Raw genomic sequence first — 70554 nt, 5'->3', positions numbered from 1 at the left:
TTTCAGACAAGAAAACAGGTACTATAATTTACTGTAATGTTACATATTGTATCTGCTGTACTACTGTGAGAGGGTATGCTGTCTATGTAATGTTGAAGTGTATTTACAGACTATATGTTCTTTAGATTTTATTGCTGTTTTTGTTTATAGTGCTGCATATACTGAGTTCCTTTTATGAATTCTACTCTCCTTTGAAAATACTACATTTTTTGTTCCTTCAACTGTGTTGTGGTTACTGTACAGTACTTTTCACTCAGCATCACTTTTCAGTACTACAGATAAAATATTTGGAAATTTGCACGCTCCCGCATTTGTTAGTAGTGTAAAATTGCAAAGATCAAAATCTGAAAACCATAAAATAAGTAGAATAACCAGGAGAAAATAACTCCTTACACACTGCTATAAAAGGTTTTTGCAGTAGTGCTTTGAATTTATCTCACTGGTGTGTTATGGGTAATCTACATTGTCTGTGTTTTCGATGGCTTGTGTGTGCCATTTGAAGGCAAAGTTTAATTTTGATGGAAGAGTATATGTTTTTGAGAAGATAATTTGAGTTTGGCATGGATGTTTGAGGTTTGTGCTGATTGATGTGTAGTTTTGGGATTGTGTTAATAGTTCGGAGAAAAAGGGATATTGTTTCATTAAATGTGTCTTAGCAATAAACAAAAACTGTAATGTATTAGTATAGTGATTTAATCTATCAAAAACCCAAACCTAGTGTTTGTTAATCCATTAGTAATATTAACATGTTAGTATATTAATGAGGTTAGTACTTTACAATCTATAAGTTAGTAAGGATTAGTAGAAATTAGTAAAACTAGATATAAGCAGGAAGTAAGTAAAACGAGACTGGAAAGAAGGGGGGAAACCACGAAAACCCGGAACCACCCGAATAGTGAAATCACGCAAATACAGGGGAGTGAAGCAGCTCAGGGAACACAGACACAGAGACGGCGCTGGGGAGACAAGTGACCGGGAGAATGAAAATACTGGGACGGAGGATGTGAAAAATAATAAACTTACAGAAACATAAAATAAACACTAACAGCAAATAGATACTAATACAGACTACAACATTTATATGCTTTATAATGGACAAAAAGCATTTTATTCAATTTTGGAGAGATTTTGGATATGTTTCTGGACACCTAGCTATTTTAGACCACTGTACTGGCTGAAAGCTTGTAATTCCCATTTGAAAATTAAGCAACAGTGATTTTCTTGAGTCAAAACAATTGATTTGTAGTGAAATGCATGAATATGTTGTGATTTACAACAATGCATAATTTAGACATTTTGGATAGATTTGGAGACGCTGGGTACACTGCTTAGTTTTTGCTTCATACATCTATAGTAGTTCTACATATCCACCCTTAGATTTTATGAACTTGTGGTCAAGAAGTTTTTGATCTAGCACATGTATAGTTTAACCTGTATATATGCAATCTCTTAGTATTTCATTGCAAACTTAAAAAGTGCAAATTTATTTTTGATTTTTTGTCGAAACAATTGGATTTGTGGCACTTTATTTCTTCTAAAAGTATGCAATATAAACTAATCTCTGTTAGTATTGTAAATTATACAAATGTCTTGCTTCATTTAAGCCATTTTTCAAGTCTCTGTGGTGTTCACATCTGGCATTATAAAGCTTTAAATAGGGTACCCCCTAAATGGGCTTGGCAAGATTTGGCTTGTGCGCTAAGGGGTTAACCTTTATTTACCCAGGGTACGTTCACTGAGCACAGATGCTCTTTTGCAGGAACGCCCTGCTTCACACTCAGACACATTCACACCTGGGATCTGCCCAGTACAACCACAATCCTCTATTGTTGGCCACTGAGCAGCTCCACTAAATTATTCCACATAACTATTTTGATGCTTGGTGGTGCAGTCAGACACTTTGACTCATGATGACTGCCTGTTGTAGATTAACTTGATTTTATTTTCCTTCATTTCAGAATGCCCACTATTTTCAGTGAAGGTACTGTGACACAGGAGATTGATCTGGAAAAGATGATCTGAAAGCAACCCCAGTTCTTATCAGGGGAGACTGCAGCACCCAGGATCAGGAAGAATGGAGAGAACCAGGGGAGAGAGGAGAGAGCCACCTGCTTTAGATCTGGAGCCATTTTCATTTAATATTTTGAGACGTATTTACAAGAAAAAAGATCCACCTGCTTCATATATGGAGCCATTTTCATTCAATATTTTGGGATGTATTTACAAGAAAAGAGATCCACCTGCTTCAGATCTGGGGCCATTTTCATCAAACCTTTTGTAATAATCTTACCGGAGGAGAGACCTGCCTGGATCGTGGATCAGAGACTACACGAGAATATTCCGACAAGACCAAACCAACAAAATATAAAAATAAAAAAACATTTATAAAAAAATAAGACATACAGACAACACTAATGCTACAGGAAATCTAATGGAGAGAAGGAAAGATGAATTTTGATCAAATGAAATCAAAATGTCCCACTTAAACAGTAAAAGTATAATTATTATGCCAATCCTCAAATATATATGAAAAGTGTTTTCCAGATGAAACAGAGAAATTCATATTTTTTGCACTTTTGCCATGTTGGAAGTGAAAGGGATGGATTCATAGATTATGTATCACACGGAAGGATAACGCAGGCACTCACAGAGGTTTGTGCAGAAGAAGGTCCGTGCATAAGGACACTCAAGCTGAGTGGCGCTAGTAGCACTTATTATAAAGCTATTTGTGTAGTTATTTCTTTTTTCACTTTCATATTTGAGTGAACAACAGCATCGTCATCCTCTATTGCAGTGATTTTTTTTAAATACGCCTAGGAACCCAGAATGGGTGGCTGGAGTGTTTGAGGTCAGTCTCCTAATGAGTCGGCAGTCAGCTAGGCTATGCTAGGCTGTGTGTCTGATGGGTCCCTTAAACTACTACTTCTAATTCTGGTTCTAATATTAGAAGTATTTATAATTTGGGTCCCAGTATTAGAGAAGTATATTTAATTTGGATCCCGATATTTAAAAGCTTAAGTTGGTATTTCATGTTCCATATGTGGAAAGAATCAGAGATCTGACCGGGAGGCTAATATGCTAATTGCTTTGTCTCCTACGGTTAGGCCGCAACTTTTTGTTTATACAGTTATTGATAAGATTCTGCCCATGGCAATTCATTTTTTAATGTAATTCCTTTTTCGCTTCCATATTTGAGTGAACAACAGCATCGTCATCCTCTGTTGCAGTGTTTTTTACGCATCGGAACTCAAATTAGCTGGCATTTGAGGATGGTGTCGGAAGGAGCCGACAGTCTGATAGATTATTGTAGCAGATGTGTTTGATGGGTCCCTAAAACTACTACATATTTCTAATTTTGGTTCCTAGATTGTACGTTCATGTAATTCTTTATGATCATAGCTAAATGTTTTATTAGCAACTCCAAATAAAGAACCAAACTTTTCACTTCATTTTTTTAAATGTAATTCCTTTTTCACTTCCATATTTGAGTGAACAACAGCATCGTCATCCTCTGTTGTAGTGTTTTTTTAAACTGTGCATCAGGACCCAAAATGGGTGGCTGGAGTGTTTGAGGTCGGTCTCCTAACGAGTCGGCAGTCAGCTAGGCTATGTTAGCCTGTGTGTCTGATGGGACCCTTAAACTACTACGTATTTCTAATTTTGATTATGCCAGGCTATGTATTCATTGTGTGCGATCAGATAGCTTGAGCTTTTACATGTAATATAAAAACACACATTTACAGAACTAATACTTAATTGTAAGATGAACAAAATAAAATTAATGCCACAACATATGACTGTGCTGAAAGACAGCTTTGTACTTTCACAAGATTAATTAAGTGCAAATTTTCTCTTGCAGAAGATGAAGACGCTGATTTTTTACCTTCTCTTGCTGATTTCTTCTCATCACATCGGTAAGGTTTGATTTTTTCCTTAAGTGCGATTCAGAGTGACTAGAATTATACTGAAACCATATATTTGATATTTGTCCACTTCAGTCAAATTAAATATTCACTTCAATACTGAGTCAGTTCTCTGATTCAGAGTAAAAGAGGCTTGATGTTTGATTACATGAGACCAGGTGGTCCAGCGGTGTGTCTCCCCAAAAGTTAAAAAATGAATCTTACACCTATGGAATTGATTCTGTTATTTCCATTTACACTATAACATCTGATTTAATTGTGTCATACAGTCACCTCCAAAACTGCAGGCACCCATGATAAAAGGGAGCAAAAAGGCTGTATAAAATAACACAGGTTGTACTCAACATGTTATGCTCATAAACACAGGAAAGAACATATTTAATTCAAATAAAACTGTTGAGAAAACATTTTTTGGAACAATAATTTATTAAAAAATAATGTGCGTGTGTGTGTGTGTGTGTGTCAACTCTATTTCAGGTGCAGAAGCTGTGTACTGTATAAAGGAATTGCAGTGCAATGTCACTAAGTGCTTTAAAATGAGGGACTCAGAAAACGTCTGCAGCTCCATCCAGCAAACAGAACACTGCAGTATCAGTGGAACCCGCATCAAGCTGAAATGTGAGGCACAATTACAATGCCTCTGCAATGAAGAAGGTCCGTTTGAACTGGATGGTAAGATACGTCTACAAGTCTGATGCTTGCTGTTCGTAAAAATGGGCTGAGAAGACATTTGATTTGATTTCATTTCATTTCTATACTTGTTACTGAAACTCCTGTGTTAAGGACTGCTGGTAATGAAAACATTTCTTATTGGCAAATGTGTCTTTATTGTTTTTTTATTTTTTATTTTTGGTTGGGATTCAATTAACTTCAATAAAATTCAATTAATTGTCCTTAACATTTTTTTTTTTTAACAATCAAAAGAAACTTGCCATTTCTGAGTTTATGAAGAAAAGGTATAAATTATTTTTAATTGGCAGTTATTGGTCATTAAGAACAACTGTTCATTAAATCCCAGCCTTTGTTTGTTTTTTCTCTCACAATGACCAAAATTATTTGCATATACAGCCCAGATTCCCCTTAGAAATGGCACATATTCCCAATATTCTCAGTATAATGTCCTTTCTCAGTTTCCTGAAATCCCTGTAAAAGTTCAAAGTAGTAAGTGAAAGCAATACTACTAAATTCACTAAAATGATACACACATCCACGCAATAGCATAAGAATAATACCTGCAACACATTTCCTGTTCTAAAAATTTAAGGGAAAATGTTTCAACACTTCATTTCTGTTTTGTGTATAAAACAAAATACCACAGATTCATATTCATAATGTTGCATTTAAAACAAAAACCATTGTACAAATGGCACATTCCTTCAGCAACATATGAACAAAAGTTTAATTCATAACGTGGAACTGAAAAGATGAAACACCTAGACCCACCATGTCTATTTTTCCCTACAGTTGAAATGCCAAAGAACTTAACTGATCATATTCTAACTGTTGTAGGCATTTCCATGGAAAATGAGGTCCAGCCTGAGGAAACCAAGCACTATGAAGGTAATACATTCACATCTATACTTTACAAAGGGTGAAAAATATAAAAAAGATGTGTGATTTGTTCTCACAACCTTTGTGCTGTATCAAAACTGTGTCAAAATCTTTGTCTTTTAAAGATGAAATTTAAGTATAGCACAATCACATGACCAGGCTTACAGTGTAAAAAAAAAAAAACAATAAAATAAAGCAATATTTCATTACATAGACTAAAGCAACTGCAGCTCCCAATGCGGGGAACTTAAAGGATAGAGACCATCAGAGCTACTACCTTCCCTGGTCTCAGGGAATTTTTCCCCTTTTTTGTAAATGGTAGTTTTTTGTTAATCAGCGCTATTAATTTGTCCCCTGTGATTGAGTGCATAAATGTTTTCTTTTTGTTTTTTGTGGTATCTGACTGAAATGCCCTTGGTTCAGCTTCCAGCATGACCCCGCTGCAGATTGCTGCTGCTGCTGTTGCTGTTTTTGGTGCCATTACATACCGCGTCTGGAATGCCTGTCGAAGGCAGGGGTAAGCAATTACATTCCTGCAGGGCTGGTATCTATACAGGTTTTCACTATCACCAGTTACACTGGCCAAATATATTCACTTGTGATTTGGGGGGGGTCGAGGGGCATGGATGTGAATGGTGTTTACATCATCTGATCCAGTGGTTCTCAACCTTTGTCCTGGGGACCCCCTGTGTATGCTGGTTTATGTTCCAACCACAAGCGCAATCCCAGAATGTTATCCATTTTCTTAATTTATTTTCGTGTTCATGGGGATTACTGTATTTATCCTCTTAAGTCACATTATATCTCAAAGAGCTATGCATGACATGTACCATGTTCACATGGTGCTTATTGTGCTGTATTGCAATCAGTTACATAAAAATCAGCAGTTTTCTTCACTGATCAAATTACAGTTTTTTTTTATTGCTAAGACACATTTAATGAAACAATTCCCCTTTTTCTCAGAACTATTAACACAATCCCAAAACTACACATCAATCAGCGCAAACCTCAAACATCCATGCCAAACTCAAATTATATTTTCAAAAACGTATACTCTTCCATCAAAATTAAACTTTGCCTTCAAATGGCACACACAAGCCATCGAAAACACAGACAATGTAGATTACCCATAACACACCAGTGAGATAAATTCAAAGCACTACTGCAAAAACCTTTTATAGCAGTGTGTAAGGAGTTATTTTCTCCTGGTTATTCTACTTATTTTATGGTTTATGAGGGGGAGGGGCAGGGGGATGGGGGTGAGGATGGGGGTGAGGATGAGGATGGGGAGGCCGAGGGGTATTGGCAGTGCAGGAGCCATTTAGCAGGATTTTTTTTTCTGGTTTGTAATTAGTCAGATTTATTATTTATAAATTTGTTAGGGCTTTTATTTTGAAATCCATGTCTTATTTTGTGTATAAATGTTAGAAAGTGGGGTTTCTTGTTTATGTTGTTGTTTACCCTCTCATGCCATAGTCTGTAGGATAAAGAACTATTGTCTGTTGGTAGTGAAACAGCTGACCAGGATAATATGGAAAAGAATAAACATATTTACCCAGCAATGAATTGCCTGGACCGGTTGGTGTTGTTTGAAATGGAGTATAAAAGGGGATTCATCAGCTGGGTTTGTTTCTCTCTAGTGTCGTGGTTGGTGTAGCACAGGTGGAGACTGCGTGACTTCCAGCCCGATGCTGGCTCAAGGACAGTACTGCTGCTGTACAGTTCATCCTCTCCCTCCGTGATGTTAGTCTGACTGCGCTCAATCACATTCGAATCATTCTCATTGGTCCAGACGGCGGACGGCTGGGGGAACCATCCAGAGGAGTTGAAGTGCAGACATTTTCCTTCCAGGGAAATACTGCCTAATATGGAAGGCTTTGCTGGTGAGGATTAAGAACCAGAGAAAAATACAAGTCACATCCAAGCAACAATTGTAAAGCAACAATGTCAGATGACTGACAATACAGTCCATTCATTTCTTGCATTAGTTCATTTAGTATTTGTCGATTAATAAATATCTGGGCAGCTGCACCACTGCTCTTGAACAGTGTTTGAGATAATCATACTGTGCAATATACTGTCCTAAGCGGGGTACTATACATAATTTTAGTTGACAACTGAAATGATGAAACACCAGTGAATGGATCATGACCGTAAACAACAGATAAATTTATACATTCATGTTTCAGGGAGATTTATAAAAGTTATTGAAGTTTTTTTTTTTTGGTCTTTTTAAAAAAAAATAATACATTTCAAAACATAGGCTGACACCAGTAGATGACCACCAAATTTGCATAAAAAAGTAACTGTTGAATATTTTAATTCTTCCAAAGTACTTTCTGATTCTTCTACCAGAATCCATTGGAGGTAAAACCATGAATATTGTTGGGATATGTTTTATATTTACTAGTAGGAATTTGGCAGATGCTCAATATCCAGACTAGCGTATAATGTATTTGGTGTAAATATGAACGGGCTGGTCTTCAGACTCATGACTCACTGGGTGCAAAGCACTGCTCAAGTGATTCTCATGAAGGACTCAAGAATCAATCAATCAATCTCATCAATTACGGTGTCATCGCTGAAGTGCTATGCTTCCAAGTTCAAGTAAGTGCAGCTCAAAGAAAAAAACAAAGAAGGAAAGGATTATTTGTCAGGTGGTTTGCAAAACCTGGCATGGATATTAAAGCCTTACCAGCCACAGAAAGATTGACACTGGCATGAAGTCGATGACTATAGCCTTCACACCACACACCACAAACGTGTTTTCCTGAATCATGTAGCCTGAGATTGTCGTCTGCTAGTAATGAAAACATTTCTTACTGGTCTTTATTGTTCTTTCATTTTGGTTCGGATTCTATTAACATTTGTCCTTAACTTTGTGGAACAATTTAAAAGCAAGTTTATTTTTATTTATTTATTTTTTGGCCAATTCAGCAATCAAAAGAAACTTCCCAATCTGAGTCTATGAAGAAAAGGTATACATTCTTGCATTTAATTGGCAGTCATTGGCAATTAAGAACAATTGCTGATTGAATCCCAGCCTTTGTTTTTTCTCTTACAATTCTCAGCATTAATGACACTCAATAAACTTGAAATATTTTATGTAAAAGCTTGCATCAATAGTATAGGCCTACATTCTTTTTCAAACATTGTTTTCCTTAATTACAATTATGTGCACAATACATTAAAGATGGAACTATTTGAAGCTGAGACATTCATTGGTTGTACCTTTTTTCACTCACCTCCCACCGGATCTCAGGTTCCACCCACCTCTCAAATCCCAATTTAACCCTCCTGTTCTGTTCATTTTTTAGGTACAGCAAAAATGTTCCCGGGTCAATCCCCATACAGGGGGGGTTTGCAAATACATGAAATGAACCATTTTCATTTAAAATGTTGATTACACAAATGAAGGCCAGTAGAAGAAGTTTCATACTGAAAAAATAATTTTAAGTATTTTTCCTAGATTTTCAAACTTTAAAAAGGGTCAATTTGACCCGCAACATAACAGGAGGGTTAACCCCTGATATCGAGGTATGTAAACGTTAGCTAACGGTAGCCCGTTTGCTAATTATGAAGTTGTCTGAGCTTTGGTCAAATGAAATTTTATGGAATTTGAGCGAAGGGTCATCCAACTGTTTCACATTTCAGGCAATGCTATCTATCATGTGTTGCTATCTAATAACAGTAAAAGTGCATCTGTAAATGAGCTTCTATAAATGCATCGTAGAAACAATACAACAGTGCGTTGGCATTAAAAATAAAATGTACTTTTGAATACTTAAGTATTTTTAGATTCAAGTACATCAGTACTTTAACTCAAGTAAAAATTTGTCTGAACAACTTTAACTTGTAGTGCAGTAATATTTGACCAGGGGTATCTATACTTTGACTCAAGTAATGGGGTTGTGTACTTTGTCCACATTACATTACATTACATTACATTCATTTGGCAGACGCTTTTATCCAAAGCGACGTACAAGAAGTGCATTTTCATGATCGTAGACAACTGCTGAACACGGGTTCAGTAAGGTACAATTACTTATTTTGTACAGCTATTTCTAGCTGAGAACAATGAACACTATCCTGGTCTAACATCTGCAAAGCCAAACTAGGCAGAAGATTAAGCTAGAGTATTAGGACAAATACAATTTACCAAGAAGTGCAGGGATGGGGCAACATGTAACAAGTGACAAGGGTATTTTTTTATTTATTTTTTTTATTTTTTTATATGTATACATATATATATATATACACAGCATGGTGGTGGTTATTCTAGGTATAGTCTGAAGAGATGAGTCTTCAGGCCACGGCGGAAGATGGATAGTGAGGGGGAGGTTCGGAGAGGGACGGGGAGTTCGTTCCACCACTGGGGAGCTAGGGTGGAGAAGCTCTGTGATCCCTTTGGGCGGGTGGGAGGGGTTACAAGACGCCCTGCTGCTGCAGAGCGGAGTGGTCGAGCAGGCACATAGAATTGAGTCATGTCCTGCAAGTAGATGGGGGCTGTCCTGTTGGCGGCAGTGTAGGCAAGGGTCAGGGCTTTGAATCGGATCCTGGCAGCGACCGGTAGCCAGTGAAGTGATCGCAGCAGAGGAGTGACGTGGGAGAATTTGGGGAGGTTGTAGATGAGCCGGGCAGCGGCATTCTGAATCATCTGTAGTGGCTGTATGGCACAAGCTGGCAGGTTTGCAAGGAGAGAGTTTCAGTAATCAAGGCGAGAGGTCACCGTAGCCTGGACGAGCAGCTGGGTGGAGTGCGTCGTCAGGTATGGTCGAATCCTCCTGATGTTGTATAGGAGGAATCTGCAGGACCTTGATGTTGCCTTGATGTGCTCCTTGAGGTCCAGTTGGTCATCCAGGACCACCCCTAAGCTCTTGGCAGAGTGAGAGGCAGTCACTGTGGTGCCATCAACCGTGATTGAGAGTTCACGAAGCAAGGAGGTCTTGTGCGGGAAGAAGAGCAGCTCAGTTTTGTTGAGGTTGAGCTTCAGATGGTGGCTGGCCATCCAGGTGGAGATGTCAGCCAGGCAGGAAGAGATCTTATCATTGACCAGTGTGGCCGAGGGGGGGAAAGAAAAGAAGAGTTGTGTGTCATCTGCATAACAATGATAGGAAAAACCATGTGAATTAATGACTGAGTCCACCACTGCTTAAGCCACATTATATCTCAAATAGCTATGCATGCCATGTCCCATTTTCACATTGTGCTTATTGTGCTGTATTGCAATAAATTACATTTAAAAAGTAGCGATTTTATTCACTGATCAAATTAAAAACTGTTGAATCAATAGGCCCCTAATTAGGTCCTTAATTCGTTGTTCAGGCACAGGGACGCAGAGCAGGAAGAGAGAAACCCACGGAGACAGCCCCTGGCAGAGTACCAAAACGAAATGGAGCTGGAAGACATGAATGGAGATGGGGAGTGGGAAGTGGTGTAGGATGGGGATGGGGATGGGGAGTAGGAGGGGGCAATTTGACACAGCTGTATATAAATAAAAATCAAAACACCTACTCCCACACCTGTAGTGTATGGAAGAAAATAACGTTACAAAAGAACACATCAAATGTAACGGATTTATCAGTATATATATATCAGTCAATTTATCAATCAATATATTTGACTTTTTCAACTGTGAACTAAATATTTCATTTAATTTATTTGCCTTTAGTTTTATAATTTTGAGGTCACATCTCAAAAATTGAACTTCCCAAAATTTCAATTTTAAAGTCCTGAATCATGTAGCCTGAGATTCGATATCTTCAGAAATGTGTCCTCCAGTGTAATACTGTAATAAAGTTCAATGCGGTCGCTGTAGTCTGGATCATCATCCTGCTTCTGCCTCTGATTGTTTTCAACACGGACATGCATATTTAACTAGACAAGAAAGCACGCCCTCAGCCAACCTAAGCCGTGCAGCCCCGGAAGTAAGCTTGCACTTTGCATGTCCTCGTTGTTGAGTGAAAAACATTGAGCTCCCCATTAAACTGAATGGGGAACATCAGACTTTTGAAGGCAAAATAATCTTCCCTGTTAATATTTTGATACCCGATTGAGGACTGTTACGTTTCATATTAAAAGCAGATTGAAAAATATGCATTATGTAATAAAATATGCACATTCAAAAAAATTATTTTCCTAAGACGTCTGGACCAATGAGTTTTTTTTTTTTTTTGGTTGTTAAATCACATGATTTCTGCATTGAATTCAATGGGAAGGAAGCTCTTTTGCCCTCAGCAGCTGTCAACATGCACAGTATGTTTCTCGATACTTCCTAGGCTTCACTGACTGGCCACTCCTACCCTCTCCAGTTCCTGTGTATGCTCTATGATTTTCAAAGGCATAAATGACAGTGCTCCGCCTGATTTCTTTCCTCCACCCGTAAAGACTTACACTCTCTGGTGCCACCATATTTTCAAAAAGGAAGTGACAGGGCAAAACTGTGTGGCCAGTGATGTCACTTTTGGGAATAACTATGTGAATATCCGTGTTGAAATATTAAAAAGTATAAGATAGCACTTTAGACACTATTAAAATGAGACTTTAAAAAAGCAACGAAAAAATAAGAAATATGAGTTTATTTATCTTTCTGGGCAATGTAGTATATGAAAAACACGTTTCCAACAAACAAAAATGCCAGGTTACTCACATATACAAAGCACTGTCTGTAAGTCATTATAATAATTCAAATAATTCATTCATTACTACAAATCTAGGCCTGCCATTAAATGTATTGATATCAAAATTGTGCCAAGTTACATGAAACAATATTGGCTATCTTAGCTCAGACAAATTAAACAAGCTGTATTCCAAAGCAATGCTACCCAATGGTTCCTAAATTAGTTATGAAGTTATGAAACATTATGCGCTTCTGTCCTTCCCAGGGGTCACCTGGCATGTGACACACAATTCCTCGTATTTCTTTGTTTGAATTGATCTTTTTTTTTTTGTCATCAAAAAAAACGAAAAAAAAAAAAACTCTCTCATGCCATAGTCTGTGGGATAAAGAACTATTGTCTGTTGGTAGTGAAACAGCTGACCAGGATAATATGGAAAAGAATAAACATATTTACCCAGCAATGAACTGACTGGACCGGTTGGTGTTGTTTGAAATGCTGAGAGTAGACAAGGCGGATCAATCAGCTGGGTGTGTTTTTTCTGGTAATACTGGACTCATTAGCATTTTTTTTTTTTTTTTTTTTAACCTCTTAGCGCACAGCTACTAGTGATTAAACTCAAACATTCGGTGCTACTGCAACCAAAGTGTGAGATAAAAACAGAAACGCGTTGTTTTAGTTTCATTAGTAGACGATACACAACAACTATGCCGAAAACAGAGTTTTGCAGCCCCACCATTGTTGCTCTGGTCGTTCATTTAACACAGACCCCCTCCCAGAAGTCTCATCTACAAAGCACCCCCCACCCTTGACATAATGGACAATACTGTCTATCTTGGCATTCATACAAATATTCTTTCACCACTAAAAAATCATATTCCGTCATAGCAACAAGATAAACCCAACAATAGCCCTAAGATATGCCTATACAGCAGTGAAAACGCTGCTCACTGAATAACGAAATAAACAAGAAAAAGTTTTTTAAAATGATACCATGTCATTCTACAGTCAACATCTGGGACTAAATATTGAATAAATATACATCCTTACTGTTGGTTTTACGTGTAGAGATGTCCCTTTTGAGACAGTGTGGTCATATATTGTCTTGGACAATCCGTTTGGGAAATACAGTCGCATTTGTGACGCCTGGGTATCTTCCAAAATAGCTGTGCGTAATACCACACCTGTTGTTTATGGCCTCTTCGCCCTTTTTAGTACAGTCTGGCTTGATAGACAATTAATTTATTCAGTAGGTGAGAGTATAAGCTTTCTAACGATGTATAACATGTCTAATTCTGCTTTTGGAATAGTGTTTTATAGGTCAGCGTAACAGAAAATATTCTTAGCATCGCATTCACTTACGCATTCACTCTGTTAGCAGACAAATACGCTGCACCTAACGAAATGTGGTCAAGGATATTTTGTAATTTCTTGGAAAATACTATCTCCTAAAAAAACACATTTTCAACGTACAAAAATGCCAGGTTACTCACACATACAAGACATACACCGTCTATAACTCATTCATTCATTCATTCATCCAAAATCCAGACCTGCCATGAAAAGTTTTGATATCAAAATGACACCAAGTTACGGTACTACAATATAGGCTATCTTGCCTGAACAAAATTAAATACGATGTATTCCAAAGCAATGCTGCCCAATATTTCCTCAATTCTTTCAAGTCACTCAAAATAGTTGTCAAAAATGTGGAATAATTTAGTGGAGCTGCTCAGTGGCCAACAATAGAGGATTGTGGTTGTACTGGGCAGATCCCAGGTGTGAATGTGTATGAGTGTGAAGCAGGGCGTTCCTGCAAAAGAGGATCTGTGCTCAGCGAACCTACCCTGGGTAAATAAAGGTTAAAATAAAAAAATAAAATAAAATGCTAAAGAGTCCAGTATTACCAGAAAAACAACACCAACCGGTCCAGTCCATTGCTGGGTAAATATGTTTATTATTTTCCATATTATCCTGGTCAGCTGTTTCACTAACAACAGACAATAGTTCTTTATCCCACAGACTATGGCATGAGAGCGTTTTTTTTTTTTTCGTTTTTTTTGATGACAAAAAAAAAAAGATCAATTCAAACAAAGAAATACGAGGAATTGTGTGTCACATGCCAGGTGACCCCTGGGAAGGACAGAAGCGTATAATGTTTCATAACTTAATAATTTAGGAAACATTGGGTAGCATTGCTTTGGAATACAGCTTGTTTAATTTGTCTGAGCTAAGATAGCCAATATTGTTTCATGTAACTTGGCACAATTTTGATATCAATACATTTAATGGCAGGCCTAGATTTGTAGTAATGAATGAATTATTTGAATTATTATAATGACTTACAGACAGTGCTTTGTATATGTGAGTAACCTGGCATTTTTGTTTGTTGGAAACGTGTTTTTCATATACTACATTGCCCAGAAAGATAGATAAACTCATATTTCTTATTTTTTCGTTGCTTTTTTAAAGTCTCATTTTAATAGTGTCTAAAGTGCTATCTTACACTTTTTAATATTTCAACACGGATATTCACATAGTTATTCCCAAAAGTGATATCACTGGCCCACACAGTTTTGCCCTGTCACTTCCTTTTTGAATACATGGTGGCACCAGAGAGCGTAAGTCTTTACCGGTGGAGGAAATAAATCAGGCTCTGGGCCCTGGAGATGGGTGTGGCAGAGTGTAATCAGCAACACTTTTTCTTTAAATAAATTGTTTGTTAATTGGCTTGGTCGTGTGCGTCTCCCTGTTTTGTCACGGCCGTGCGGCCCGGTTTGTGACAAGTGGGGGCTCATCCGGGAGCTTTCTGGGGGTGCTTTGCGAGGGGAATAAAAGTTTGTCTTCTCCATCGAGGTATCCTGATGTTGTGAGTAATCAGCTTCTCAGGGAGGGGGCTTTTTCTCCTCTCCTCTCGACCATGGCCGGGTCTTGATTTTATCTTATGTTTTGCAGCTATTTTGTTGTTTTGTATGTGTGATAAAATAAAGTTTGGTTATTTTTGGGAAACCTTGGTGTCGGCTTCGTTATGTTTGTGGGTGCTTGAGTAGCAACCGTAACAACTTGTTTCCTGAAATTCAAAGCACTTTTTTTTACTGTGATAAGGGAACAGAGAGGGAGAACAATTTTTATATATTTTTTTCCAACTAAACTGTGGTTGATTAGGCGGCAGGTGGAGAAGCCAGGTTGAGAATGTGGCCAGGACACCAGGGAATCCCCTATTCTTTGGTATAAGTGTCTTGGGATCATTAATGACCGCAGTGAGTCCGGAGCTTGGTTTAACGTCTTATCCGAAAGACGATGTCTCCTACAGCACAGTGTCCCCATCACTGCACTGGGGTTTAAAGAGGATGACTCCCTACTAGCCCACCAACACCACTTCCAGCAGCAACTTAGGGAAGGGTGTAAGGACAGAGGAATCGAGAAATCATGTAATAGGCAAATGGATCGTCCTTGTTCAGACAAGTGTCAGTTTGAAGCCACCTCAATTACAGATGTGGCAGACAGGGGGAGGTGGATCCAAAGGTCAATCATTTATACGTCACCCATTTCCGAAACTTCCGCAAAGGATGCACCCATGTTCCCTTGCTCAAGCATCCTTTGGGAGCTTCTTAGCTCCTGCTGCCGGCTCCTTCAACGAGCACTTAAGGGACTCTAATGTCCTTAAACATGGCGGGACATGATCGGGTTCCGGGTCAGGCAAGGACGCACAGAATATGTGATGGAAATGAGCCTCTAGTTTTCCCCAGAGGCCCCTCATCCAAATACTAGCCAAGCTCACACTTCGCTTCAGCCATTTGACAGGAACAGCGTACATGACAGTATGGCTCCTCGCAAGGGTGCCTGTTTGCTTCTCATAGATAAAGTCCGGTGTGGAGAACCAATAATCGCTAGAGAGAGATGTTTGTGTGCCGGTGACAGATTATTATTGGTGCAGAGTATTATCACATTTCACATTTTATGAATGGCACAAAAAACTCTTGCAAATACAATGTTCCGAACATTCCTAAATAGTGCAGAATCTCTGATGTAATATTTTGTGTATGTAAAATGTGAGTTTGTGTGTGTATATGTTTGTATTTGTATGTGTCTGCATCTGTATGTGTGTGTCCGTATGTATGAATGTGTGTACAGTATGTGTGTGCGTGCGTGAGAGGTTGGCTGTCAGGGTGTCAGGCATGGGTAGTGTAAATGCTGTGAAGAAGTACACAAAACCAGGGTTCCAAAGAAGTATAGTTTTAATCATAGGATTGGAAAAAGGTTAACTCAAAAAGCCCCTTATGTAGTCCCATCCATGGCCACCAGATGGGGACATAGCAGTCCAGTCCATCCAGGTAGTTTTGGTGTTGGCTGCAGCCACTGGTGGTCAACGTTCCTCACGGAGTCCATCTGGTCCCGGTCGGCCCGGAGCTCCTCCACCCAGTCCAGGTAGGCCTGCAGCAGGCCCAGGTCGTCCACAAAGTTCCCGATAAATTATATTTACAATAAATACAATGACGATTGAATGATTTAGACTTTTTCCTGCCATACTTTTTTGAACCACTTTTTAAATACATTTCTTGTTAGTTTATTGTTGTAACTGTTGTTCACTTTGACCTGACTTGAATTTCATGCATGAAATTAGCACTCATATTTTTCCGAACTTTGTGTGACTCACTTTGTAACTGGGCTTTAATTAGAGCTATATAAATCAAGTTTGATATTATATTATATTATAATGTTCATGTGAACTCCCCTTTTTCTCAAATTCAAGGTGTACTGGCTGGTAATTCCCACTTGAGGGCAGTAGAGACAAACTACAACACTCAGCCAATAAACTCAGTGCCATGTTTAGAAAGACTATACTGTAGGAACTGAAAAACATAGCAGAAGGCAATCATATAATACAAAACGAGTGTGGTTTATATGCAATTAATTAACTCCTCGTGTGGAGGATCTCGTTCCATTGAAATATCTGCAGCAGTTAGAATATAATCAGTTAAGACATAAAATAGTAAAATAGATACTGTAATACATAGATAGAATACTTTATCATCCCTATGGGGAAATTTCTCGAGCAGCATATAACATTCACATTTATAAACAGATATTTATGCCAAGAAACATACAATTACCTTCGTATTGCATCAACTCATCTTGAGCAGGATTTTGCTCCATGGAAATATCTGCAGCAGTTAGAATATAATAAGTTATGACCTAAAACAGTAAAATATTACATTACATTACATTACAGGCATTTAGCAGACGCTCTTATCCAGAGCGACTTACACAACTTTTTTTTTTTTTTACATAGCACTTTACATTGTATCCATTTATACAGCTGGATATATACTGAAGCAATGCAGGTTAAGTACCTTGCTCAAGGGTACAACGGCAGTGTCTTTACCCGGGAATCGAACCTGCGACCTTTCAGTTACAAGCGCAGTTCCTTACCCACTGTACTGTATATAGATTAATAAATAGATAGAATACTTTATTAAGCCTATGGGGACATTTCTCGAGCAGCATGTAACATTCACATTTATAAACAGATGTTTATGCCAAGAAACATACAATTACCTTCGTATTCCATCAACTCATCTTGAGCAGGATTTTGCTCCATGGAAATATCTGCAGCAGTTAGAATATAATAAGTTAGGACCTAAAACAGTAAAATAGATACTGTATATAGATTAATAAATAGATGTGGCAATATAGAGCCAATGACGGGTGACCCCCCTATTCCCTATTTTCTTGTTTTAGTTTACATTGTTTAGATTTAAGTATAGCGGCTGTGGGAGGTATTCTTTTATTTTACTGTTAGTATTCATGTATATTTGTCATCTGGGTCAGGTATCTATGGCTATCTGAGTATGTACTCGCAATGCACAGCAGAGGGCAGTAGCGGAGCTGCTTGGGAAGGAAATGGGATGTCTCGGTGCGCAGAGTTCTGTGTTCGCCAAAGTAGTGAAAATGAAACATGCTACTACGAAGTGATCATTCTTTTGTGCATTGTATTGTATATTGCAGGTGAGATAATGGTTTATAAGTGATGCAGCGCTACTGTATTAGGAGGGAAATGTGTATAATGTGTTTTGAGGAACTAGAGTGTATATTTGGAGTATTATACTGTAGTTTGCGGTATTTTTTGACTAAGTTAGCTAACGTGGCGCATGTGGAGTGGAGCCTAGCAATATGATTAGCCATAGCAGGGATGTAGCTAGCTACTTCGCGGGAATATCGTTCGCCTACCTGATGTCAGTGATGAATGTATGGGATAAGATCAGTGTAAATGGGTTATTGAGATAATTATTTTAGTTAACAGGAAGCGTCAAAACGTCAGCATGTCCGACCACGAACGTTAACTTGAATCGCAGACAATCCGTGGCGTTAGCTCCCGACCGAGTACTAGCCCTTATAACGTATACAGTAAATGGTACTAACGTTAGCTAGTAGGTTATGTGTTGCAGGGCTATGGTAATAGCAGCTGCCAAAGTTTTAATTGTTTCTTCTGTTTGCAATGAAGGGGGCAAATTATCAAGCGAAGTTAGTAATGTTAATGTGATGATAATATAATAACTGTGTTATTATTTTGGTGCGCAGAGTTCTGTTTCTGAAGTGTTCCTTTATTTTGAAGAGTTGCCCTGCGAGGCCTTTTGTTCCCTTTGTTCCCCTTTTGTTTAGTAAAGTCTTTTGTTCTTACTTTTTTAGTTTGAGTTTGAGTTTGAGTTTTTCCCCCTCCGCATTTGGGTCCTAACCCTCCACCTCACCGTGACATATGGGGAAATTTCTCGAGCAGCATATAGGGTAAACGTCCCTATTAAGCCCACGTACCATATAAGCCCACTTGCAACTTCTGAGTCAAATTTTAAAAAACTACATTATCATTTTTTGCTGTGTGATGTTTTTACAAATGAAGCTGCTTGTTACGTAAATGACACTTTTTATTGTAAGTCAATCACATTTATCGATATTGAGTTATCGAAGCACATGTGTGGCATGTGCCTGCTGATCCCAGAAGAAGTTGCAAAAAAACTTAGGTGATTTTGGTACCCTCAGAAAATAACATTTTTTGTATATTTCTACTCCTGTTTTTGGAAAGTACTCACTTGTTATCAAAATTTAAGTGATTAGTGTTTTGAATGAGACATGTGTTATGACATAAAGCATGATAAGCATGTATAGTTTATATTTTTGTATGCAATTTATATTATTATACTGTTAAATAGACAATACATGTGTATGTTTATCTTTATTTATTTTTTAATTAACATTTTTACCTGGTGGGCTTAAAGGTGACTCTAGCAAAAAAATCACACTGACTGAGGTGGATGTAAATGAGTATAGCTTATTACTTCTCTACATGATCAATTAATACTTTTCATATTATGTTAGTGCACCATATATAGATTTATTTCATATAGTTGTTTTTTAATGTCATGTGAGTAGAATAAAATATTCTGTCTTTTAACCATAAATTCACTGATGTTCCCTTTAAGCCCACCTGTTCCCATTAAGCCCACTTTACTGTGTTTCAATGGGGATTTTCTCCCTTTTGACCTTTGGGAACAATGTGATTTTATTTGAAAACATTTGAAAAGTTGTTGTTCAACTGTAAATCCTGAAATTGACTCATTTACTATCCTTAGAACATTAGTATTGAACCTGAAATTGTTTTTCGTTCAGTCAGTCGGTCTTCAGAAATCTTCATAAAAACACCTTCACTTTCAATCAGCTGACTGGACCAGAAATTCTGGCCAATTTCAAATGCCAAAAGCACACAGTAGGATAGAGATACAGACAAAATGACAACACATATTGAAAGATGAAGTGTTGAAGAGTAATTTCCACTATAGTTTTGATTTTGTTCGTAAATAGTTTTTTGGCTACATTCCAAAGAAGACATGTTGTAAGTTTAGCTTTTTCTGTGTTGACAACACAGCAGAAAGGCTGGTCATGCCTATTTCAAATGCCATTTACAGGCCATAGGATAGGAGTGGAGACAAAATGAAAATAGCCATTGAGAGCTAAGAGATTACAGATTTGAATAGAACAAGTTTGTATTGTTAAGATTTTTTAAATATATATTTATTTATCAACAAATCATGAAGTGGGCTTATTTGGAACACCCATGGGCTTAAAGGGTACGTTAGGTACATATTTTGACAAATTAAACACTAAAAACATTAGAAATTGGTATAAATGAATTATTGACACTTGAGAAATGAGAGATTAGACTTTCATTTTAACTAAAATGTTCTCACTTAAGTTGGGGCAGTATACATTAAAAATGTCTGAAAAGCGGATTTGGTGGGCTTAATAGGGACGTTTACCCTAACATTCACATTTATAAACAGATGTTTATGCCAAGAAACATACAATTACCTTCGTATTCCATCACCTCATCTTGATCAGGATTTTGCTCCATGGAAATATCTGCAGCAGTTAGAATATAATAAGTTAGGACCTAAAACAGTAAAATAGATACTGTATATAGATTACATTACTTTACGTTATAGGCATTTAGCAGATGCTCTTATCTAGAGCGACGTACAACAAGTGCATTAGTTCAAGGTGCAGAGGTGCAAAAGAAACACTAGAGTGAAGTAAAGATCATAGTGACAGAAGTGACCACATAGATCAGGACTCCAACCCTGTAGAGTAACCTGTTCAGCAAACAACAATCCTGCCAAGTACAAACTAGCACTGAAATCACATTGCCTAATCAGAATCAGACAAAACAAAAACAATCCTGCCAAATAAAAACTAACATAATCGTATTAGCCTAACTAGGTACATTTGAGCTAAACTATAGGCTAGGGAGGGGTGGGGAGAGGTGCAGCCTGAAGAGATGAGTCTTTAGTCTGCGTTTGAAGGTAGTCAGATTCTCTGCTGTTCTGACCGCCACGGGGAGGTCATTCCACCAGCGAGGGGCCAGGACAGACAGCAGACGGGAGCGGGAAGTACAGTTAATAAATAGAATACTTTATTAAGCCTATGAGGAAATTTCTCGAGCAGCATATAACATTCACATTTATAAACAGACATTTATGCCTAGAAACATACAATTACCTTCATATTCCATGAACTCCTCGTATGCAGGATCTTGCTCCATTGAAATATCTTTAGTTAAAGTTAAAATGGTCAGTTCTAATCAGTTCAGACCTTAAATTGATACCTAAAAGTTTAGCAAAATAAGTAAAATTGTATGGTTTATTTTAAGATGTAAATAAAGTTTAATTCTTTAAAGTTTTGTTGTGCCTGAAATGTCGTCTTTTCTCTATCTCACTACTACGGACACGCGCTCGTAATCACGACATCGTAATTCCCGTCGCCTCTCTTCTACGTCACAGTCCTCACTGCTGCTAAGTTTCTCAACATATTTATAATCATATAGGATGTAGATGAAAGTGAAACAGAGTGAAACATAATTAAAAATAATTAAATTAAAAAAAAAAATTAAAATAATGAAAATACTTGGGTCTCACCTGCAATCTTCACGTTCCAAAGCACGTGATGTCCTCTCGCGTGATTCTTAACATAATACGGTGCTTTCGTTGTAAGTCATTGCATAAGAAATCCATTTTGAATGTTGAAATGTTCAATAACTTCATCTTGCAGTTTTACTGGGAAATTCTTGTAGATTTAATTCTCCCAAAATGTTTTCATGACTTTTATATATTTTCTGACTTTTAATTATGATGTCTTTTGTACTGCTGTTTTGTGATGTTCTGATGTCCATTTTATCTCTGGAACACTGAATCTCCTGTCTGCAAAATGTTTTTTTGTATCCTTACGAAGAAACCTTCGAGTAAAATGACCCCAGGCTTTTCATAAAAGGAATACATTTGCCGTCATGAAATGCATATGGGTGGCCGTGAGTGAGTTTTGGTAAAGAAAATATATAAGCGTAAGAAAGCGTTAGTGTAAAAGAGGAAATGATCTGCCTGAGGGCGAGGCGGGATTCCATCCTTCAACCGGAGGTTTACCAGTCTGTGACTTTGTTAGTGCAGCACCATGACATAGCTATAGAATACGTAAAAAATCATTAACAAACCTGTCCGTGGTTTTGAAGAAGAACACAGGCCAGTAGGCACAGAAGAGCTCCCATTGAATCCATATGACTTGTGTGTGTAATTGTGTGTGCGTGTGTGTAGGTATGTGTCTAAGTGTGTGTGTGTGTGTATGTGTGTATTTATCACCAGTCTGCTGTAAGCTAAGTGGGGGTCTCCAGGAGCTGGAGGATCTTGGTCTCCAGTTCCTTGGCTTTCTGTGCATTCTGCCCCTCCCCGTGCGCCCCCGCCACTCTCAGACCCTTCAGCACGGACTGCAGCGCGTCAACGTTCCTCACGGAGTCCATCTGGTCCCGGTCGGCCCGGAGCTCCTCCACCCAGTCCAGGTAGGCCTGCAGCAGGCCCAGGTCGTCCACAAAGTTCCCGATGACGTGGAGCCCCGGCCTGAGACGCCTCAGCTCCCTCAGCCTGTCCTTCCCAGCCTCGCCGATCTCGTTCCCCACCAAGCTGTGAACCGACAGCATCCCTACGCTGTAAAACACTGTAAGACTGTATGACGACCGTGTCGTCTGTGCCCTTCAACTTCCCTGTTGGTGGGGATTTTATTTTGCATGTAATTTGCATTTGCGTCAGGTAGCAGCAGTGGTCAATCTAACTTGATTGTCAAAACCTGACCTGCACACCATTTCCTTCTCCACCACCAAAATTGTGAAATGAAGCAAACCTTTCTTTCAAGACATCAGTTACCCTCAGTCTTACAATCATCCATCCATCCATCCATCTATTATCTATGCCTGCTTATCCTGGTCAGGGTCACTGGGGGTCCTGGAGCCTGTCCCAGTGTGCATAGGGCGAGAGGCAGGAATACACCCTGAACAGATCAGCAATCTATTGCAGGGCATCTTGCAATCATCATTTCTTCAATATGTTGTTATTGTGCAGTGCATGTCCTGACTTCAATGCAAGTCACACCCGGTAGCTTGAGGTGAATCACACAGCTCTGAGTTGTCTGTAGTGAGTCAGTAGTGAGTCGTTGTTCTAGCTAACTCACGCGCAACATGCTAAACTAATGCAAATCATTAAGACAAGGGTTCTTTGACAGACTCCCTTTGCTCACCGATTAAAAAAAGATACAGTGTACTACACCTCACTGCAGAAAACAGCAGCTTATCATCTGTATTAATTTCAGCACCATATTTCTCAGTCAGCTTTAGTAATCACACAACTTATGGAGCAAATGTCTGAATAATAATAAGTTATATTTACAATAAATACAATGATGATTGAATGATTGAGACTTTTTCCTGCCATACTCTTTTGAACCACTTTTTAAATAAATTTCTGTTGTAGTCTGTATTGGTATCTGTTTGCTGTTAGTGTTTGTTTTGAGTTTCTGTGGGTTTATTGTTTTTCACATCCTCCGTCCCAGTATTTTCATTCTCCCGGTCACTTGTCTCCCCAGTGCCGTCTCTGTGTCTGTGTTCCCTGAGCTGCTTCACTCCCCTGTATTTGCGTGATTTCACTATTCGGGTGGTTCCGGGTTTTCGTGGTTTCCCCCCTTCTTTCCAGTGTCGTTTTACTTACTTCCTGCTTATATCCAGTTTTACTAATTTCTACTAATCCTTACTAACTTATAGATTGTAAAGTACTAACCTCATTAATATACTAACATGTTAATGTTACTAATGGATTAACACTAGTTTTGGGTTTTTGATAGTTTAGATCACTATACTAATACATTAACTATTCTCCCCTTTTCCATGCTGCGCTGTAGCTCCGCCCCTTTTCTTTCTAGTCTGCCCGAACGCTGAGTTCTGCAATTGCCTGCACCTGTCTCTTGCTCTAACTGCACCGCTCTCTCTCTCTGCACGTGTTTTACCTGCTAAACCCAGGCCGTCTGTTATCATTGTTGTCCATGTGATTCCAGTCCACGTTTTGTCAGTCCCCTGTCATTGAATTAGTTATCCTAATGTTCTTCACCTGGATGTTGTTTGTTACTCCGCCCTCACTCACGTAACCTCTCCTTGATTGTTACCTTCCCCAGTGTATAAATGTCAGTCTTTTCCGCCAGAAAGTTGATCGTATTCCCTGTGCTGATGTTTTGTAAGCCTTTGTTTATCGAGATTCCTGAGACGCCTTTTCCGTACGACTTCGAGTTTGCCTGCTCCTTTTGTTTGATTGCTTTCTGGTTTGACCTTTGTTTTGTTTTGACTTCTCTTTTGCCTGTTCCTTTGTACATTCGGCTATCTGATCTCCTGACGTTTTTTGGATTTCCCTGGTCTGCGTTTGGGTCCTTGCACAGAACATCACAAAATTGTTGTAATTGTTGTTCACTTTGACCTGACTTGAATTTCATGCATGAAATTAGCACTCATATTTTTCTGAACTTTGTGCGAATCACTTTAACTGGGCTTTGGTTAGAGCTATATAAATAAAGTTTGATATTATATTATAATGTTCATGTGAATTCCTCTTTCTCAAATTCAAGGTGTACTGGCTGATAATTCCCACCTGAGGGCAGTAGAGAAACTACAACACTCAGTTAGCCAATAAACTCAGTGCCATGTTTAGAAAGACTGTAGGAACTGAAAAAAATAACAGAAGGCACTCGTATAATACAAAAAGAGTGTGGTTTTGAAAAAACTGTCATATAATCTTAATCAAGACTTATTGGAAGTCTTGGCCCTTGGTCTGTCTGGTAGCTGTGTGGACTGTGTGACTGGTTTTACAGGGTCCATTGCTCTCTCTCTCTCTCTCTCACACACACTCTCTCTTCCCCCCCCCTCTCTCTCTCTCTCTCTCTCTCACACACACACTCTCCCCCCTCTCTCTCTCTCTCTCTCTCTCTCTCTCTCTAGTCTTACGTGAGGGTCTTCAGGGTTGAGTTCTTGCTCAGGCAGTTGACCATGTTCTCGGTTCCTCCCTCGGTGATGCCGGTGATGTCCAGGTACAGCTCCTCCACCGTGGAGTTCTCCTCCAGGGCGAGCCACAGCTCTCGGACCCCCTCCGAACCCAGGCTATTCCCGCACATGCTGAGCAAAAAAGAGGAGTATGAAAGAAAGGAAGTGGATTAGACCTGTTTACTTAGTAGTAGACTGGAAAGTTCGCTGTTCAAAACTTGCGTGACACAACACCTTCCGTACGTCTGGGCTGGTAACCCAATGGCTGTGGATCTGATACCCTGCTTGGGGCATTGCTGCTATACTCTAGATCTTGAGCAAGATATCTGATTTGCTTCAGTGAAACATCAAGCTTGTATGAATTTGAATATTGTGAATATTTAATCTGCACAACTTGACGAAATGGAAAAATGTGCTGAAAATGAGGCTTTCGGGCAGTTGAGACAACCAAAATCGAGTAAAAGAGGGGAACATACTGAGTGAGAAACGGGGTGTCCAGGATCAAAATAAAGGGAGCATGTCGCGGTGCGTGAGTGTGACGGCATCATTCAAAGGAAAGCCCCCCAAAACTACTCACAACAGCTTCTTCACCTGACAGTCCCCCGATTTCAGAATCGCAGATTCCAAAATGGCCGCATCCCGGTCCAGACAGTTGTAGCGTAAACTAGAAAAAAGAAATAGAACTAAAGCAGGAATGCAACTGCAAGGTCACATTCTTATTTATTACCTTTAATGTATAATACTATGACTGTAATACTGTATAATACAAATACTGCTAGTACTAAAACAACTACTACTACTACTAGTACTACTACTACTACTACTACTACTACTACTACTACTACTACTACTACTACTACTACTAGTAATAATAATAATAATAATTTGTTTATTTAGTTTTGGTTACATTCACAAAGTGGGAGAGGATCATGGATACTCACTAGAGGCTCTCGCAGCGGTGCAGGATGGGCCCCAGCCTGCGTAGGCCGCGATTCCCAATGTTGGAGTAGCCCAGGTTGAGCTCCTCCAGGCGATGGGGAGAGAACCGCAGCACATAGTACAGGGCGGCACAGTCCACCACGCTCAGCTTCATCTTGAACAGGTTGAGACTCTTGATCTCCGGGGCCACCGCCTTGGCCACCTCCTCCGTGTGCAGCTCTGTCAGGCAGTGGAGGAGGTTGAGGGCCGTCTGGTTCGACAGTTCCCTGCCCTTGAACTGGGTTTTGAACCAAACCCCCAGCTGGGATAGGAGATCCTCCTTGTCCAGGGGGACTGGCTCCATTCCGGTCAACTGGTTACCCAGCCGAGCCCTGACCAGCCCCATGAAGAACCTGGTGAACATCTGCAGGTTCTCCACCCTGGTCTGGTCCGAGCGGAAGTCCGGAGCCAGGAGGAGAGGAGGGGCCGCAGAGGGGAGGGGCTGCCCAAAGCACCAGAACTCAAGCCCTCCGAGGATGTGCTCTGGGCTGGAGAGATTGACAGCACAGTACAGGGCGGCCAGATGTTCCTGGACTGTCAGGTGGAAGAATGCAAACATCTCCACCTTCTCCTCCTCCACAGGGACCAGGATTTGGCTAAGGAAGGTGCTATGCACCTCCCTGGGCTCCAGTCCAAAGCTCTCCAGGTCCGCCCGGTCGAACATTATCTTGCTCCTCAGGAGGTTTTCGTAGGCCAGCTTGCCCAGGCTGGTCAGCTGGGCCCTGACGACGGAGAACACTTCTGATTTGGAGGCGCTGCTGTTGCTTGTGCCTCTCAGCGCGTGGTGCTTGATAGCAGTGTACAGGTAGCAGTAGTAGACCTCGCTGACGGTACGGGGAGGGTTGAGCTCCAGTGACTGTGAGCCATCCCTGTCCTCGCCTTCTCCACCATGCCCGTTCTCTCTCCCCCCAGTGAAAAACTCAGCTAAAGCTGTGCAGATGATATAGCAGTAGAGGGGGATGAATGACAGGACGAAGAGGCTGTCATTGCCCACGATGTAGCCGTAGACCCTGGAGGCGACCTGGGTGTCCTTGAAGAACTTTGAGGTGTATTCTTCTACCTGGGCCTCCTCGAACCCCAGGACCACGCAGCACCTCTGGAAAAACCTTTTGGGGGCGTCGGTGGAGGGTCTGGAGGTAAGGATGACCGAGACCTCGGGCAGGAGGCTGCCCTTCACCAGGGCCACCACCAGTTCCGACACGGGCACCTCTGAGTCTACCCCGATGGCCCTGTCCGGGGCGTCCCAGTCCAGCCTGTGCTTGAACTCGTCCAGCCCGTCCAGGATGAAGAGGAGGGAGCCTGTGGATCCCAGCAGCTGGGGCAGGACGGGGGCCAGGTACCGGAACCTGGACCCCAGCAGGCCCGACAGGCTGACGGGCCCGGTGACCAGGTTGAGCTCACGGAATCGCAAGTCGAACACGCAGACGAAGTCCCGCATGGTCTTGCCCAGCGCCCACTCGTAGACGATGCGCTGCATGGCCACGCTCTTCCCGATCCCGGCGATGCCCTTCACCTTCACCCGCTTTGGGGGGCAGCCCGTGGCTCGCTGCTTGCTCAGGAGGTGGCACGGCTGGATGCGCTGGCAGTCCTGGTGGGCGTAGATCCTCGCCCGACGGCTGGCCAGGCTGAAGTATTCATGCTGGCTGCTCTCGAATTCCTCGTTGTCCTCGGTTACGAAGAGGTCGGTGTAGCGGATCTCAATGTGGGAGTGGGAATTGGAAACCATCCCTCCGCCTTCTGAGTGGGACGTGAGCCTCTCTGTCTGATTTAGGAGAGTCTTTTTGTGGGCCATTAGAGGAACTGCGAGGGTCAAGGGTGGAATTAAAACGACAGAAAAGACAGACACACTAGGTTGAGCAAATGGATATAAACCTGTCCTGAGTGTCACAATATTGCTAATGTGATATCTTTCTGCACTTTAGTGGGAATTTAGGCGGAAAACTGGATCATCGTTTTCAGTCAAAAGTTGCCCGTCATCCTGTGATCACTTCAGCATTCCTACCTCTCAGGTTAGACTGCTTGACACTCAGTCGAGGCTTCAGCTTGCTGTCCGGTATAGCTCCTGCAATATAGGCTAATATGAAACGTTGCTCAGCACAATATAACTCATTCGCTCTTTTTCCTCACGTGAGTGCATTTTACCTGCAGAGGGAAAGATGGGTGAGCGAGTTATCTCAGTACGGTATACTTCTTGTATTCTTGTAACAGTGAGGTATGTCATTTTTCCAGCTACGATATATACGTATAAAATAAACCCTATAAAGACGATGTGACTGTGTGTAGCTGTTTTGATTTTCCTCCCAACTGAGTCATTAATATTGATTTGATTTCTTATGGTGCTTGTGGTCACCAGTGCTCCCTGTCTGAGAAGTATACGTCAATATAAGCGAGTGGTGTCAAGAGCTGATGGGCGCAAACATGGCAGGTTCAATTAATCAATTAGGCAGCGGTCTGAATATCTGCTCAAGTGTGACAGGTGGCCGATTGATTTATCAATCAAAATCGGGTCAGCTCCACTCCTTACCTTTTTTTTCCTGTGGAACTTTGAACCCTTTGCATTTGGATTTGAAAATCTTTGCAAACGAGCCCTTTTCTTTCTTTTTCTCTAATGGAAAGAAATAAAAGACAAAAGGCAAAAATCTGTCAGTACAAACAGAATTGAGCAAGCGATAGAATGGTTGATAGGGGCTGAGATATGTTCTTAAAGTTTCAAAAGTACATCTAATTTGTACATATGTTGAGGTTTTAGGATTATAAACATAAGTATACCAACACACATGCACGCACGCGCACACACACATGCACACACACACACACGCACACACACAGACACCACAGACAAACACAGTAATAAGTGCGCAGAATGACAGACAAAATACTAACAATTCCAGAGATTATGCTTGAATTTAAGTCTACCTAATTATAAGTATAATTATAATTACGTATATATCATACTATAGAATATTTACATTAGTGGTTGAAAAAGGTTGAGGGCTAATTACATCAGTATAAATTGTATTATTATTGTATTATTAGTAGTGATTCTTAAATGTATTATTTACATTAAGTCCTCATCCATTTCAGCCTCTAACCTACTGTACATAGGTTATAGTATATTTTACATGATTACTTATTTCTGTTCATAGTTGAAATGTTAAAGACACAAATAATGGAAGCATAAATTATATTTGTTTACAAAGACTGGCACGTACACATAATTTTCACCACATGAGATTACAGAAGGTCTGTACAGCCTCACAATGGGCCATAGTGTTCTTTCAAAGTTACAAAGGGTGTGATGGATAGCATTATTAGTGCTGAAGAAACTGCAAGGCAACAGAACTGGTCCAGGGTCAGTCCATCAATTAGATAATACATTTAGAAAAACGTACCAAAGTTATTATAAACCTGACAAACCTTTTTTTTAAGGTCAATTTAAAAGCAGTGGACTAATGCATTCATAAGAGTGATTCTGTTAGTAACAGATCGATTGCTGTGGCAGAAGTCTTACGAATGATGTAATGCAAAAAAAAACAGTGTTTGATTACATACTGTGTGTGTTCACTAAATTCAGCAAGCTTAGAACAATAACTTTGTGCTCTCTGTTATTTTATTTTATTTATTTTTTGTCAAGGGGATAAAGCACTGTATATTATAATAATTTTTCAAACACATTAAAGCAAGCCTAGATACAAAACAATGATTAGATATGAGACATGGAAAATAAATCAACAACTGCTATCTTAAAGCTTCACTATCTGCATATAGCAGCCAATAAAGCTTCATGATGTGAAGCTTAGTGGCATAAGCACCTGGGAAAAGTTTAGATTGAACACCTGAAATTATATAAATTAAAAAAAAAACATAAAAATAGCCTTGGTGCAACAGTTTTAAAACCGTGGTAAAATATGGGGTTTTAAAATTCAGTACACATGCTAGCTCGAAGCTACACTGTCTGCAGATAGATATAATTCTAATAAAATGAGGTTTGTGACTCCTTTGCTTGACTACAAATGTATACGGTTAGTTAAAAACACAATGCTGTGGTGTTTGACTATAATCATAGCTGTCACTCATGAATGTCAGATTGAATAAATGATTGGAGCTAATTAATAAAGTGCAATTAAATAAGTAATTAAAATCAGTTTTGTTTTGCTTGTTTGCACAGGGGAACCCTTTCTAGGTCTTTCCGGAAGTGTTGTGTATGTGATACGATGACTGACTGCTATAATCATACCTGTGACTCATGATTGTCAGATTGAATGAATGAGGCTATATAATTTCAAATAAAAAATTACAATTACACAAAGGGGCCTTTGGCTTGTTTTCAAAAACAAACCCTTTTTAGTTCTTCGTGGAACTAAAAGTGTAGTATAATGGGGGCAGTGTAGTATAATGGCTAAGGAGTTGGTCTTGTAACCTAAATGTTGCAGATTCTGGAGCAAGGTACTTAACCTGCACTGCTCCAGTATATATCCAGCTGTATAACTGGATACAATGTAAGTCGCTCTGAATAAGAGCATCTGCTAAATGCCTTTAATGTAATGTAATGGAACCATCTGTGGTAGGTGAGAAACATGTGAAAGCTCCCAGACTGAATCATTTTAACTGGCAAGAAACCCATGTCCTAGATATGGTTCCTCTGTGGGGACACAGAGGAGCCTTCTGGAGTGTTGGCCCGAATTCCCAAAACAGACATGGCCACAATTTTGCACCCCTGTTGTAAGTACCCCTGCAAACGAGCCCCTGGGGAGCTTTGCGTGCCCCCTACCTTCCTCGCAGACGGGCGTCGGCTCGGCGGTCCGGTCCGGGACGGCGCCCCCGCAGTGTCGCTCCGCCCAGGCCTGCAGCTCCTCGCAGTAGTAGCCCTGCACCTCCCTCAGCACCTCCAGGAACCCTCGGCTGGCCTCCTCCCGCCCGCGCACCGCCTCCAGCGCCGCCGCCACCGCGTTGCTCGGCGACCGCTCCAGCAGGGAGAGGTACTGCGCGTGGGACAGGACGCCGTCGTCCCGCAGCCAGCGCAGCAGCGGGGCGGGGTTGGGCTTGGTCCACAGCAGCAGGCTGTCCCGGTGGGCCTGCAGGATCTGACCCGGGGAGCCCATGGCTGTGTGGGGGCGGAGCTCTGCCAGGAGACCAGAGGGAATGTAAACGGTAAATTCCGTACAGACATTAGGAAGAATTTTGTCACGCAGGGAGTAGTGAACAGACAAATACGTATTTGTTTTGGATTCAGATACTTTTCTACGCTTTACTGATCTTGTCTGGTGCATTGGAACCATTGAAATACTCTCAAAAAGTGCAAATCCCGCCTCCTGGTCATACTGGCGGGCACAAATTCACCAGGCAAGATCAATAGGGCACAGAAAAGTATTTGAATCCAAAACAAATACGTATTTGACCCAGGTCTGGTGGTCAGTGTGTGGAATAGCCTGCCAAGTCACGTAGTAGAGGTAGAAACTCTACTCTGGGGATTTTTAAGACTAGGCTTGATACAGTGTTAGATACTATCTAGTCTTTAGGTAATCAGAGCACTAATTTAGTCAGGAAAATGGTGGGCATTGTTGGGCTGAATGGCCTGTTCTCGTCATTATGTTATGTTATGTTATGTTATCACTGTCTCAGAACAGGGCCATCTGCAGTATAAGGGTCAACAAATGCAAATTAGTTCAGAGTAAATACATTTTTAAATATATTTTTTGCTATCCTTTATCCAGGGGTTCCCAAACCTTTTTCTGATGCGACCCCAAAAGTAATGTTGACAAATTTATGAGGACACAAAACCCCAATTTTTATCATTGATATTTTACACGTGGAAACCTTTTTATAAAAGCAATAAGGCACCCAAGGTCGTGGCAAATCGCCAATATAGTTATGGCTAAAGGGTAACAACGGCTGACTACACCCTTTAGCCACGACTATATTGGTGATATTCCACAGCCTCTCCTCCTATATTACTTTATTATAGTCGAGTTCTTATGATGTTCCACATGTAGTAGCCTACGTTAACATATTTTAAAAAGACAAAAAATATTTTCCTAAATTTTTCTAAAATGTCAAGCGACCACATCCTCACATCAGGCACACACACACACACACATCCCAATACACACAATATAGTTTACTGCCCTGCCAGACAATATTTGTGACATAATGACAGACCCAAACAGAATATTAATGCACAGCTGTCAGTGACAAAGCCTGGGGAACTTGATCAACATCAGATTCTGCCCTTAACTTCGATGGACAATTAAAATCATGAATCAATACAATTTCTTTTCGCAATCACAGTTGCGTGAGTTCAGCTACAGCACCACTGAAACTGACTCGCCAACCTGTGTTTGTGCAGAAAGAGTGGAACACACTGTGTTTTTTCTTGCAAGTCAAAGTTAAGAACAAATATCGATTAAGTGGAAGGCCAAGAACTGTGGGCCCGTGCAACAGAAGGAAATCATATTTACTTTAAAAACATAGGCCAGCAAGGCTGCTCTGTGTGCTGTATCTCCCGCACCGCTCCCGCAATGTGTTCTGCCTCCAAAGGTGGTCAGAAGGTAGGAGTCGTGGGACAGCTGATCGAGGTCCTGAAGGTGAAAAACTACTGACGGCGGGCGGCTTTATTCCAGTACATTCCCCACCGCCAGCGCTAGCCTGATACGCTTAAGCACAGACGTACAGGACAGCGCACGGCAGACTACACGCCCGTATGGACTGCTGCGCGGTGCATTACAGCCTACAGGAAGGCTTTATAGACACACAAATGCTTTTTTGGACGTTACCTTCGCTGCCGAAGCGCGTTATACTCTGGAGAGCGGGTGAGGGAGACCGGAGAGCTTGCTTGCAGACGGACACATGCTCCGAACTGACGGCGGGTGCCGTTGGACCTCTTGGCCGCGGGAGCGCGAGGACGGGAGTGCCTTCGTTCTCGCCTTCAAGAAAGGGACTGTTGAAGCGGGTCCATAGTCCAGCTGCGTCCGCGCACCGCTTGTTTATCTCTTTGCTCTGCTCCAATCAGCGGGAGCCACTCACGGTCACGGCGTGTCAGCTCAGCCGGGCGTCGAAGAAGCTGGCTTTGAAGTGAAACTCCCTCACACGGTTTCTCTCGAGTATTATTGATCCATGCACACTCGCCCTCAAAGGAGAGATAACAAAAAGATAAGAAAATAAGGGAGGGAAATAGAGCGCAGTTGAAGTGTATAAAACTGCATTTAAAAATCATGCAGTGTCAATATGGCAATACGGCACAGTTGTGTCCGAGAGTGGATACTGTAACTGGGCTGGTATCTGTAAGAATGTAAGAAATAAGCTCTTTTAGTCCAATGGAAACCTGCTTATAGTACATGGTGTTTCAGTACATGTACTGTACGTGAGTTTCTGTCCACTTTATGGCTTGTTTTAGAGATGTTTGTCATTTCTGGCAACCAGTGCCAACTCCAGTTTTGGCCAGACAACAGTCAAACTCTCTCTGGGGACAAGGGAATAAAACAAAGTGTTCATTAACTGATCCTATAGGTCTGTATTACTTTTAAACACACTGACCCAGCCATATCAGATATGCAGATTCTTTTGAATGCCGCAAATGCGCCTTTACGACAGTATGATCTTTAAAGAGCAGTGTCTCTGGTGAAGCTCATTCATTTCTACTCTTTTGGAATCAATTTCCACTTGTTATTTCTGTAATAATTGGGAATATTTGAACACACATACATTTTGTCTGGTTAACTTCTTCTTGTCATACTTGCGAAACTTTTGCCATCTTGTTTATGTCATCCGAGGACCTGTGTATTTTTTTTTAAAGAACAGTCGGCAGAAATTCTATGAGGTCTTTTTTCATAAGAATGAGCCGTACGAATGAGTCATTAGACATGTACGCATGCTTATTCGGCTAATATCTGAGCCAGTAAAATATGAGCTTTACTCGTGCTGAATTCTTAACCTGTGTAAATATTGGACTGCTGTGTTTTAACATCACTCTGCAATGTTCTATATTATAATCCATGAAGTAGTAAAGATGTAAAATAAAAAGCCCAGCAAGGAGAGATGAAGAGAGAGGAGGGATGGCAGAGACAGAAGGGGGGGGTGGGGGGGGGGGGGGAGAGAGGAGGAAACAGGCAGTAACATGAGAGTGAGTCACGTAAATCCCCTTGTATCTCTGCTTCACTTCTATTCCTGCTTACACAAGCATTTCAGCGTACTCCACAGGCTCACGTATATTACTATTATAATAAAAATGTTTTACACATGCATTATTATTATTATTATTATTATTATTATTATTATTATTATTATTATTATCTTAAATCGAATACCTAGAGCTGGCTGTGGCATATGGCTTATCTACATGCCGTGCCGAGAATATGGATCGGCTCCTGAGACAAAATATTTCCCAAGGGAGGAGAGGCACACATTATTACAGATAAACATGGGCGCTACCTGATATGTAAGGAAAATTCAGCTGCAGTCCTCCGTTGGAGCAGGGCCTGAGTTGCAGCCATCTCAGCATCTTTAGGTCTGTTATTTCTGTTAGAAGGGTCTGGCTATATTAGCATGAATGCTGCACTGATGTAGAAAAGTCTCAGTCGGTTTGGTGGGCTGACTACAGACATCAAACCTCACAGGGGGGAGGGGCAGTATTTGGAATAAATTTGTATTTCACATGCATTTATATGTGTGTATTTCATATGCAATATGGGTTCCTCGCCATTCTTGTATGGCCAGTAACTTGCAGAGCATCCCATGTTTCCACCATTTTATTTCATGGCGCAGACAATGCTTTGGAGGTATTTTGTAAGAAGAATGCATTTTAGTGTATTTTTGCCTATACCTGACTACCAGCCATTAGTAGTTATATTTTTTTGTCCAAGGAAATGTCATATGTACTGTTCTCTTTTTTTTTTTTTTTTTTTGGCAAAGCCATCAGAATCATTTATTAATAGTGACTTAATTAGCAATACTTATGCATTTCCATTGCTGTTAATCGTGATGTGCATTATTTTGGCTGAACATTATTATCTGAATGTGACTTGTACTATTAGTGAACGTTTCCATCTGTGGCTGGCAACAGCTGCAGAATACGAAATCAAGTGCCCTCATTCTGGTTCGACAAACCTGATTTTGGGATGGACGAGGACCAAGAGACCGCGAAGATACTTAAGGAGGGCGTATGGTGGTCTGAACAAAGCGCACTGCTTATGAAACCAGTCAGGCCACAGACTTCCCTAAAATGGGGGCTAAAAAAAAAGCGCTGCGCTTGTTCATTCTCCGCCTCGCCTCGGCCCCGCTCGCCCGCCGTACCGCCAGTCCCTTCCTCCTCGCTCTCCTGCTCGCCCGCAGTCATGGGTCCCCCAGCAGGCTTCTATCTGTGGGTCGTGCTATTTGGTGAGTCTGCTTTCTGCTTTATTAAATGCCGTTATCATGCTAACAAACTGTACCGGATCGACTGGAGCGTATGCAGGAGGATGGGTTTAGGGTCGGGTGATGTGACCTTCATTATCTTTTTCTGTTTGTTTAGAAATGCCTTGTCATTCTTACTCAGTTTGGAACAAATTATTTGATTTGTTGAAATTATATAAAATGTTATTGATTACCATGGTGGTATAGATGATAATTATATTGTGGAGCCAGGCAGATACTTGCAGTGAGCTTCAAAATTTGAGTAAAATGGGCTGCGGTCCAAATTTCAAAAAGTTATATCTAGAAATAAAAATATATATTTATCAAATGTATATTTATAAAAGTTATATTTAGATTAATGAACTGAAAAGTCTTGACTGCCAGATATGCGGTTTTCAAAGATTCAGAAGTCTTCAGTCTGTACACAATAAACACATTATCTCCGTGTGCAATCTCTCCCACTTCCTCTTTTCTTAATTTAACCGCCTTGCGAAACATCCGCACCAGAGTCAGCCGGTCCCAGTTAGAGGGAGACGCACAGAAGGGGGCTGGGGGGGGGGGGGGGGGGGGAGGGTCGCAGAATGTGCAGCGAGCTGCAAGTTTGAATTTGTAACTGAGGTTCTGTCCTGCCGGAATGCTTAGTTGGGATGGAACCCGAACCCGATTTTCCATTTAGACCGGAAAATGAAGTCATCTGTGTCCCACTCGTGGGATCTGAACCTTTGATCTGTGCTTACAAGACATTGCCTTGTAATGGGCTCAGTGCGTTTTAATTCTGCCACCCTATCCTATATCTCATTTTAACAGTGTTATTCTGTCCTACACTGCATAATAATTTTAGTTTTCTCTCCCAATTAGCTTTGTGACTCAGTCAATATATTCTGCTCTTACATTACATTACAGGCATTTAGCAGGCACTCTTATCCAGAGCGACTTACATGCCTTACTGCCTTACTGAAGCAATGCAGGTTAAGTACCTTGCCCAAGGGTACAACAGTCACAAGTGTCCCAGCGGGGATTCGAACCCACGACCCTTGGGTTACAAGACCAACTCCTTACCCCTTATACAACCATTTACATGTTGTTGTGCATTACACTGCGATTGCCTCCCGCTGCGTGTTTGATTGTAACTGCCCTCACCGCGCGCGGGCGTCAGGGCTACGGAGGGAGGCGGCCCGCGCCTCGCTCTCCGTCTCCGTCCCGGACCGGGTGGCGGCGCTGTCGGGCTCCTGCGCGGTCATCCCCTGCTCGTTCCCCGCGGCGCCGGGCCGGCGGTACCAGCTGAAGCTGCGCTACGATTCCGCCGTGCCCCTCCTGCGCGGGACGGCCTTCAGCAGCGAGGAGCCCCTCCTGGGAGCCCACCGGGACTTCAGGGGCCGCACCGCGCTGGCCGGGGACCTCCAGCGGGGGGACTGCTCCGTCAGGGTGGCGGCGGTCACGGAGGACGACCGCAGGAAGTACGAGGTGTGGCTGAAGGAAATGGGGACGGCGGCGTGGATGAAGTCCAAGAAAGTCCTCCTGGATGTGTCAGGTGAGATGGCGCTCAGAGCAGGGGGAAAAAATAAGAATGATTATTTTCATTATGTATGTGTGTGTGTGTGTATGTATGTATGCATTATTATTATTATTATTATTATTATTATCTGTAACAAAAGGCCATTCTCAGTTGGAAGCACATCCAGCCCTGAATATCTATTCATTTAAACCTGGATTTAAAATCAATTCATTGTTCTCATGGAAATCATCATTGACATTGACTATTAATTACATTTTATTTGTCATTCAATGCTTAACTAATTACAATTAATTGTAACTGTCATCCATCTAGCATCTTCCTTCTGTAATCCAATAATGTCATATATAATACTTTGAAGTTGCAAAAGTGTACATTTGCCCATATTTGAATATCACAACACCGGTATTACAATATATTGATAATACATTTTATTTAAATATATTCTCAGGGCATTCAATTTCTGTTAGGGATGAGATGCAAGGGCTGGTGTGGTAAATATATACCTTATGCCTCAGCGCTGATGCATTGTGGGATGCTGACACACTATGCAGTGGCACAGTTGTTCTATCTCATTGTCATTTCCCAAATCTGTGTCTTCTTCCTCCTTTTCACTCCAACCAACAGACATCCCCAAACTGCCTCTGATCACGGACCCTGGGGCAGTTATTGAGGGGCAGTTAGTCACCATGAACTGCACCGTCAGCAGCCCCTGCCCCTCCTGGCCCCCCCAAGTCCAGTGGAAGTGGGAGAGGGGGGGTCAGGAGAGCACCGCCGTGACCCAGGCCAGCGGGACACTCGTCCCTCAGGGAAAAGGACAGATCCTCTCCTCCTTGTCCTTCATTGCGTCATCCCTCTCTCAGCCCAGACTGAGGTGCGAGGCCCGGTATCCGGGTGGGAGGACGGTGTCTATCACCAAGGAGATGCACGTCAGTTGTAAGTTTGTGTCTCCCCGCAGATGATTCTAAAATAATGCAGGTCAAACAGCAGTCACTAGGGGGCACCCTTCCCATAGTCAAATGTTCTGAAAAGGAAATGGACGTCAAATACTTACAACTGATTGGATAATTGCATACTTTGTCTCATAGCATGCATATAATTGAAATGCCTAAGTGAGAAATTCCTATTTGAGGTGCGCACAAAAATGGCTTTGTTATTGTCCCTGGACAATACTGAAATCATTATTGCATATTTCACAATGGTCAGTTATATGCTTTTATATTACTTTCATGAGCATGCACATCACAAGCTCATGGCATATGAGATATGTGTATTCCCAGCACATGCATTTGTGAGTAGGTGACTACTACAACAGAATGCATTTGCGCAATACATTCGGGTCAATAAATCCCATATTATTATATAACATTTAACCCTTCAAAGAGTAGGTAATAAAAAATAATTTTAAAAATATTTTGAGTGTTCCAGAACTCTATCACTTTCATTTACCAGTAGTGATCTTTACATCAGCATTTGAATGTGCAGATAAGAACATTCTTATCACTTATCTGTGATATCACAGCATTAAAGGGTTCAATTGCTGCAGGAAATATTAATGTGCATTTGGCGAACGAATCCCTAATGACTCCCTCCCTGTGCTCACACGAGCACGCTCATCTCTCCGCGCAGTTCCCCCGAGAGACGTCGCGGTGCACGTCCACACCCTGACAGTCCAGGAGGGGGCGAGCGTGCTGCTGTTCTGCTCCTGTAAATCGGACCCCCCGGCCTCAGAGTTCCAGTGGTGGCGCAGCCAGGGAGGGCACAGGGTCGCCCTCGCCCAGCGCACGCACACCGTGCGGCTGCTCAACGTGAGCCGGGGCCTCAGGGTGGGCTGCCGGGCCCAGAACCCGATCGGTCGAGCGGACTCCGCCCCCACGGTCATCAACGTGCAATGTGCGTCTCCACCGGGTGGCGCTGTGGCTTACAGCCGTACGCTTGCCCCGAATGTAACAGCTGCAGGACTGACTCGTGTGACTGTGTCTGTGCTCCTAAATACATTATTTTCTTGGCCGAAGGTCCATGATTACATCTCTATGTAATCTTATATACTGTAAAAACATTTCTTTCTTTTTTTAAAGTTTTATTATAGCTAACCAAATAACAATTTAAAAAACTTTTTTTAGGTTGGGAACAGTGTGTGTGTGTGTGTGTGTGTGAGAGTGTGTGAGTGTGTGTGTGTGTGTGTGTGTGTGTGTGTGTGTGTGTGTGTGTGTGTGAGTGTGAGTGTGTGTGTGTGTGAGTGTGTGTGTGTGTGTGTGTGTGTGTGTGTGTGTGTGCGTGTGTGTGTGTGTGAGTGTGAGTGTGTGCACAACCTCTTTGCTTCTTACTGATACTTCAGCTGTTGAGCTGAGCTGCATTGGGTTTGAGCTCCACAGACAGTACGTGTCTTTTTGACTTGAACTTGCTGCAACCTTCTTGTTTTCCACAAGGTTGCGAAGAGTTGCCATTGTGTATTCGTGATGGGTTGCAAAGACATCTTTAAAACATTTTCTTGCGACATTTGGAATTGATTAATAAGTTAGCTGGAAACTGTGTTAAGGTGATTTTAAAAAGCTAAAATACTACAGTGCTAGGAGTGTTGTCCACAACAATCTTACACAGCCCTACTTTAAGTGTGAATCATGCAGTGAGCACTTTTATTCTGGCTTGTTTTTACCTATTTAATGACTTATGAGTTTCCACCTGATACCCAAGTCATATCTTTCATTTCTCCCCTTCCATTTATAATTCATCCCTTTTCTCTCTCTCTCTCTTTCTCCCTCTATCCCCCCCCCCCCTCTCTCTCCATCCCCTCCCCTCTCTCTGTCTCTCTCCCCTCCCAGACAAGCCCTCCATCTCCCCGCTGTCGCTCTGCAGCTGGGACGAGCGCACGTTCTCCTGCTCCTGCGCGGTGGACGCCAACCCCAGGCCGGCCGTCACCTGGAGCGTCAACGGGAGCAGCCCCCCCGACGGCTGCAACAGCTCCGTCTCCGCGGAGAACGGCACGCTGTGGGCCACTCTGAGCGGGGACGTGGACCGGCGGATGAGCGTGGCCTGCTACGCCTACAACGCCCTGGGCAACGACTCCTCCGCGCTGCTGTACGCCAGCGGCGGCGGGCGCGAGCCTCAAGGTCTGTTCTCGGGCCTCGCGTCGTCCTGTCGCGCCCAGCCTGAGCTCAGCTTTTCAGAACACCGAGCCGAAGACCTTGTGTCTAACAGGCTGTCCGTGGGGCTTTTATCCCCCACAGATTTCTACAGTGGTTCAGTGTTTTATATTCTCCGAAATTCAGCCAGACGTTTTTTTTTTTTTAAACACTTGTAAAAGTACAGTTGAAAATGCCTGCCTTTGTGCTCTTGTTTCAAACTACATATTGTACTATTTTGGCTTGGGGACTGGACTTGTAACTTAGAGGCTTCAGATTTGACTCCAAGGGCAGAATGGTGAAGTTTAACTCAAGTTTCTACAGTTAATATCCAGCCTTATGCATTGATCGTAGCAATGCTGATAAAATCGTCTAGATGTGTATTTAGCTCTGGATCAGATGACCCTAAAATGTAACGCTGCTTTGTACGTTTTGTGTTGACAGATTCTCTGATATGGAAAGTGGTCCCGGCAGTGTGTGTTCTGTCATCTCTGACCCTGCTCTTCCTCCTCCTCCTCCTCCTCTGCCACCGCTGCCGCAGGAAGACTGGAAAGTATGAAAAGTGCGTCTTGACACTCACTGTCCTTCATCTGCTCCTCTTTCAGCCCTAGTGTCCCTCTGATCTTCTAGCTCAGGGGTGGGCTACTCCAGTCCTGGAGAGCCCTTGTGTGCAACGGTTTTTGGCCCAACTAGTTTCGCTGGTTCAGTTAGCTAATTAGCAATAAGCACCAACATCGAGTCGCTTGTAGATTAGTCCACAATAGAACACACAAGAACATCCATCCGCTGCTGTTCTTATCAGGAAATGTAGCTAAAATGTCAAACCATGTAAACGACTGAACCAATGAAATAATTAAGAGTAGAAGCTGGTCTGAAATCCAGAAACATCTTTGGTCATCCCTGTTCTAGCTGCTGTAAAGCATGGATACTCAAATTCAAATCCGGCCCTGGTTTTCTGTTCTCCCAGGTAATTAAATGAACAATTAGTGTACTGATTGGCCAGACAGTCTTCACACCTGACTCCTAGGTAAAGGGAGCAAAATCTTCTCTGCAAAAGAAATACTGCTAATGCTAATGCTAATGGAGAGAAATGACAGCCAAATAAAAGAAGGTTTTTCTTTAAAATAAAAAAATAAAAAAACCCTCAGAAACTTTATTTTTAATTTTTTTTTTTAATTCTGACCTGAAAAATCCTGCAATGACAATTATTCTCTCATAACGGTTCCATGTTCCTGAATTATTGGTGATCTTTAAACAAAAAATGACTATGGCTGGCAATGAAAATTAATTTTAATGACCCAGAAATGAAAGCTAAATTGGATTTTAAAAAGACAATTATAAAAAAAATCTTTTGTTTTTCTCATTACCAAAGACACATTCTGAACTGCAGGCCGTCATCTTCTGTTTACCCGAGAAATTTGGGGATCTACCAGGAAAGAATGCCCCTCTACATCAACTGCACAGAGGTGACCCACATCTACACCAACGGAAGCTATCAGCTCATCTACCAGAATTGCACTCCTCTGTTTGTCAGAAATAAACAGGTTCTCCAGGTAGCAAATTTTTATTTATTTATTCAAATTATCTATTCAGATTCCCACTTGCTGGCACTGCACTGCAGCCACCACTGCTCTTTGTTGAGTCCAGACAAAGGAAACCACAAACAATGCACCAGCTTAATATTGAAAGCAAATAAGGGAGAAGAAATAGCCTTAAAAAAAAGCTTTAAACAAAACAACCATGGGTCAGCCGTGAAAAAAAATAGATTATCTGAATATTGACGTGGGTGATGTCATGGATGCAGATGCAGATGCTGATGTCACTGCCAGGTTGGCGTTGTTAATGGCGACCTTTGCTGCCGTCATGGTGATTAATGTTTGTTCCCTCCCTTATAGGTGCCCCAAAGACAGAGACGGATCGCCTGGACGGACAGACAGAGGGACAGACAGAGGGACAGACAAAGCCCGGAGACGAACACGGAGACCCCTGTGTACCTGGAGATCATTTGAACATGGACGTTCTAAACTTACTGATACTAGCAATATGATATGATACGATAAGAGGGGGACAATGTGATATCCATTGTATGATGTATGGGCAATTAGACGAGTACAAATGTCTACAATACGATGAATTCATTTTATTAAATGCATACGTTTATAATAGTCGTTATCGTACTTTGAATGAGTGGCGTTCACGGTTTGGCTGGGAAATTCATGATGCTAAGTGGATTCAATTTCCAGCTCATTTTATGCTTCAGTTATCAGCCTATTGTTTCCCTATTACTCAGCTTTTAACTCACGGAGCCCCATTTCAAGCAGCGTAGCACAGCGTTTTAGAGTGGGTATTTTCCAATGAAATTATCTAACTAGAAAATGAGCTGAAGAATATGCTCCAAAACATTGGAATCTCTTGTGGATATCATCACAATAGAGATAATTTCATTGAGAACTTTAATTGACCAAGACTGACTGTAACAAGATCTAGTGTACAGGGTTCCCTCAAAACAGTGTTTGGAAGTATTTGCAACAGTATATTCATTGATTTTACTATTATACTGTAATAGTACTATTTTTTTTAAATATACTGCATCATTGTATGTAGCAGTACATATTTCCTGCCCATGTTGCAAATCAGAGCACTCACATGCATTTTTATTCAATAACTGCTTTCTTCTTGAACAAAAATTTCACTTTGCAAATGAATAATGCAGGTGTTTAATAATTAGGTAAAATGTCTGACTTGAATGTCTGGTATATTTTCACACAATGTGTAATCTAACAGAGCCCCTGCTTTGTCACGTAAATTTTTGCATAAATAAAGGTAGAACTACTTTCTGAATATGTATGAATGCTATTTCTTTAATTCGTTAGTTATCATGGACCACAAATCAGTTGATTTCACCCGTATTAAAACTAAAAAAAGACTCAAAAACTGAGCACATATTTGGCTCCTCAGTAGTTTGATGGGTAAAGGTAAATGCCTGGTTATGTGGTTCAGCAGTCACACACATTTTAGGAAGACATGGGTAACCCGTAGCCTACTTAACAATTGTAGGTCTACTTTAAAAAAAAAAAAAAAAAAATGTAATTCTTTATTCGGCCTAAATGTTGCAAGATTCATTTAACCCTTGTTGGTCGAACAAGCACTAATTGCCACATTTGTTTTTTTGTTTTTTGTTGTTGTTATTAGTGTTTGAAACCATAGTTTCATACTAAATAAATAAATAAATAAATAAATAAATAAATAAATAAATAAATAAATAAAATGTAGGCATGTGAAGAAGTGAACAACAAAGCAAATTATATTTATGGAAATACACCAACTCAACTGATTGACACTATACTGATTATGAATTGGTGAATGAATGAATGAATGAATGAATGAATGCATTTTTCTTAGATGGGAATTACACATGCAATTTCACATTAAATAATGTTATGCTGTGAGATTCTGACAGGAATTATGAGCCGTAGCTGTTCGTGTGTTCAATTATTTAAAAAAAAAAAAAAGAGAAGAGAAAAAACAAGATATATATATATATATATATTTAAATTAAAAATAGCGCCAACGCCATGTCATGAACTCTCACCCCGGAAGCGATTAAATGTCTATGTTTCGGATTGGCTCGAAAATTTGACAACGGGGAAGCTACACGCATTGGGAAGCTACGTCAGTGGCTGTGAAATGAGAGGGAGTTTGTGAGTGAAGAAAAGCATTGCAATTTAAGTGAAACGTGACATGTTGCTTGACTTAAAACAACAATTCCAACTATCATCTGAGATATAATTCGGTAGATTGCACCGAATTTGAAAATATTTTCGGGGAAAGACCGTTCTGTTTTGCCCTACTTACTCTGGTGGCAGTTAGCATAACTAGCCAGCCCCATTGTTGTTTATTGTGTTCAGTGGTCAAGAACGCTCGGATGCGTTTCATTATTTTGTTAGCTCTATGATGCTAACTACCGACCAAATTGGCCATTGATTTGCAACCTGCACATTTTTGAGTACCATAAATAAACAATCATTTCAGTAAGTTCCTACCAAAAAAAAAATCATGCCGGAGATTAAACTCAAACACGTCGTGTCCTGTAGCAGTGAAGACAACGTGAGTATTGTTAGATAGTTTGGATTCGCTATTATATATTATTAGCAACAGTAACGTTACATAGCGTTATTATTATTGTAAACATTACTTCACATCTTGTCGGGCTAACTTTAGATGGATAAGTTACGTAACTTGTGTCGAGGCCGTAGGGTTTAAAAAATCAGATTTAGACATCGATTGTTACTATGAACGATCTTTGACACACATTAACTCCCGGTCTGTGTAACAACGCGTTCTATATTGGATATTGGTTAACGTTACGTGCGCATTTGTTAATTTTTTTATATCGTTGTTCGCATTCATAGCCTTTGTGTTGATATTTTCCTGCAGACTCACAAAGCAGAAAATCTCCTAAGTTCGGACACCTACAGAAAGTGGAAAGCAGCGAAACCTGGGGAGAAACAAACCTCCGTCATACTACAGGTAGGTGACGTCAGCTTGTTAATGTATCAGATGAGTGTTGGTTCAGCCCTTGATTTTATTTGACAGTGTTCACAATTCCTTTGTATAGGCTTCATGAATCATCTATCATACGTGCTATTCGTGGTGTAAGTGGTATTGCTTTATCTAGTACTGTGTTAAATGATAAATTGTATCTTCTGCATGATATTCTGCGTGGCATGGTATTGCGTGTCGGCTCTGTCAAAAACGCTTCACAGAAATTGTCATAAAGATAAACCGTGGTGTAAACACTGCTTGTACTGTTGAAATTCTTAGTGACATTCTTGCTCTAGCTGTTCTGGACGTCATGATTTGGTACCCAGTATTTGAACGCTCGCGATTATATTGTGCTCTGTTTTTGTGGACTTGGGGGGGGTGTAGTATCTGGGATTTGAACGCCGCCATCCTGTTGCAAATACGTGCGCGGCCTAATACTCATTATCAGGGCACTCCTGTACGACGTGATTGCTGTCTTGTGATTGCAGTTTGAGAAGGAGGAGCAGGTGCACAGTATAGATATTGGAAATGAAGGATCTGCTTTCATCGAGGTTCTTGTGGGTCACTCCACCTCCGTCAAAGACCAAGACTATCAGGTGGGTCTCTATCTCTCACTCTCTCTCTCTCTGTCTCTCTCTCTCTCTTGCAATAGTGTCTGCATTGTTCATCGGTGCTTCAGCTGAGACACTGAATCAAGGTCTTGATTCTCTGTGCTCATTGATGATCCATGGCACTTCTTCAAAGAGAAAGTACTAACCCTGATGTCCTGGCAAAATTCACACAAAAAACTGACTCTATACATCTGGCTACCTAATTGTCGCCCCGACATCTGATTTGCCACACGGTCCCAAATTGCTTCACTTCAGTAAAGATAAAAGATTTCTTAATTAACCTACCTGGTTAAATAAAGTTGCAGTGAATGAAAATGCACCCGTATAGATGTGTTGTTTGAGGGAAACGTGTTCTTTATGCTCCTGTAAGCACAATTTCCCTGTATTGCGCTGTCCTGTCAAGTTGTTTGGAATTGCACGTAGGGTTTGGTGATCAGGTAATGAAAGCAGATTAGTCGCTCCACTACATCAAATGGGCATTACCTTTGTACAGAAAACATCCTTATGGGTTTTCTGTGTTAAAACTTTTGACAAGCGGGGGGCCACCAAAGCTCTGGAGTGGTCGCTTGCTGAATGGAGGGTGTAGCGGTGCATATATATTCCTTGCTGAATGGAGGGTGTAGCGGTGCATATATATTCCTTGCTGAATGGAGGGTGTAGCGGTGCATATATATTCCTTGCTGAATGGAGGGTGTAGCGGTGCATTATATTCCTTGCTGAATGGAGGGTGTAGCGGTGCATATATATTCCTTGCTGAATGGAGGGTGTAGCGGTGCATATATATTCCTTGCTGAATGGAGGGTGTAGCGGTGCATATATATTCCTTGCTGAATGGAGGGTGTAGCGGTGCATATATATTCCTTGCTGAATGGAGGGTGTAGCGGTGCATATATATTCCTTGCTGAATGGAGGGTGTAGCGGTGCATATATATTCCTTGCTGAATGGAGGGTGTAGCGGTGCATATATATTCCTTGCTGAATGGAGGTGTTGCGGTGCATATATATTCCTTGCTGAATGGAGGGTGTAGCGGTGCATATATATTCCTTGCTGAATGGAGGGTGTAGCGGTGCATATATATTCCTTGCTGAATGGAGGGTGTAGCGGTGCATATATATTCCTTGCTGAATGGAGGGTGTAGCGGTGCATGTATATTCCTGCCGAACCGTTCGTTTGCAAAGGCCTGATCTGAGTATGCTCTCTACTGTGGGGGGTGTTGGGTTCGAGCTGCCTCTTGCCTCACATTCAGACAAAATGGAAAGCAAACCTGCATTAGCTTTTAGCAGAGTACAGCTGCAGCAGTATCGACATGCTGTATTTTTTTAGTATTACCTACCTGCATATATTTATTAAAAAAATACCGGATGCAAGTGAAAAAGGGCAATACATTTTGGCCAGTTAGCCACTTGTGTACATTTTCATAATGAATGAAAAGGTGTTTTAAATTTTGCATTACATGTTTTTCTGTCAAGTCAAAACTGAGGTACGTCCCAAACAGAGAGTTTTGTGAACAGTTACACCCCTATGTAGCAGTAGTGCAGCTGTGAACACATACCTCATAATCTTTACCGACTGACAAAACTGTCCCGTCACATCACTGTACCTATTCCTGTCCTTCTCTACCTTTATCCCTCCCTCTCTCACTCCCTCATGTTGTCTTCTCACTAAATCTCAATCTGTCTTCCCCTCCCTCACTGTCCTTCTCTCCCTATCTTTCCTTGTCACCTGCCCCCCCTCTCTCCCTCCTTCCCTTCCTCTCTCTCTTTCCCCCATCCCTCTGTCTCAATTTCTCTCTCTGATTTCTCTCCCAATGTCTCTATCCTTCTCTCCGCTTTCTCTCTCTCCCGTTCCCTTTGTCTCCCTTTCTCGCGCTCTGCTCTTTCTCTATCCCTCTATCTCTCTATCTCTCTTTCCCTCCCTCTCTCTCTCTCTTTTTCCCTCCCTCCCTCCAGGTTCTGCTGGTCACCTCCTCCTTCATGTCTCCCACTGAGAGTCGCGGCGGCACCAACACTAACCGTGTCCGGCTGTTCGGACCCAACCAGCTGGTCAAGGCCACTGCACAGGAGAAGTGGGACCGGGTCAAAATCGTCTGCAGCCAACCCTACAGCAAGGTGTGTGTGTGTGTGTCTGTGTGTGTTTGTGTCTGTGTCTGTATGTCTGTTTCTCTCTGTCTCTCTGTGTTTGTACGCCTTTGTCCCCTGAACAAGCTGCTTGCGATTATAAGCTGTTCACATTTCTGTTCGACATTGTTGACTTAACTGGATTGTTCAGTGGTTGCTGATAGAGCAGATGTACCGGTATCCTTCATGAAATGTACTTCCAGGAGGAATTAATTAGCCGTAATGGCATGTGTTCATTTTTATGTCTCTCTTCATTTTCCAGACCATTGCGTATGGAATTGCCTTCGTGAAGTTCCACTCCCCCCCAGACAACAGTGACCCCCCCGCAGCCACGCCGCCGGTGAGTTCGGCGCTCGCGGTCTGACTCCCACACAAATCTCTCCCCGCTCTCCCGTTGTCCTTGGCATGCTCAGGAAAATGACCCAGATCTGAAATTGAAATCTTTACAAGCGAGCGTAACGCATCCATCTTGGCGGCGGATGACTGGCCTGCTTCGTGTCATTTCCTGCTGCGTCACCCCGCCGCCGCCGCTGTGCCGCCACCGCAGGCCAGGCGGGGCTCTCTCCGGCTGCTGCACTGAGCGCTAAGTGCGCTGCTTTCCGTTACCGGGGACGACTGTTCATTCCTTACGGCGTCTGTGAGACACAAATCATCTGCAAGTGTATTAGCTCTCACTTCTCCTTCTTCCTCTCTCTCTCCCTCACACCCCCCCTCACTTCTCCTTCTTCCTCTCTCTTCTCCTCCTCTCCTCTCCCCCTCACACCCCCCTCACTTCTCCTCCTTCCCTCTCTCCTCATGCCCCACTTCTCCCCTCCTCCCTCTCTCCCTCTGCCCCTTCTCCCCCTTCCTCCCTCTCCCTCACACCCCCCACTTCTCCTCCTTCCTCCCTCTCTCCCTCATGCCCCCCACTCCCTTCTTCCTCCTCTCCCTCACACCCCCACTTCTCTTCTCCTCCCTCTCTCTCTCACCCCTTCATTCCCTCCTGCCTCCCTCTCTCCCTCATGCCCCCCCACTTCTCCTCCTTCCTCCCTCTTTCCGTCATGCCCCCCTCACTTCTCCTTCTTCCTCCCTCTCTCTCTCACGCCCCCCTCATTTCTCCTGCCTCCCTCTCTCCCTGCCCCCCCCCCCCCTCCCAGAAGCTGACGAAGCTGGGCCAGTTCCGTGTGAAGGAGGAGCCTCCGAGCTCCGCCCCCCCTCTGCAGCCCGGCAGCCTGTTCTTCAACAGAGAGGGCGCCTCCAAACCGAGCCCCGCGCACAGAGGTACCACCCGCCCCCGCCCCCAGGGGGCGCCCTTTCAGCTTATCCACCCTTCTACAGGACACTCCTGCTTTTTCTAATAGCGTTTTTTAAAGGTTATCAGGTCCTTCTCTCTCTCATTATCTCTCTCTTTCTGCAACCCTCCCTCTTTCCCTCTCTTATCCTTCTCTCTCTCTCTCTCTCTGTCTCTCCGTCTGCCTCTGAGTAACTTGGTTCAGTTCTAAAGGCTTTATTGGCGTGTTAAGTAGTAAAGTAAATGTTGCGGGGCAGTGGGGATGTAATGGAAGAGCATGCAGTCTTAATAGCAGGTTATTTTGGTTAACTGGCTGTGTCTCTCTGTGCCAGCCTCTCCTCAGAGTGAGAAGCTCAGCTACGCTGCCGCAGCCCTCCAGTCTGGAGCTGCCCCCAGCTCCGCCCACAGCACGTCAGCCACGCCCCCTACGCAGGTATTGCGTCTCCCTCTTTATCTGTTTCCTTCTCTAGCGACACCGCCCACACCACATCAGCCACGCCCCCTATGCAGATAGCCACTCCCTCTTTATCTGTTTCCTTCTCTAGCGACACCGCCCACACCACATCAGCCACGCCCCCTACGCAGATAGCCACTCCCTCTTTATCTGTTTCCTTCTCTAGCGACACCGCCCACACCACATCAGCCACGCCCCCTATGCAGATAGCCACTCCCTCTTTATCTGTTTCCTTCTCTAGCGACACCGCCCACACCACATCAGCCACGCCCCTACGCAGATAGCCACTCCCTCTTTATCTGTTTCCTTCTCTAGCGACACGCCCACACCACTCAGCACGCCCTATGCAAAGGCTCCCTTTATTGTTCTTCTCCAGTGACACCGCCCACGCCTCATCAGCACGCCCCTATGCAGATAGCACTCTCTTTATCTGTTTCCTTCTCTACGGCACCGCCCACCCAATCAGCCACGCCCCTATGCAGATAGCCACTCCCTCTTTATCTGTTTCCTTCTCCAGTGACACCGCCCACGCCTCATCAGCCACGCCCCCTATGCAGATAGCCACTCCCTCTTTATCTGTTTCCTTCTCCAGTGACACCGCCCACACCACAGCAGCCACGCCCCCTACACAGATAGCCACTCCCTCTCTTTCTGTGTCCCTATCCAACTGCACCGCCCACACCTCGTCAGCCACGCCCTCTCCGCAGGTATAGCCGTCCCTCTCATTGACCCCCCTTGAATTGGGAGGCATCTTATGACAGCAGTATTTTGATTCTTCTCCTGCTCCAATCAGGGCAGGGCCCACTCCTTCTCCTCCTCTTCCTCCTCCAATCAGAGCAAAGGCCTCCTCTCCTCCCTCCTACTCCTCCTCCAATCAGGGCAGGAGACACTAGCTCACACCCTATGATGATCGTGTTCCCATGGCATCATGGGGTCCAGTTTTTCCATCAGCACAGAAATGATCTAACTCCTGTGGCGTTTGACTTCACCTACAGCGTAGAATATTCCACGGCTCTCCTAACTCCTCCCCCTCTCGCCCTCACTTCCTGTAAGGCTGCGGTGAAGAGGAAGTTTGAGTTCAGTAAGGAACGCCTGTCAGCTCCGGCCCCTCCCCCGTCCAAGAAAGCCAGTCCCATGGGCTCTCCGGAACCAGGCGACGGCACCCCCAAAACCAAACCCAGGCCCGCTTCCGCAAGCACCCCCAGTCCCAGCTCAGCCAAAGGTGAGTAGGTCTGAGTGCAAACACAACTAACACACATGCACGCATGCGCACACACGCATGCGCATACACATGCACGCACACACATACACAAACACATACACACACACACACACGCACAGAATGCACACACTTACAGTACACAGTCCAACAGGACTAAAAAAAAAAACTAATATTGGACAGTGACGAGCATTGAGCACTCGTGTAATGAGACATTGAGTTTGCGGGGGGAGATGAAACCACTCTAGACAGAGGCACTATATTCACACAGAAAAAGGGACCTGCGGCAAGATTAGGCAAAGAAAACGAGGCACCGAAATAACATCTGGGTTTCAGAGCACGCCGGGGTCGGCTGGCCTTTCAGCGAGTAGCCTCTCTGGAGTGCTGTCTTGGCTCAAGTTTGTTTATCTGATGACTCTGTTTTCTTCTTCGTCCTTTTGTGTCTCCTGACTGGAGGGAACGGGTGTATTCAGTGCCCGTTTAGATGATATTGCCTCTCGATTCGTGCGTCTCCTTTAGGCCCGGTGGTTTGTTTTAATACCGCTTCATTTTAATGAACAGTCCAGTGCCTGAGGCACCAGGCTTTAGTGCCAAACCAAAACCCTTCGGTGGATGTTTTTAAAGAGACACAGTGTGCGCACACTGCTGTCAGTGTGTATGTGTGTGTGTGTGTGTGTGTGTGTGTGCGCTGATCTCTGAGTGGATGGTTTTAAAGAGACGGCACACACTGCTGAGATCAGTGTGTGTGTGTGCGTGCTGATCTCTCAGTGGATGGTTTTAAAGAGACAGCGCACACTGCTGTTAGTGTGTGTGCGTGTGCGTGTGCTTGCGTGCTGATCTCTCAGTGGATGGTTTTAAAGAGACAGCGCACACTGCTGTCAGTATGTGTGTGTGTGTGTGTGTGTGTGTGTGCTGATCTCTCAGTGGATGGTTTTAAAGAGACAGCGCACACTGCTGTTAGTGTGTGTGTGTGTGTGTGTGTGTGTGCTGATCTCTGAGTGGATGGTTTTAAAGAGACAGCGCACACTGCTGTCAGTATGTGTGTGTGTGTGTGTGTGTGTGTGTGTGTGTGTGTGCGCTGATCTCTGAGTGTGTGGTTTTAAAGAGACAGCGCACACTGCTGTCAGTGTGTGTGTGTGTGTGTGTGTGTGTGCTGATCTCTCAGTGGATGGTTTTAAAGAGACGGCACACACTGCTGAGATCAGTGTGTGTGTGTGCGTGCTGATCTCTCAGTGGATGGTTTTAAAGAGACAGCGCACACTGCTGTTAGTGTGTGTGTGTGTGCGTGTGCGTGCGTGCTGATCTCTCAGTGGATGGTTTTAAAGAGACAGCGCACACTGCTGTCAGTGTGTGTGAGTGTGTGTGTGCGCTGATCTCTCAGTGGATGGTTTTAAAGAGACAGCGCACACTGCTGTCAGTGTGTGTGTGTGTGTGTGCTGATCTCTCAGTGGATGTTTTTAAAGAGACAGCGCACACTGCTGTCAGCGCGTGTGTGTGTGTGTGCGTGCGCGCGTGCTGATCTCTGAGTGGATGGTTTTAAAGAGACAGCGCACTGCTGAGATCCCTTATGATCAGTACCTACCAGACTGAATCGCAGCACACGTTTTCATCCCTCGCACCTTCACTAGCTAACGTTGCAGTCGCTCTGTGACAGTGACAGCAGGTGCCGTTAGCAAGCTAGCTGACGTTAAACTCGGTCAAAATGCCAAAAGCTAAACACGATAAATTATTCGTATAATGTATAATTTAAACAATGAAATAAAGTAATTAAATTGCGATTTTGTGCGCTTAATTTTAAAGAAGGTTTTGGTGCTGTTTTAGTGGTACTGTTGTAGCACTGGTAGCGGCTTAATCTAAAGGATACCCATCCCTGCTCCCTACTTCCCTCCTCCTTTTTCTCCTCTTCTCTCTTCCTCTTCCTTCCCATCCCTGCCCTCTTCCACTTCCTCAGCTCCTGCTGCAGCCGCGGCTCAGAAGACTCCGGAGAGGAAGAGGGAGAGCCTGCCCAAATCGGAGCCCAAACCCAAAGCCAAACCCAAACCCAAAGCCAAATCACCAGAGCCGGTGCCGTTCAACCGCATCCTGGAGGGGGTGGTGGTGGTGCTCAGCGGCTTCCAGAACCCCTTCCGGGGGGAGCTGCGGGACAAGGCCCTGGCCCTGGGGGCCCGGTACCGACCCGACTGGACCCCAGACTCCACCCACCTCATGTGAGTAAAGGGGGCGGGGCCTGGGGTGTGTCTGTAGCCTAGTCACTCATTTTGTTTTATTGTGCACAGAACTGGACGAAGTAGATTTGAAGAAGTGATATCTTTTTTTTCCCCCCTTCACTAACATTCGAGGGATTCTTTTTTTCATACCGAAGAACTGTCGCGGTGAGATGCGCGGAGTGTTCTGTGTAAGCCGTCCAGACAGGTGCAGCTGAGAAACACCAGAGGCAGATTGTTTGTTTAAAGGCTGCATCAGATACATTTTGGCTGATTCTTTCTTTCATTCATTTCTGACTGATGAAAGGATCAGTCGATTGAGTAACTGGTTGGTACATTAATCGATTGTTTGGGTAATTGATTGTTTGGTAAAACCGTCATCTGTTCAGTTAACTGATTGTTGTCTCTCCCCCCCCCCCCCAGCTGTGCGTTTGCCAACACGCCCAAGTACAGCCAGGTGAAGGCGGCGGGGGGAACCATCGTGAGGAAGGAGTGGGTTCTGGACTGCCACAAGAGGAAGCAGAAGATCTCACACAAACGGTGAGCAGGTGCGGGTGGGCGGGCTGGGGACTCTGTGGCGGTCGAGCTGGTTAGTGGTAGAGCTCTGTGGCGGTAGAGCTGGTTAGCGGTAGAGCTCTGTGGCGGTAGAGCTGGTTAGCGGTAGAGCTCTGTGGCGGTAGAGCTGGTTAGCGGTAGAGCTCTGTGGTGGTAGAGCTGGTTAGTGGTAGAGCTCTGTGGTGGTAGAGCTGGTTAGCGGTAGAGCTCTGTGGTGGTAGAGCTGGTTAGCGGTAGAGCTCTGTAGCGGTTGCTTTGTGTGCCAGGCTTCTCTGTAAACCCAGGAACTCTCTGGGACGTGACCGATGTTTCCTGACCCAGCGCCACCACAGTTTCCGCCCCCCATGAGACTGTGAGCAGTGTCTCTGCTGGCTGTGCTGTGATTTACTGGCTGTGTGCCTGGGCCTCTGCTCTGCTTTAATATGCGTTGTGAAATGGGTCAGTCTTTTCAGCTCATGGTCCCTCAGGTGCATTTTCTAATAGAGAATAGAGGCCACAGATGATATACCCTGAGAAACATTATTTATCTCTCTCTCTTACTCCCTCTCTCTCTCTCTCTCTTTCTCTCTCTCTCTCACCCCCCTCTCTCTCTCCCTCCCTCTCCCTCCCTCTCTCTCTCTCTCTCTCTCTATCCCTCTCTCTCTCTCTCTCTCTCTCTCCCTCTCTCTCTCTCTCTCTCTATCCCTCTCCCTCTCTCTCTATTTCTCTCTCTCTCTCCCTCCCTCACTTCCGTTGCTCCTGCTCTCGTTCCTTCTCTCCCTCTCCCTCAGGTACCAAGCTACCTAAGTCTTACACATGGAGACATAGCAAAAATGAAAATACTAACAATAACAACAAGAACAATAATAGTAATAATAATAATAATCATAATAATCACAGTAAAATTGAATGGGACCTTTTCAGGGTGTTTAACTGGAGTTTAAACCCCTAAACCTTATTTCACAGATTTGGATCGCTTTTCCGGTTGTAATATAGTTTGGTGGTCTAGAGGTATAAACCTGAGGTTTAAGCCCCAGTTAAGCATGTTGCAGTTGACCCAATTAGTCCCATCACAGTTTATTATAATTGTTATAAACATTATTAATACTATTATAAATCTTTACTGTCAGATATCACCATGTCTCTCTCTGCTCTCCTATCTCTATCCTCCCTCTTCTCCTCTCTCCCTCTCTCCCTTCCCCTCTCCTCTCTCTCCCTCCACCCCTCTCTCTTTCTCTCCCTCCGCCTCCCTTTCTCTCCTGTTATGTGTCCGTTTGAAGTGTTGTGCTCGGTGATGTATTCCTTATTTAAAGGCTGTATCTGCTATGAGTAATTAAAGCAGATGCTTCCTTTGATGATGACAAGAGCACATTCATTTGCACACACTGATATATTCTGAAGCTTGTGCACGCGGAGACACACACGCTTTGACACACAGATATGTTCAGAAGCTGACATGCGTGCACACACACACAAACACACACACACTCTTTCACACACACACACACACACACACACACACTCTGTCACACGCAGACACACACACGCTATTCTGATATATTCAGAAGCTTACACACACACACACACACACACATGCAGACACACGCACACTGTCTCACACACACATGCAGACACACGCACACACTCACACACACATGCAGACACACGCACACACTCTCTCACACACACACACACACACACACACGCTATTCTGATTCAGAAGCTTACACACACACACACACACATGCAGACTCACGCACACACTCACACACACATGCAGACACACGCACACACTCTCTCACACACACACACACACACAGGCTCTTGTGCTGCTGCAGATTAGCTGCAGCCACACGCACTCACGCAGGTAGGAAAGCTGGTGTAAGTGGCCCAGTGTCTGCTGTTCAGTTTGCATAACCGTGACCAGCCTGGAAAGCATAGCTAAAAATATCGCTCCACAGGCTTTGCTTCTACAGATTTGCGGTTCAAATTTCTGCCCTTTTCCCGTCTCTGATGCTGTGTGGAAAACGCTGTCAAAAGTCCATCCACGTTTATTTTAAGTTCTTCTGCCTGCCACTTCTTAAAAGTCGCCTTCCATTTTAAATGAGTCTGCAGTGAACCCCGGACTGCTGCCATTGGCGAAGCTTGCGACTAATTTTCCGGAATGTTCCCTCTCGTTCTTCACACCTGTCTCTCTGACGTTTGCTGGGACAACCTTTTTTGGAAAAGTGCCGCGGGGCCATTAATGTTTGTCACGCTTGGAGACTCGGCTGAAGAGCCCGCGCTTTCTACAGCACAGCACCCCCCCCGTCTCCATCCCGTAACTGTGTTTAATTAAAACTTCCCATTTCTGAGTTTCCGTATATTTTAATTTCATGGGACTGATGAACAGTGGCAGTCTGGTGCAGTGCATAGCACTGTCGCCTCGCCGTGAGAAGGTACCAAGTTTGAATCCCGATTTTGCATGTTCTCCCTCTGTCCATGACCCCCCCAGCCTAAATTACCATCTACTGCCCCCAGCCTGAATTACCATCTTCTGCACTCAGCCTAAATTACCATCTACTGCGCTCAGCCTAAATTACCATCTACTGCGCTCAGCCTAAATTACCATCTACTGCGCTCAGCCTAAATTACCCTCTACTGCCCTCAGCCTAAATTACCATCTACTGCGCTCAGCCTAAATTACCATCTACTGCGCTCAGCCTAAATTACCATCTACTGCACTCAGCCTAATTTACCATCTACTGCGCTCAGCCTAAATTACCATCTACTGCACTCAGCCTAAATTACCATCTACTGCGCTCAGCCTAAATTACCATCTACTGCACTCAGCCTAAATTACCATCTACTGCGCTCAGCCTAAATTACCATCTACTGCTCTCAGCCTAAATGACCATCTACTGCGCTCAGCCTGAATTACCATCTACTGCGCTCAGCCTAAATTACCATCTACTGCGCTCAGCCTAAATTACCATCTACTGCCCCCAGCCTAAATTACCCTCTACTGCGTTCAGCCTAAATTACCATCTACTGCGCTCAGCCTAAATTACCATCTACTGCCCCCAGCCTAAATGACCCTCTACTGCGCTCAGCCTGAATTACCATCTACTGCGCTCAGCCTAAATTACCCTCTACTGCACTCAGCCTAAATTACCATCTACTGCGCTCAGCCTAAATTACCATCTACTGCGCTCAGCCTAAATTACCATCTACTGCGCTCAGCCTAAATTACCATCTACTGCACTCAGCCTAAATTACCCTCTACTGCACTCAGCCTAAATTACCATCTACTGCGCTCAGCCTAAATTACCCTCTACTGCGCTCAGCCTGAATTACCATCTACTGCGCTCAGCCTAAATTACCCTCTACTGCGCTCAGCCTGAATTACCATCTACTGCGCTCAGCCTAAATTACCATCTACTGCCCTCAGCCTAAATTACCATCTACTGCCCTCAGCCTAAATTACCATCTACTGCCCCCAGCCTAAATTACCCTCTACTGCGCTCAGCCTAAATTACCATCTACTGCGCTCAGCCTAAATTACCATCTACTGCGCTCAGCCTAAATTACCATCTACTGCGCTCAGCCTAAATTACCATCTACTGCCCTCAGCCTAAATTACCATCTACTGCGCTCAGCCTAAATTACCATCTACTGCCCTCAGCCTAAATTACCATCTACTGCCCTCAGCCTAAATTACCATCTACTGCACTCAGCCTAAATGATCATCTACTGCGCTCAGCCTAAATTACCATCTACTGCCCTCAGCCTAAATTACCATCTACTGCAATCAGCCTAAATTACCATCTACTGCCCTCAGCCTAAATTACCATCTACTGCGCTCAGCCTAAATTACCATCTACTGCGCTCAGCCTAAATTACCATCTACTGCGCTCAGCCTAAATTACCATCTACTGCCCTCAGCCTAAATTACCATCTACTGCAATCAGCCTAAATTACCATCTACTGCACTCAGCCTAAATTACCATCTACTGCAATCAGCCTAAATTACCATCTACTGCACTCAGCCTAAATTACCATCTACTGCGCTCAGCCTAAATTACCATCTACTGCACAACAGATTAACTTAGAGGAGTCCGATTTTGTATAGAAAGGTACATTATCACAACATTTCTTTACATTTTAAGTGTTCTGGAAAGGAGAGGGGGGAAAAAAAGGTGTTTTCTGTTTCGGTTTCACTGAAGACATCCAATGCAAATGCTATGATTCCCAACCAGAATATTACATTTTGCGACAAGAAACTGTATTTTTGAGTCGTGTATGCGAACGGCTTCATTCCAGGAAGTACTTTAGCGGGTTTTGTGACATTTTCTTCCTCTCTCCTTTGCCCCCGCCCCCATTTCTCTCTCTCTCTCTCTTTTTTGTGTACATTGTGACTATAAAAAACTGCTCAATTACAGTGTGAGGGGCTAATCAGTCATTTATGTGTTGGTATCGGCACAGCAAGTCTTTTTTTCACAAGCGCACTCCCCTGATTTATATCCACACGGCAGGGCTTTTTAACAAGCCTGCTCACTGCCATAATTTATACCGGCACGGCAAGTCTATTTAACAAACTTGCTGTCCTCATTTATATGAGCGCGGCAAGTCCTTTCAACCAACGCTCTTCCCTCATTTATATCAGCACGGCAAGTCACTCCCCTCATTTATATCAGCACGGCAACATGGGGCGACGTAGCTCAGGAGGTAAGAGCGGTTGTCCGGCAGTCGGAGGGTTGCCGGTTCGATCCCCCGCCCTGGGCGTGTCGAAGTGTCCCTGAGCAAGACACCGAACAACTAATTGCTCCCAACGAGCTGATTGGTACCTTGTATGGCAGCCTTTCACCGTGTGTGTGTGTGTGTGTGTGTGTGTATGTATGGGTGAATGAGAGGCATCGATTGTAAAGCGCTTTTATCAGTATGCCAAGTCACTCTCCTCATTTATATGAGCATGGCAAGTCACTTTCCTCATTTATATGAGCGTGGCAAGTCTTTTTAACAAACTCACTTGCTGCCCTCACTTATACCGACATGGCAAGGCTGTCTTTTTTTACTTTGAAAAATCAATGTTTCTCACTACAGAAAAACTAAACAAAAACAAATAAACACCAAGTAAAAATAGCATGGTGCAATCATGTATGATATATTGTTTATGTTGTTGAGTGGATGTATGGTATATTGTTTAATGTTGTTTGATGGCTGTATGGTATATTGTTTAAGTTTGTTTGATGGATGTATGGTGTATTGTTTAATGTTATTTGATGGCTGTATGGTATATTGTTTAAGATTGTTTGATGGATGTATGGTATATTGATGAATGTTGTTTGGTTGCTGTATGGTATATTGTTTAATGTTGTTTGGTGGCTATATGGTATATTGATGAATGTTGTTTGATAGCTGTGTTTTGTATTGTTTAACGTTGTTTGATGGCTGTATGGTATATTGTTTTAGTTTGCTTGTTGGCTGCATGGTATATTGTTTAAGGTTGTTGAATGGATGTATGGTATATTGGCTAAGGTTGTTTGATAGCTGTGTGGTATATTGTGTAATGTTATTGAATGGATGTGTGGTATATTGTGTAATGTTGTTGAGTGATTGTATGGTATATTGTTTAATGTTGTCGAATGGATGTATGGTATATTGGTTAAGTTTGTTTGACTGTGTGCTATATTGTTTAAGGTTGTTGAATGGATGTATGGTATATGGTTTAAGGTTGTTCGATGGATGTATGGTATATTGTTTAATTTTGTTGAATGGATGTGCAGTATATTGTTTAATTTTGTTGAATGGATGTATGTTATATTGCTTAATGTTGTTGAATGGATGTATGGTATATTGTTTAATTTTATTGAATGGACATGCAGTATATTGTTTAATTTTGTTGAATGGATGTGCAGTATATTGTTTAATTTTGTTGAATGGATGTATGTTATATTGCTTAATGTTGTTGAATGGATGTATGGTATATTGTTTAATTTTATTGAATGGACATGCAGTATATTGTTTAATTTTGTTGAATGGATGTGCAGTATATTGTTTAATTTTGTTGAATGGATGTATGGTATATTGTTTAATTTTGTTGAATGGACATGCAGTATATTGTTTAATGTTGTTGAATGGATGTGCAGTATAGTGTTTAATGTTGTTGAATGGATGTGCAGTATATTGTTTAATGTTGTTGAATGGATGTGCAGTATATTGTTTAATGTTGTTGAATGGATGTGCAGTATATCCGATACGGCTCCTTGCCTGTCCCTGTCCTTCGGCTTTTCCTGACCCCTTACTGTTCACTCGCAGATACCTGATGGACGGGGCGGAGTCCAGCTCAGAGGGGAGCGAGGCAGAGGAAGAGGAAGAGAGCGAAGAGGAAAGGGAGAAAGGGGTAAATGTTATGAGCATTGCACAACACTAATCAATGAGATATGGTATTGGGGGGAGGGGGAATTTGAGCTCTGGATGCCGTAGCAACATAGCAACATCACAAACGACGGCCATTTTAGAAGAGCAGGAAATACAAGGCAGTACTTGGACAAGGGCAAAGAGAGGATGTATTGTCCAGGGGTGCAATGAGGTCATAATGGACCATAGATATTATGTACGCATGACTCCTCTTAGCCATTTCAGTGCAATCTGGTGCATACAGGAAGTGGTATGTTCTGTAGGGGAAGACATTTTTTATTTATTTGTTTATTATTTTTTTGACTGTTCTTAACTGGCTTGATTTTCTTTATTTCAGATGTCATCTGTAAGGTTTGGTTAAATTACTAAATATTCTCTCTTTCGGACTCGGTCAGCAGGAGGAGGTGTTGACTGTGATGTCTGAAAAAAGAGAGTGAGAGACAGATTGAGAGAAAGAGTTTTTTTTTTTCCCCAGTTCATGTTCCGTGATAGCTGTGGAGAAATTCATCAAATGTGCATTCATGCTCTCTCTCTCTCACCCCCTCCCCACCTCTCCCTCTCTCTCGCTCTCTCTCTTTTTACCCCACCCTCCCTCCACCCAGAAAGGGAAAGCTCAAAAGGAGGTTAAGCAAGCCACGCCCAAAAAGCTTCCAGTGAAGAGAGAAGAGGGAGATGAGGAGGACGAGTTTGGGGGCTCCACGGACGTGGAAGAAGCAGGTCGATCATTTGCCGTCCACCTCTTTCTGTCCGAAACCACTTGGCATCGTTCTGTGTCTAGCGCGTAGACCTCCTTACTGTTATAGCGGCCATCTTGCTTTTGGGGTGTCTGCTTACACCCCTTCGGCTCTTGTAAATGTTTATCCAAGTGAAACCGCTGTGAGCGAGTGTGTAAAGGAACAGTGAGGAGGAAGACCAGTATTCCTTCGCAGCCGTTTTAGCTGAGTGTGTTTTAACTACTTTCGTGTGAATGAAAGCACTTATGGACAGTGCAGGATGGAGGCCTGGGAGAGAGGAGAGAAGAGAAAGGGGGAATGAGAGAAAAAAAGCAATACATCTGAAGTGCAGTTCAAGAGGGAGGGAGATGGAGAGTTGGGGGGTGGTAGGTCTGAATTCCTTAATTAGAAAGTGCCCATGTTGCACCTGAGACATGGATCGAGGGATGAGGAAGAGTGGAAGGGGGGAGAGGGGCGGGACAGATGGAGGATGAAAGGACTGAGGGGAGAGGGGTACGATGGGGGTGAAGTGGACATCTGCGTGCGACAACAGGAGGAGAAGAGTGGGGAGGAGAGAGGGTATTATTCCTATTGTGTCAGGTGTTTGGGGGGGGGGGGCTAAAGGTCTGTAACGGTGCATGTCCAGTGCAGAGGTGAAAGCAGCGTGATGTCATGCCTCACGTTCATTTCCTACGGGACGAGCGGCAATCGGCCCCGCAATGCATTCTGGTAGCGGCACGCTGAAGCGCCAGGTAGCAGCGCGACGAAAAAGCTGAGCAGAGCTGAACTTCATGCAAGCGAATCCGTCGAGCGCGTTCCATTGAGCCAGTCAGGTGACGGCTGCGCCGCTGTTTCTTCAGCCGGCTAGACAAAATCTTGTTCGGTAAAAAAAAAAAAAAAAAAGTTCAGCGCATTTTGAGGATGGAGGAAAAACGTATTATTTCTGTAGCTGCATTCCCGGTGTCATACGAGGTAGAGAGCGGCTATTACCAGCTTCTTGTTGCGGTCCATGGCGGGTTTGAGATGTATTGTGATGTTATCTGGATTTAAAATCGGCGGCGGATTATCCGGTTCGACATACGATAGATAGCTAGCTTGTTAACTTGGCACTAACTCCGCTAGCCCTCACCCAAAAACTTAAACAAATGAAGTCAGTTATACTTGGAGAGTAATGTTAATTTTATTCTGGCTATTCCACTCCCTTGCAAGCTTATTAGACAAAGCATATCGTGATGCTGCTGTATTTATACGCGTCGCATGAGCGGGAACACGTTTTCAGCAGGACTTCGTAACACCCACCAGCGCCCGCCGCTTTTTTTTGTTTTTGACGCCCCCGAGCAGCCAGGCGACGTGAAGCGACACGCCGACACGCGTCGTTTGACGCTGCGGTGGACGTTCGCCGTAAGGGACTCTGCGCACCCCCTTCCGTGGAGATGAACAGAATTCGGTAGGATGAAGCGACGGGGACCAGCGGAAGGGTCTTTGGCGTAAGCCCCTCCCAAGCGCTACAGAAATGGAAAGAGAGCGTGAATTTCGCTACGCGAGCAGGTTGGGTTATCGGGGTGAGGGAGAAGAGAGGGGGGGCAGAGGGGAGGGGGAGAAGAGGGGGGAGTAGGGGGAGGGGGAAGAGAGGGGGGTAGAGGGGGAGGGGGAAGGGGAAGGGGGAGGGGAGAGAAGGGGGAGGGGGAGGGGGGGGGAAGGAGAGGGGGCAGGGAGATAGGGGGGCAGAGGTAGAGGGGGGGAAGGGAGAAGGGGGGGCAGAGGTAGAGGGGAGGGGGGCAGGGAGAAGAGGAGGCGGATGTCGGAGTGGTTAAAGCACAGGAAGAAGGGATGAAGTGGAGAGGGCTCAGCGGAAGAGAGCGGGAGAGTGAAGACGGGAGGAAATGAGTGCGGAGGGACTTGGGCATGTTTCTCATTTCTATGCTAATGCGAGGGGCGGCCGGGCCAGGCTGGCGCGCGCTTACGCCGCTCGGGCCCGCGTGACCTGCCACCCGCGCCCGCCTGCCACCCGCGCCAGGTCCTCCAGCCGTACCGCAGCCACGGACCTCACAAACCGCATCCGTGATGCGCTTATAAGCAGCGGCTGTGCTTTACAGGGTCAATCTCAGTGTGTGTGTGTGTGTGTGTGTGTGTGAGAGAGAGTGTCTGTGTGTGTGTGTGTGAGTGTGTGAGTGTGTGAGTGGGATGGTGATGAGTGAGTGAGTGAGTGAGTGAGTGAGTGAGTGAGTGAGTGAGTGAGTGAGTGAGTGAGTGAGTGAGTGAGTGAGTGAGTGAGTGAGTAGCAGGAGTTTAATCCTTAAACTTGGGTTCTGAGTGCAAATGTTAAAGTCTGTCCTTTAAGGATTTGTGGCTTGTACCTGGGAGAGGGGGATTGCCATCGCATTCCTCTGAGGGGCGTGTGTGTGTGTATGTATGGTGTGTGTATGGTGTGTGTGTATGTATGGTGTGCGTGCGTGTGGCTCAGCTTACCTAGAAGAGCGGACTCTGGACTCCCAAACGGCACTCTGTCAGCGGCATTTTGTCTGAAGATCTGAAAACATTCAGAGTGACAAATGTGCAGTAATGGAGGGAATCAGGAAGGGGGGAAATACTTTTTCACAGAACTGTATGATTGGTGTTTGTGCACTTATATTATGCTTGTTATAAAAACTGTTTAAATAAATGTAAAGACGGGAAGACACTATTAAACGTGCATTTGACAGTAGGGTTATGTGAAACTGCTCAGTAGGAACTGTACGTAGTGTTCAGTGTTGGTCTGGTGCAAATTTGAGCCCACAGTATCGATTTGGTGCGCGAAATACGTAGGCTAAACATTCTTGTTGGTTTATAACATACCTGGCGGTTACACGGTAAGATATGGCAAGAATACGTGTCTTAGTTGTATAACAGAGACAGTATCCATGAAATATGGCTATTTAAATACGTCCACATCATACAGATAGATATATTTCAATTTAATTTGTACGACATATTATCAAATGAGGACTGCTGCCGCTCAGTTCAAAAACTTTATTTGTTTAGCAAATCACGCGTTTCGCTTTCACAAGAGGAAAGCGTGCACACCGATTGCCTAATGCGTTCATTTATTAAACTGAAATTCCTAAAACATAACATAGCAACACTTCAGGGAAGTTTATTCAGTTTACTGGAGACCATGCACATCATAATCATCATCATCATAACAATCAGCAGTGCAATCAGACCCTGGCGCTCACTGCCTACGCACTGCGGGGGTGGGGGGGGGTGTCAAATAAACGACTTCCCGTTCATGTCACTATAAATATATGGCCTGTTATTTTAACGTTATAGTTTATTAGGCTCCCATTATTACCCACATCAGACATCTAAGGATTGTGTAACTTGGACGTCATATGATCTTCTAGCTATTCTTCTTGTGTTTACAAAAAACAAAAAAAACAAATGAGGCTCCTAAGAAATGCACCTTAAAGGGCCAACTTGTTCACAAACGATCCACCGTGTGTAAAACTAAAGCAACTTCCACGTTGCCAGATGTGCATTGAATCCCCTCTGAATGAGGATTTAGTTTTTTTGGTGGCGTGGTTTTAGGAGTGTCTGGTACTTAGTGTTGTTTGTTCTGATTTCCGTTTTGGACAGTTGCAGGTTTGCATGTGTAGTCCCACAGGTAACGAGTAGATGATAATCACGTCTCTGTTGTTAAAACTTTCCCCTCTTGTCTCCGATGTGCACAGGGAACGACGACTCTGGGATGGACACCGAGGACGAGCTGAAGAGGTGAGAGAGGGGTTTTTTGGGGTGTCTCGTTTTCACGACGCCTTTGAGCACTGCCGTGCGCTGCTGTCCCCCCCCCTTCAGAGGGACCCACAGGAGGATGGGGGACACGCTCCGTTCGGACGCAGAAAACATTGAAGTCGTGTAACTGAATAACGTCAACTCACAATCAGGCAGTGTTGACTGACCGACCACTGACCATTACAAACCTGCTAATGTCGGTAGTACTGACTCTCAGGGTGATTCAGGCAGTGTTAACTGACCGACCACTGACCGTTACAAACCTGCTAATGTCGGTAGTACTGACTCTCAGGGTGATTCAGGCAGTGTTAACTGACCGACCACTGACCGTTACAAACCTGCTAATGTCGGTAGTACTGACTCTCAGGGTGATTCAGGCAGTGTTAACTGACCAATCAGTGACCGTTACAAACCTGCTAATCACAGTAGTCTCCCATACACCTGGCCCACACCACTGGCCTCCCCGGCTTCATATCTGGTTGTAGAAGCCCAGGGGCTGCCGTCTCGTTGCACTTCAGCGCCCCCTCTGGCCATCAGGCCACACTGCGGTCTGACTGAGCGCGCTGTGCGTGAAGGGGCAACTGCAGGGGGCGGGGTTAAGCCGCGCACTCGTCTGCCTCCGGGGCTGATGGGAGAAAAGCGGCGGGGGCCGCACGGCGGTGGCTGCACTGGGCCGAGCGTTTGTGGGTCTGTTCCTCCACCAGGGTGGAGAGCGAGAGCCGGCGGAGGAGAGGGCCGGAGGGCGCGGGCGGGGGGGCCGGGGGGGCCAGCGAGGACCCCTACGCCGGGTCGACGGACGAGAACACCGACGCAGAGGCCGAAGAGGACAAACCCATCCCCGACCTTCCAGGTGTGTTTCTCTCTCTCTCTCTTACACACACTCTCTCTCTCTCTCTCTCTCTGTCTCTCACTCACTCACTCATTCTCTTTCTCTCTCTGTCTCTCACTCACTCACTCACTCATTCTCTTTCTCTCTCTGTCTCTCATTCACTCACTCATTCTCTGTCTCATTCACTCACTCATTCTCTTTCTCTCTCTGTCTCTCATTCACTCACTCATTCTCTGTCTCATTCACTCACTCATTCTCTTTCTATCTCACTCACTCACACACTCATTCTCTTTCTCTCTATCTCTCACACATACAGGTCTGTTATAAATAATTATGCAGTTACTTGCGAAAGACCATGATAAATGAGCTTTTATAGTGTTAATAAATGTTATCACCGTTCATGAATGAGTTTTCTTAGTGGGATGATATGGAGGATTTTTTTTCTATCACCGTGGTTTTTCTCATCCTTATATTTCTCCTCAGCCATAGATTAATCTTCTTCTGTTACAGTTTCTTAATGGAAAAACTTTAGCCGGGTTTAGTCAGCTTTGTGGAGGACATCGGCAGATGAATGTTTACATTCAGTAAAACTCGAGCAGCTGATTGGTGTATCCAGTCAAAACGGGTTCCTCTGGCCTATTTCGTCCCACCAATAATAAAATTGTTCATCAAGTGCATTTATTAACAATAATTTATAGTTTACATTTGCTTTTTTGCTATATGCGTAACTATTTATAACACAAGCTGTTGTGTTTTGATATCGTTGTATACACGTTTACATAAATTGTATTACGTGGAGATAATGGTCAATGCGTAAACTACCTTAAATTTCGGTTTCAGCCCGTCAAATATGTCAAACCGCACAAGGTGAAGATAGCAGTACAAGCCTATGTGAAAGTCAAAGCATGAAAACTCACCACTAACTTGGATAACATTACATTATTTCACTAGCCCAGAAAATCTTCGGTTAGTAACATTAGTGAGCACCCTAGCAGGCTCGGTTTTATTAGTTATACCCTCTGGGAAGTTCTTGTTGCAGACAGGTGTGTGATTAAAACCGTAAAAAGGCCATACGAGAGCATCATAATTCCATTCAAATCATCAGGAGCAGCTAGAATAATGACTGCGGTCTTGAGTAAATTGTAATTACAAAATACTGGTACTGACCAGCCTGGAGATCTGTGTGGGTTTGCGCACTATGAAGCCAGTTAAACCGAACACGACAAGCCAAACGCAAAACCGACATTCTTCCCAAAAATAACACACAGCTTTCATACATTTCACGTCGACAAACCAATGTTAATCAACGTTAACCAAATGTTACTACAGTTCTTACGCTCATGAGTTCACATATCCGACATTCTACCGAAAAAGAAATGTGGCGTCGAAAAAAAAAGGAAGATTTTTAAGTCAGACGAGCGATGGGAGCATTGCGATGCATTTTCGGCAGTCTTGTTGGCTCCGTTGGAGGGAGGAAAATGGAGGGACTGGGGGAGTTTTGGCGCTCCCTTCACTCGCTTAATTTGGATTTGGAATATCCCAGCTAGTGGCAGCCATCTTGTATCCGGGTAACTTTGGGGATTTCCCCCCTGCAGTTGAGGGCGAGTGAGCATGAAAAAGCAAGCAACGGGGCCTCTCTCTCTTTCTCTCCCTCCCTCCATCTCTCCCAGACTTCCTGACTGGAAAACGTTTCTTCCTGTACGGCAAGTTCCCCCCGAGCGAGAGGAGGCTGTTGCTGCGGTACATCGTCGCGTTCAACGGGTGAGTGGGCGGGCGAGCGAGCGAGCGAGACGGCGGGGCGAGCGAGCAGCCGGAGAGACGCTGCGGCTGCTCTCTCTCTCTCGCTCTCCTCCCCAAATTCATATCCTGTCTCCCGCGCCGTGACGTTGTCGCGGCCAAGGGAGCGAGAACGGCATTATGGGAGATTGCGTTTTGAGGAAACGCGACAGCGAACGTATTTTAGTGCATTTGTAGCACGGGCACTTGCTACATGTTAAAGACAGGGCCCTAAGGTGCTCTCATTTTAGGAGCATTTGCTCCTGTGATTTGATGTGTGCTAACTGGACAAGCACGACTACTGATTGGGATACATTAGTGTGTGCTCCTGGAATTTTCTAAACAAAATTTTAAAACAAATAATAGTAGCATAGAGCCCTGAAGGAAGATCCATATACTACTGCATTTGTACTACAATAAGAAATCTTTAAAAATGGAAAGGTATAAGATGAATGTACACGTGTGTCTTTCAGCTCTGTGGAAGACTATATGAGTGAGAAGGTCCAGTTTGTCATCACCAGCGAAGGGTGGCACGACTCCTTTGAGGATGTGAGTGGGATTCTCTTTTTTCCAGTCCTCTTTCTCCGCCCCCCCCTCTCTCTCTCTCTCTCTCTCTCTCTCTCTCTCCCTCCCCCCCCTTCTCTCTGTCTCTTCCGTAAACCTCTCGCTTCCTGTCTCCTCCGCGCAGCGCGGTATGTTGTCGCTAACCGGGAACACGCTCTCCGCAAAATCCCACTCCGCAAAATTGTAGCGCTTTTGTGAGAGGCAGGTATGAAAAGGTATGAAGAAGAAGGTCAGGGACACTGAAGTCGACACTGTAGGGGCCACCTTTGTGTCCATTGTGCGAACGGAGATGTATTTATTAATTTTTTTCCATTATCACGCGGTTATGAGCCTGACGAGTGAGACTACCCACTCCCTCAGCGGGGTGTGTTTATTTATATTAACAGACAGGATGGCATCGCCCACACGCTGTTCTCAGGTTCAGTCTGAAGTGAAGGAAAAGGAGACAGACAGACAGACAAAGACAGACAGACAGCTCACCTGTAACCTGTTGAGGTCCCTGTCAGGCCATCTCAGCTGCTGGCTGGTCAGCAGGAAGACGGTGTTTGTGTCTTCCTGCTGACACTTCCTGTTATGATGCTGTTGTCCTTGCACAGAATTCCTTTCTTTCCAGACTTTTTTTTTTTCTTTTACAGTCCTCCTTCTGTTTTCACGTTTCTCTTAACATCCGAAGCATTTAACACTTCTTTGACTTAAATAAAAACTGTGTGTGTGAAAGACTCGCTGTCCTTTTTATGTGCCAAGACTGGAAGACAGACCTGCTCTTCCCATATTCCTTTATCATTTTCACTCCTTTAAATAATTTTCTCTTCTTTTACATCGGTCTCTCCCTCCCTCTCTCTCTCTCTTCCCTCTCTTCTCCTCTCCTCTCCTCCCCTCCCCCAGGCCCTGATGGAGAACGGCGGTCTGAGTTTCGTGAAGCCCAGCTGGATATTCTCCATTAACGAGCGTCAGAAGATGCTGCCGTACCAGCCTTACACCGTGGTCCCCTGAGCGCCCGGGCCTAGGACCCAGGGTCAGCGGAGCAAGCCCCCGCCCCACACCCACCAACCCCCCAGCCATTTAGGGGGTAGGGGGAGGGGCTGTTCCTAAGCTGGTCCAGAACTCTTGCTTTGGGGTAACATTCAACTTCAAAGGGTTTTGGGGCTTCCAAGTTCCCAGCTAGGCCACTCACTGCTGAGGCAAATGACTTTACCCAGAATGCACCAGTAACCCAACCACCTCCTCCCACCCCCACCACCCCCCCCCCTAGCAAATGACTTGTGACTGCAGCCTGATGCCGTTTGACTAATTGGCAATAATTCCACACACACACACAGTGCAGACTCATTACGTAGCCATCCACACCCTGCTTTCCTCATTGGCTGTATTCTGCTGTCGCCGTGGAAACGGACAGAGACGGTGGTAGTAGTGGCTGGCGGGTTTTACATGGTGGAGGCCGAAATGTAACCTGCTAAATCAGGCTTTGGGTTCAACCTGTTCTAACGTGTTTAAGCTCGATCAGCACAGCCTGCCTTGAGTTGTCTTGAGTCATCCACTTCGCAAATAATCAGTCTTAACAGTGCCTATGTTCCGTTTCTGTGCGTATTTATGCAGCTCAATTGAAAGCTGCAGCGTTCTCTTTTCCTTTCTTTCCGAATGTAAATGATAGGGCGGTCATCAGTGAAATAAATGTAGCATCTCAATTCTAGCTGTGTATCACACCAGAAAACAACTCTTCAGGCAATTGCTGCTTTTCCAGTGGCATTTGAACTCCGGTCTGTTAAGATCACATTAATGGATCATATGTCTGCAGTTTTGACACAAGCCATTATTCCACAAATAATCTTAGTGAGTATATGATTTTGTGATGCACAGAAAATTAGTGGCACCACAAAAAACTAATAATTTGCGTTGAAAATTGATTATCCAGGTCAATTAAGTCTTTGACAGTACGAAGATCAATGGAAACGGGCTAAGAGCGTTCTGTGTCAGGGTTGCAGTCAATTCACTTCCTGTTCAGAAAGTGAATTTGAATTGAATTCACAAATTGATAAATGGACGTACCTCTCTATGAGGATTTTTCCCCCGGCTCGCAGGCACTGGCGCCGTGGGCTATGCGTGGCAAATTGTGGTCACTCACTCACTCACTCACTCGCGGACGATCTGAGAGGGACGTTTTGTGGGACGCATGCGCAGGTGGTGGCAGCTAAAACGTGTCTGCAGAAGTGAGTTGCAGCGCCGTGGATCTGGACGGTTCCTTGCTTGTGTGGATTAACGGTTCGAATGATTTCAGTTAAGCTGAAGTGACTGAATGAAAATGGGTTGGTGCGAAAGGAGGGCCTAGCCAGGCCGCCAGCCTCTGTCGTGTGAGGGGTTTGGAGTGGGAGGGGGGGGCTGAGAACCATCTGCAGCCAAAGACGTAGATCCCAGGGTGGGAGGGGACTGCGGGGAAAACATCAAATGCCCCCCCCCTTCCCTCCCCCGCTATTATCATGTTGTATTCGGTGCTTCCGTTAGTGTCCCCCAACCCACAACCCACAACCCCCCCCCCCCTCTGAAATGAGATCTGCTTCCTTGTCTGCAGCTCTGCCCCACCCCCCAGCATAGATTCACAACCTGCAAAATGGGCGGAGCCATCACTTGCTCACCGTCAGCTGCCTCTTGAGTGGTGGAAACATACTGTTCTGCTTGGGAGAGCAGGGTCCTGATTGGCTCACGTGGCGACTGACAGCTGAACGGAATCCTCAGTATTTTGCCACGACCTTCTCCGTTCACCGTTACCGGCGTCTGCACATTGGCTGACTGTTTTTTTTTTTAGCCTATCAGAAAGCAGAGATTCCTCACAGTTACTGAAGGTTGAGTAATGCAGCAGTTGAGCTGTGAATATCGAGTGGCTGACATGGCCATGAACTGTTTGTAACATGGGTGCCGGATTTTATACTGTTACTGTGTTTTTATAATGTTTGTTTTCATTTTCCAGAAAAAAAATAGTTTTTTTTATGGAGCTCATAGATAGCTATAGTATCTTGTTTGTTTTTCTCATTTTATTAATGCTTTTCATTGTTTGAAATACAAGAGAGAAATGTTAGATGGATGAGGGATGTTTGAGGCTATTGTATCGACTTTCTTAGCTTCACTGGAAAAATTATCCAAGGGATTTTTTTTTCACCTCTTGCCAAGACTTCCATGGTTTATTCTTTTTTTTTATCTCTGCTTTGTGTGTTTGTCTTTATATTCTTGATTAAAAGGAAAGAATTTTGAAATAAAATAAAAAAGCATTCTTTTTTATTGTTGAATCAGTCTTTTTTTCCTCCTCCTCACTTAGTCAATCTGCTACCCCTCCATTCATTTCTTTGTATTCTTCCTGTCTGCCTCTTCCCTCTTTCTTTTAATCTTTCCTCTGCAGAGCAACTTATCTCTAGAGTGTACGTCGTACACTTCAGCCAAGAGGGGCAGTAAGAGAAAGATCATGGGGACCGGTTTTAAGTTACATCTTCTTATATTTTCGTTTATTATCAGGCAACAGTAACTTTAAGAACAACATGCAATTTTTAAGTATATTCACTGAATTTATTTTTTTTG

The 70554-nt window shown here is 43.5% G+C and overlaps 3 protein-coding genes and 1 long non-coding RNA gene across 13 annotated transcripts; 3 read left to right on the top strand and 1 right to left on the bottom strand.

The window, feature by feature from the left end:
* Window positions 1-3611: 3611 nt before the first annotated feature.
* On the top strand, window positions 3612-5485 carry LOC135237392 (uncharacterized). The gene is made up of 3 exons (XR_010324810.1): window positions 3612-3914; window positions 4401-4595; window positions 5433-5485. It is a non-coding gene; the product is annotated as an uncharacterized LOC135237392 (long non-coding RNA).
* Window positions 5486-16386: 10901 nt separating this feature from the next.
* Window positions 16387-32956, bottom strand: LOC135237139 (NLR family CARD domain-containing protein 3-like). Of its 7 annotated transcripts, XM_064303928.1 has the most exons (13): window positions 32735-32936; window positions 30733-31083; window positions 28486-28566; window positions 27964-28023; window positions 25925-27761; window positions 25561-25647; window positions 24948-25115; window positions 21559-22590; window positions 21143-21193; window positions 20456-20506; window positions 17651-17701; window positions 17206-17256; window positions 16387-16525 (listed from the first exon to the last, which is right to left on the bottom strand). In XM_064303928.1, the coding sequence occupies exons 2-8, from the start codon at window positions 31061-31063 to the stop codon at window positions 22287-22289; spliced, it is 2868 nt and encodes a 955-aa protein (XP_064159998.1). In that variant the 5' UTR covers window positions 31064-31083; window positions 32735-32936; the 3' UTR covers window positions 16387-16525; window positions 17206-17256; window positions 17651-17701; window positions 20456-20506; window positions 21143-21193; window positions 21559-22286. The 7 variants fall into 7 exon arrangements, with proteins under 7 accessions (XP_064159998.1, XP_064160050.1, XP_064160009.1 ...); XM_064303980.1 differs by lacking the exon at window positions 21143-21193 and having other exon boundaries at window positions 32735-32956; XM_064303939.1 differs by lacking the exon at window positions 20456-20506.
* Window positions 32957-35198: 2242 nt separating this feature from the next.
* Window positions 35199-42824, top strand: LOC135237117 (sialoadhesin). Of its 4 annotated transcripts, none has more exons than XM_064303915.1 (8): window positions 35199-35333; window positions 36505-36879; window positions 37489-37797; window positions 38491-38754; window positions 39684-39971; window positions 40428-40536; window positions 41374-41536; window positions 41879-42824. In XM_064303915.1, the coding sequence occupies exons 1-8, from the start codon at window positions 35291-35293 to the stop codon at window positions 41990-41992; spliced, it is 1665 nt and encodes a 554-aa protein (XP_064159985.1). In that variant the 5' UTR covers window positions 35199-35290; the 3' UTR covers window positions 41993-42824. The 4 variants fall into 4 exon arrangements, with proteins under 4 accessions (XP_064159985.1, XP_064159969.1, XP_064159976.1 ...); XM_064303899.1 differs by having other exon boundaries at window positions 41356-41536; XM_064303906.1 differs by having other exon boundaries at window positions 40428-40545.
* A 794-nt stretch (window positions 42825-43618) lies between these two features.
* On the top strand, window positions 43619-70268 carry xrcc1 (X-ray repair complementing defective repair in Chinese hamster cells 1). The gene is made up of 17 exons (XM_064303877.1): window positions 43619-44090; window positions 44421-44513; window positions 45017-45124; window positions 47090-47248; window positions 47520-47597; window positions 48394-48517; window positions 48860-48960; window positions 50035-50203; window positions 52152-52407; window positions 52828-52944; window positions 59236-59320; window positions 59940-60054; window positions 63761-63803; window positions 64526-64671; window positions 66321-66411; window positions 66900-66975; window positions 67876-70268. The coding sequence occupies exons 1-17, from the start codon at window positions 44040-44042 to the stop codon at window positions 67981-67983; spliced, it is 1920 nt and encodes a 639-aa protein (XP_064159947.1). The 5' UTR covers window positions 43619-44039; the 3' UTR covers window positions 67984-70268.
* The last annotated feature ends 286 nt before the right edge of the window (window positions 70269-70554 follow it).

The sequence above is a fragment of the Anguilla rostrata genome, chromosome 1 (genome assembly GCF_018555375.3).
Source record: "Anguilla rostrata isolate EN2019 chromosome 1, ASM1855537v3, whole genome shotgun sequence".
Taxonomy (NCBI): domain Eukaryota; kingdom Metazoa; phylum Chordata; class Actinopteri; order Anguilliformes; family Anguillidae; genus Anguilla; species Anguilla rostrata.
Note: the sequence above shows the minus strand (reverse complement) of the source record. Positions and strands in the feature narration are given on the sequence as shown.

What these genes read in the sequence shown, in the direction of transcription:
- LOC135237139 (XM_064303980.1), bottom strand. Translation starts at nt 31,063, where the DNA reads ATGGGCTCCCCGGGTCAGATCCTGCAGGCCCACCGGGACAGCCTGCTG. An exon ending in CAAGCAGTCTAACCTGAGAG is followed by an intron (nt 27,762 to 27,963) that starts GTAGGAATGCTG and finishes TGACCCTCGCAG; the next exon opens with TTCCTCTAATGGCCCACAAA. An exon ending in TGTCAGGTGAAGAAGCTGTT is followed by an intron (nt 25,116 to 25,560) that starts GTGAGTAGTTTT and finishes TTTTTTGCTCAG; the next exon opens with CATGTGCGGGAATAGCCTGG.
- LOC135237117 (XM_064303891.1), top strand. Translation starts at nt 35,291, where the DNA reads ATGGGTCCCCCAGCAGGCTTCTATCTGTGGGTCGTGCTATTTG. An exon ending in TCTGTGGGTCGTGCTATTTG is followed by an intron (nt 35,334 to 36,504) that starts GTGAGTCTGCTT and finishes CGCGGGCGTCAG; the next exon opens with GGCTACGGAGGGAGGCGGCC. An exon ending in GAAATAAACAGGTTCTCCAG is followed by an intron (nt 41,537 to 41,878) that starts GTAGCAAATTTT and finishes CCTCCCTTATAG; the next exon opens with GTGCCCCAAAGACAGAGACG.
- xrcc1 (XM_064303877.1), top strand. Translation starts at nt 44,040, where the DNA reads ATGCCGGAGATTAAACTCAAACACGTCGTGTCCTGTAGCAGTGAAGAC. An exon ending in ACCGAGCCCCGCGCACAGAG is followed by an intron (nt 48,518 to 48,859) that starts GTACCACCCGCC and finishes TCTCTGTGCCAG; the next exon opens with CCTCTCCTCAGAGTGAGAAG. An exon ending in CACGGACGTGGAAGAAGCAG is followed by an intron (nt 60,055 to 63,760) that starts GTCGATCATTTG and finishes CGATGTGCACAG; the next exon opens with GGAACGACGACTCTGGGATG.